General features: G+C 40.6%; 2 protein-coding genes across 2 annotated transcripts; one reads left to right on the forward strand and one right to left on the reverse strand.

Annotated features, from left to right (window-relative positions):
* Positions 1–5,850: 5,850 nt before the first annotated feature.
* rps10 (ribosomal protein S10) lies at positions 5,851–8,765 on the forward strand. The gene is made up of 6 exons (XM_076276497.1): positions 5,851–5,941; positions 6,650–6,799; positions 7,193–7,370; positions 7,972–8,049; positions 8,382–8,437; positions 8,684–8,765. The coding sequence occupies exons 1-6, from the start codon at positions 5,897–5,899 to the stop codon at positions 8,723–8,725; spliced, it is 549 nt and encodes a 182-aa protein (XP_076132612.1). The 5' UTR covers positions 5,851–5,896; the 3' UTR covers positions 8,726–8,765.
* Positions 8,766–10,007: 1,242 nt separating this feature from the next.
* LOC143115081 (diphosphoinositol polyphosphate phosphohydrolase 1) lies at positions 10,008–40,744 on the reverse strand. The gene is made up of 5 exons (XM_076276947.1): positions 40,469–40,744; positions 39,528–39,638; positions 17,129–17,173; positions 16,011–16,095; positions 10,008–15,691 (listed from the first exon to the last, which is right to left on the reverse strand). Exons 1-5 carry the CDS (start codon positions 40,565–40,567, stop codon positions 15,519–15,521), a joined length of 513 nt encoding a protein of 170 aa, XP_076133062.1. The 5' UTR covers positions 40,568–40,744; the 3' UTR covers positions 10,008–15,518.
* Positions 40,745–72,089: the final 31,345 nt, after the last annotated feature.

The following is a 72,089-nucleotide window of genomic DNA, read 5'->3' on the forward strand; positions in this document are numbered from 1 at the left end:
ATAATAATAATAATAATAATAATAATAATAAGGTGATCCAATGAAGGTAATAAATTGGTTGCATTGCAAAGCAGTGTTGCACTTTTCTTCTCGTCTCTCTTTCTCTAAAGTTGTTCTTGCGAAATAGCTGCACCTGCAGTATCACCAAGGTGTGCAGGCTCTTATATCCTCTCTATTGCAAACTCTCAAAAGAGTTTTTTCACCAATTGCAACTTTTAACATTCAAAAATCACACTGTATTATGCACATTCATATGTACACTCAGCAGCACTGTAGGGACCATTTAATACCACTGGTATTGTTATAAACATTGGACAATAACCTCCACCATCATCAAACATGTTCTGAATGACGTTTTAAAAATATGATACCGCATGACGCAGTCAACCTAACCGTGATCATAGAATTCATAGTTTACCCACCTCTTATTTTACCATTATGGTAAAATAAGAGGTGGGTAAACTATGAAACTATGAATTTTTGCTTAGGGCCCCCAGACTCTAGAATCGCCTCTGACCACTACACCCCTGTCCCGATTGCTGGTGTGGTGCAAAGTGTGTTCAACGCTTCATTTCCATCTCTAATGGCGGACATTTTGTTGTACTGCCTTTTCCTCACCAGCATCTCTATAGAAGGTTTGTATATCATGTATATCTACAGTAGAAATCCTGTACACAATGATACTGTACATGGAAGCTATTTAGCCTTGATATATTGATTCTTCAACACTGATGATGATACCACAATGTGTTAACAACACAATGTGTTTATCATTATTGAGATTTTACAGTGTAGTTTGTCATCACTTTCCCACATCTACTGGCAATTTCCAGTGTAAACCATTTAAAGGATATTCTTCCTGGGCCTCAAAATCCTCCTGCCTCCAGCAGAGACCATTCATACAGTATGTCATCAGCATATGAGGCATGTAATTGTATCTGGCAATATTTTATAGCATTAACACATCATGACAGTTGGTTTAGTTGGTGACAGTTGCTCACCTCTCGGAAACTAAAGAGGCTCTAAAGCTGTGGCCTGAACATAATGCAGTTCTTTGTGAAATACAACCTCCTTGCAACTGAAGCTGGGCTGAATTATTTATGGGACAAAGACACGCAAAGGACAGAAATGGACAGATGAATTGAGTTCACATTTGTGTCATATTGTGGCTACAAATGAAATGACACACAAAAAGAAACATTTTTTTGTCAGCTAGATTCAGGTAATGGGGCATGCAGAGTGATCCATACACTTTGGAAATGTGATAATCACAGCCACACTTTTGTTTTGATCTTGCATTAACTGGAGGAGTTGTGGTCTATGCAGGAAGCTCGGGTGCAAGATGCCACCCCTAGGCCAAAATAGTACTCTCTGATGAGTATACTCAATTATACTCATCAGAAAAGACATACAACATGAAACTGAAATATGGCCTATGTGCGCTCTTACAGAGCCCACATTATTTGCACTATACACTCAGAAGGCATATCAGTAGGCCACACACACACACACCAACATGACACACACTGTCCAATGCTCTAACAATCAACCTAAACCCTAAACAGACAGCGAAACAGACTGCAGAAGAGCCTCTCATATAGCTTAAATAAAACAGATAGATAGAGGCCATCCACAGCTATTAGACCAGAACAGACTTAACGGAGCCTATAGATGATGTAATAAAAAGGAGTAGCCTACCCTAAATTAAATAGCCTAAAAATTGTTGTATTGTTCTAAACATGATTTACTTTTATATAGCTTGCTTGAAGATATAGCTATAATATTAATACTAACAATACTATAAGGTGTGCTTTCCTATATTACCATTAGGATATATATTTCTCTCCCTCTCTCTCTCGCTAATATATACATATATATATATATATACACACACAGGTGCCGGTCATACATGTATAATCAGAATATCATCAAAAAGTTGATTTATGTCAGTAATTCCATTCAAAAAGTGAAACGTGCATATTATATTCATTCATTACACACAGACTAATATATTTGAAATGTTTATTTATTTTCATTTTGATGATTATAACTGACAACTAATGAAAATCCCAAATGCAGTATCTCAGAAAATTAGAATATTATTTAAGACCAATACAAAAAAAGATTTTTTAGAAATGTTGGCCAACTGAAAAGTATGATCATGTACAGCACTCAATACTTAGTTGGGGCTCCTTTTGCCTGAATTACTGTAGTAATGTGGCGTGGCATGGAGTCGATCAGTCTGTGGCACTGCTCAGGTGTGGAGAGCCCAGATTGCTCTGATAGTGGCCTTTAGCTCTTTTGCATTGTTGGGTCTGGCGTATCACATCTTCCTCTTCACAATACCCCATAGATTTGCTATGGGGTTAAGGTCAGGCGAGTTCGTTGGCCAATTAAGAACAGGGATACCATGGTCCTTAAACCAGGTACTGGTAGCTTTGGCACTGCATGTGCATGTGCCAAGTCCTGTTGGAAAATGGTATCTGCATCTCCATTAAGTTGGTCAGCAGCAGAAGCATGAAGTGCTCTAAAACTTCCAGATGACTGCATTGACCCTGGACCTCAGAAATTACAGTGGACCAACACCAGCAGATGACATGGCACCCCAAACCATCACTGACTGTGGAAACTTTACACTGGACTTCAAGCAACGTGGATTCTGTGCCTCTCCTCTCTTCCTCCAAACTCTGGGACCTTGATTTCCAAAGGAAATGCAAAATTGAAAAAGGATAAAGTTCCTATGTACAGCCTTCCAGGTGCTGGTGAGGTGCAGTCGTCAATAAGATTTAAAAAAGTGAAGGATCACCGCACACTGGTGGATTTTCTTTGCTGGTTTATTTTTCAGTAAACAACACATTTCACCAACATTTCACCAATCAGGTTAACTTAGATGCAAAATTTACTTTCATCAGAGAACATAACTTTGGACCACTCAGCAGCAGTCCAGTCCTTTTTGTCTTTAGCCCAGGCGAGACGCTTCTGACGCTGTCTCTTGTTCAAGAGTGGCTTGACACAAGGAATGTGACAGCTGAAACCCATGTCTTGCATACATCTGTGCATGGTGGTTCTTGAAGCACAGACTCCAGCTGTAGTCCACTCTTTATGAATCTCCCCCACATTTTTGAATGGGTTTTGTTTCGCAATCCTCTCCAAGGTATGGTTATCCCTATTGCTTGTACGCTTTTTCTACCACATCTTTTCCTTTCCTTCGCATTTTTAATTAATTATTAATTAATTTAATTTAATTTTTAATTCGCATTATTAATGTGCTTGGACACAGAGCTCTGTGAACAGCCAGCCTCTTTAGCAATTACCTTTTGGGTTGCGCAAGGTGTCAATGTTGATCTTTCGGACAGTCTTCCCCATGATTGTGTAGCCTATTAGACTGAAAGACCATTTTAAGGCCTTTGCAGGTGTTTTGAGTTAATTAGCTGATTAAAGTGTGGCACCAGGTGTCTTCAATATTGAACCTTTTCACAATATTGTGATTTTCTGATACTGAATTTGGGATTTTCATTAGTTGTCAGTTATAATCATCCAAATTAAAAGAAATAAACACTTGAAATGTGTCTGTGTGGACCTGTGTGGAATAAATGTATACATTATACAAGTTTCACTTTTTGAATGGAATTACTGAAATAAATCAACTTTTTCATGGTATTCGAATTATATGACCAGCACCTGTATATATTGAATTGAAATAACGTCAGGTTTGTTGCTTAATTTCAGTGCTACAATGAGCTACAATCACCACAGCTGTGGATGTTTCCTTTTGCTGTTTTAGGTTACTTTGTTACTTTCTTGTTAGCCTTCCATGATGATTAGAATTTACATCAAAGGATTCTAATAGGCTAACGTTGGTTCCCTACCTGATGCTCACTGACATGGGCGGTAGGCTACATCTTCCGCAGATTATTACTGATCAAATTAGCCATTTTAACCACAATAAAATTGGGCGATTTGTTTTTCAGTCTGTACGTCTGTATGTTTAGCATGACTATAGTAGCCATTGACAGTGAAAGAATAGCAGTAACTAGAAAAGCATTTCCTGAAGGAAATACAGTGCATGAAAATGCAAAAATATGATGAGTTCATATGGTTAAATTATTTGCTTGGTAGATAAGGTTTACTATAGTTGGAATGACTGAACAGTTAAATAGGTTGATAATTGAAATGGTTAAATTATTTAGGCAGATAGTTGACGATAACTAACAGTTGGAATGGCTCCAATGTTTGCTAGTAGTTATGCTAACTATGTTAAAGATAATAATGGTAACCAAGTAACTATGCTAACTAGCATGCTAACAATATTAAAATGTTAACTATGCTAACCATATGACTTAGCTAACCTAGCTAATAATTTTTATTAGTTATGATAACTATGCTAATTAACATGCTAACATGCTAATTATGTTAACCATGTGACTTAGCTAACTTCGCTTATCATTTTTAACAGTAATGCTAACTAGCATGCTAACATGCTAGCATGCTAACATGCTAACCATGTGACTTAGCTAACTTAGCTAATCATTTTTAGCAGTTTTGCTAAAAAATGCTAACTAGCATGCTAACATGCTAGCATGCTAACTATGCTAACCATATGACTTAGCTAACTTAGCTAATCATTTTTAGCAGTTTTGCAAAAAATGCTAACTAGCATGCTAACATGTTAGCATGCTAACTATGCTAACCATGTGACTTAGCTAACTTAGCTAATCGTTTTTAGCAGTTTTGCTAAAAATGCTAACTAACATGCTAACATGCTAGCATGCTAACTATGCTAACCATGTGACTTAGCTAACTTAGCTAATCGTTTTTAACAGTTTTGCTAAAAATGCTAACTAGCATGCTAACATGCTAACTATGCTAACAATGTTACTTAGCTAACTTAGCTAACTAACTACAGTGGGTAGGAGTCATAGTTGATGACAAGTAACAGTTACAATGGCTGAACAGTTGAAAAGTTCAGTAGTTTAAAGGGTTAAATTGTTTAACAGTGAAATATTGTAGTGAGGACTTTTATTTTAAAACAGGTTTTGGCAGAGGAAGCAGTTGAACAGGATGTGTAGTCTTAATAGGGCCAGTTTGTATGCTTAAAGCCTGAGACTGGCAGTTGATGCAGCTGGCCCGAACACCTGCCATAGGATTCTAATTGCTTAACTGCAGTCTTAATAGAGCCATATTGTATGCTTAAAGCATGAGACAGAGTATATAGTTTAAAAGTTAAATGTAGATAGTGTAATGGATGTTGATAGACAGAAAGTTGAATGGATGTTGATAGGCAGATTGTTTAATGGATGTTGATGGATAGTTTAATGGGTGGATGAGTGAATGGTTTGAAGAGGATGAATGGATAGAAAGTTGGAGGAAATGTGTCTTATATCCTTGTAGAATGGAGAGACAGAGAGAGTTGGTCTAGTTCAGTAGAAAGCAGTTGATACAGGTGCAATCAGTTGAACTGATTCTTTGATGGGGCCTAGATGAGCAGCTGGAAGATGATACCAGGTGCAAATCAAGTTAATTAGTCCATTGTGATGTCATCAGCCCATGTTAAGTCTATGGGGAAATTTTGAGTAGTTTTTAATTAATAGTTTAAAAAGTATAAAAGTTACAAAGATGAAAAATACATAGCCCACATGTCCTAAGTAAGACCTACGCAACGCAGTTTGAATGAAGTTTCTACGTTAAACGGTTGAAGCTGCATTAACTGCGTTAGAAGAAGAAAAATAATAAGAATAAGAAGAAGAAGAAGAAGAAGAAGAAGCCTAGGAAGAACAGTACAGTGCATTTTCATGCACTGTAATAAGAAGCCTAGGAAGAACAGTACAGTGCATTTTCATGCACTGTAATAACACCGCTAGGGCACCATTTGGACATATAAGACTGTGGTCTGCGCATGCGCAACCCCTTTTCTGCTCCGGTATCACAACAGAGCGACAAGGTAGGCGAAATGGCGCTAGACAAATCTTGATAAATCTCTAACATCTTATGTCCTATAAGGTTTTTGGTGTTGAATTATCCGACATTTGACTATGTAGAAATAACCAATTCCGTTATTTTCTTGGTGGTAATGGTATGATGAGAAATATTTTATCTTCTACTTCCCCGGCATGATGGCTAATACAAGTGGGCAGAAGGGTCCTTCTCATGCGGGTCCTTTCCCCATTGTAGCGCTTTATGGTTGGGATTTCACGTCGTTATGAACGTCTGAACGTCTTGATTTATGTTGCACAGTTGAGTATAACGCTATCTTGATTGAATTACACTTCGTTGTTCATCAAGAAATAAGCTTTGGAGTAGTAGGAGTAGATATTACCTATTAGCAAACTATGCTAACTTTGGCTAAGCTATGAAGGGTTGCCGGTGTCTTGTTTGCTGGAATGGTTGGCTTTATGATAAAGGTAGAGGTGGAGGTAGGCGAACCTTTTGGAATAGTATCCCTTACATTGGCGATGATGTTCTTGCAAACCGATGTAGCAAAAAACGTTAAGCGGATCGTCTAACGTTAGCTAACTTGCGACCCAACTGGTGGAGAACTTCCGGATCATTGGGGTCATATAGGAGCATGGATTTTTTAGCCTGAGCACCACTTTAAAACTCCTAAAATAATTTCCAGCTGCAAATAATTGGGTAACGTATGTTTTCTCAGATGTTGATGCCCAAGAAGAACCGCATTGCCATTTACGAGCTCCTCTTCAAGGAGGGAGTCATGGTGGCCAAAAAAGATGTTCATCTTGCCAAGCATCCCGAGCTGGCTGACAAAAACGTGCCCAACCTGCACGTAATGAAGGCCATGCAGGTCAGTGAACCATTTCATATTTAGGGATTACTTTCGTTTTTATATTGATGACCGTTAAAGTCATTGAAAGTGATGTATACAGAGGAGACCACTGTAAAACTATGAATGTGTTATCATCCATGCTGTAGTATTGGTGTGCCTTGTCACCCAATAAATGAGCCCGTGATTGGAATGTGTCAGTGTTCCCTACGTGTGTCATCCATGTAAAAAGTGCAAAGATAAGTAAACATAAGATTGCTATGTGTCAGTGTTTCTTGTGTGTCGTCCATGTAAAAGTGCAGACAAGTGAACATAAGATTGCTATCTGTCAGTGGGAGACAGAGACCTCATGAGTTAAACGAAATTCAAAATGGATCAAAGTTGCTTTGCTAACTTTGCTTATGTTCCCCATAGTCCCTCAAGTCCTGTGGGTATGTGAAGGAGCAGTTTGCCTGGCGGCACTTCTACTGGTACCTGACCAATGAGGGCATCCAGTATCTGAGGGACTTCCTGCACCTGCCCCCAGAGATTGTGCCCGCCACCCTCCGCAGGCAGACTCGTCCAGAGACTGCTCGTCCCAGACCCAAAGGAGGTACCTGCAACCTTTGTTGATGATATTTAATCAAAATGTCACTCAAGTTATGTGGTGTTGGGTATTTTTTCCCCCTGATGATTTTGGGTATAGTTCATCTCAGATTTTAACGCTCTACCTGTGACATTGAACATGCTGTTGGATACTTGGTCTACTTAAAGATGGCCACACTGATACTGACTTGTAGGCATCTACTCTTGTTGGCTAGGAAGTAGTATCTCAAGCTTTTGCCATACTGTATATTCAGACTTAAAGAATCCGTAGTAAATTGTGCAGCAGCACAAATTACTATTGGAACCAAAGCAACACAGAATTTTAAGGTACATCAATGACAACTGCCGGGTTGTTTTGCGTATGTGAAAAGGTCTATTCAAAGCGGGTGGTTTTAAGTGATCATGCGTGGATATGTTATGCTAGTATCATCTTCCAACTTCTCTCATTTGAAGTTGTATGTTTACTCAACAGTAGGATGTGGTGTATTTTGATGTGTGGTGGAGGAATTCAGCTTTACTATTAACAGCTGGCTGCTTGCCATGGTGTGTAATTTTAAGCAGTAAAACTAATGTGACTTTTTTTGTTTTTGTTTTTTCTTTCTCCTCAGGTTTGGAGGGTGAGAGGCCTGCTCGTCTGGCACGCGGTGAAGCAGACAGAGACACCTACAGACGTTCTGCAGCACCCCGTAAGTGCACATTTATTACTAGTGAAGGGAACGTGCACCCGTAAGTGCACTTTATTACTAGTAAAGGAAACATGTGTACTGACGCTAGATCCTAAACATGGCTAAATTGGCCACATTTTTAGAAGGCAGTAACAATAAGCTTGATAAAGGCACTTTTTTAATATATATATATATATATATACACTTTAGCTAATTCTGACGTATTTACATTAAGTTACATTTTTATGTTGATTTATGGGCACTGTCCATGTTTAACTAAACCTTAAATAAATAAAAAAATAAAATAAGTGGGCAGATTGTTCCATGTGCTCATTAATGCTTTTGTGTTTCAGCTGGTGCTGACAAGAAGGCTGAGGCCGGTGCTGGTGCAGCCACAGAATTCCAGTTTGTAAGTAATCCGAATTTTTGTTCAGGTTAACCTGTGCTTACATAATGGATTTTCATTTCCACACTTAAAATTGTGTTCAAAATATTTCTATAGAATATGTCTTGTGTTGCTCTGTGATGGCGAAACGGCTGTCTCCACTGACAAAAAACAGAATGTAGGGATTTAGGTAGAAAGAGGGTTATATGGCTAGGAATGTAATTAAGAAGATTTATTCTAAGTGTAATGATTCCTCTTTGTGTTTTACAGAGAGGTGGATTTGGCCGTGGAAGAGGACAGCAGCCTCAATAAACCGCTATGTTTATGTAAAATAAAATCTGTTGGAATTTGACACGTCTCAGTATTTTATTGATAAGTGCATTTGCTTTGTGGCCACACTGGAGCTCCACTACTGCCATCTACTATTGTGTAGGTCAGATGTTGGGTTATGGACTCTTGACTGACCACATCCATTACTTGTAGTTAACAGTATAGTACGAAGATTGTCTTGTTGCTCTCGACTGCTGTGATGTAACACGCCTGGTGTAAATTGGTGTAAACTGTGTGGTGGTCTTGTCCATTTAAAGCAACAACAAAGCACTTTTCCTCTGCCACACCCATGCTTTTTATTGAGCACCGGCTTTGCAATTAACGATGTCCACAGACAAGGTAGAGCATGTTGCATGATTTTATGAAAGTATGATTTATTCCGACATCAGAAGCCAAACTTGTAGTTTCTTATGTGTCATTCCATTAAACTACAGATCCACTACCTGATCTTGCAAACTTGCATAGTGCGGTTATAGCCGATAAGGGTTGTGAAGCGAATGTAGAAGTGCCGTTCACCCTGTTACGAGTTGAACCACTGAAAAGATTTCAGAAACATTTTAAGGTACAAAAAACTCTGGTGTTGCTTTAAATATTGGTGCAGACCAAAGGACAACTTCAATGTTTCCTGTTCTAAAGGCTGGTTTAAATGTGGACCCCAATCCCATAAGGTGTGACTCCTACTTAACACGAAATTAATAAACAGTGACCTAAATCAGGTGTGCTTGGCGCTATTTTGAACTTGGTAAGGGGAGTTCTCAAGAAGCTTGCATTTGAAACCCCATTTTGATAACTTCATTGCAAAACAGTAGCCTCCCTTCTCTCATCAGCTTAAACTGAAGATGCCAGATTCTGACGTACCGACCCTTACATGAAGTTTGAATACAAAGATTACTTTCTTTCCTCTTAATTAGTGAGTCACATTGATACTTGATTCGGTGCCAGACAGGAAATCTATTTCTGTGGGTTTACAATATGCTTGATTTCAGTGTAGACACTTGTTCACTTTTAGGTAGCCTGTGTCCATGTCATCAATGCCTGTAGTGTTCCTCAGAGTGAAAAGTGTGTGATCCAGAACAGGTTACGCTTGATTTCTGTAGTTCAGTGTAGAATCCACATATTCCTGAAGAGATTCAAGGCCCTTGAGTCAAGGGTATCTAATACATGACATGCCAAAGGAATACACATTTCCCTGTGTTACAGAATACTGCTACCAATGGCTCTTTAGCCAATGATTTTGTATAAATATAGAATAAACACAGAAGGCTTGTGAAATACTGTTTCATTTATTTGTTGGCACAACTATTTTACAATCTTTAGTCTTTTCATAACAGTTTGATCTATAGTAATAAAAAGGGATTAAGAGTTTATTTTTTATACATTACATTTTCCAGGTGACAGATTGTTGTTGTAAGGGGACTTCAACGAATTCAGTGAAATAATTAATGGATATGTAAAACCTGTCCCTTTACTCAATCTCTGGCAACAGTAGAGCAACACAAGTGAATCAGGAAAAGAAAATTGCTTTATGACAATCTTGTTTCAGTAAAACACCCCTAGATGGGGTGAGGTACCACGTGATTCAAATGGAGAAAGCCAAAAGTTCCAGACTTGTATTACTTGCGTCATTGAATCAGTTTGTAAAGGGGCCTTTGTCCGTCACCATTAGGGTTGATGGTTCATCTCCCAGTCTCCAGAGCAATGACTACTGTTGAGGATGACGACAAAACTGCAAGTACAACAGGACTTTATTTTTTATTTTTTTATGCGTCGTGTAATTTCCTACATGGTGCTCACAAAGGCAGAAGTGCTATGGCCCTTTTTCACAACAGCCATTTTGACATGAAATAGTAGGGGTAGCACAGGGGTTACAAAACACCTCAGTGAAGTCTCTGTTCAGTTTAAGTGTAGCAGAATCAGAACCTTAATTAATGTCATTAGTTACCTTGGCCTGCCACATATTCCAGGTCATGGCTTCTGTGGAAAAGGTCCATAGGGACAGCTATGTGATCAGTGCGAGACTGAAAACTGCTTTTTTGGATGACCATTTTCATGTAGGTCAACCATGGAGGACACGGTTTAAACAGATTGTACATGTTCAGTCACTATAACTGCCCTGATCGAGAGTACAGTTCCAATTATATTTTTGTTGGTATATATATATATTGACCCAGCAATGTGATGGGAGAAGATGGATTACAACCACAATCATGAGTCTTTTCATATTGACAATCTGCAATGTTAAAACATTTTTACACATAATTTTGACGTGTGTGCTTCAAATGTTTACCATGTGAAATGCTGCCAGTGAAGCCAAGCTTCTTCTTATAATCAACCAATTCACTGAGAAATGTGCTGAATGTTGGATTATGCCCATCAAGTATAACTATACACAAAGACTTATAACAGGTGGAATTACCTCACTGTAATCTGATTGGAGCAACTAAAAGCTTCACGTTTCTAAAGAGATTCAAGGGTACCATTTTACAAAACTCCTTGATTTATCTGAACACTTATGAAACAATGTAATTATTATGGATTTGTGCTCCAAGTTATCAAAACAATTACAGATATGGGACAAAGATTTGAAGTTACCTTAACAAGACCATATTATTATGTACTAGATGAAGTGCTCTACAGATACAATATTCTGCTTAATGGACTCTCTGAAAACATGAGGCTAATCATGAGCATTTGAATGAGTTCATTTTTACTTTACTGTGAACCTGTTAAGGAGAAAGGCCACATGGATTTCAGGAGAAAAAAAAAAACTAGAACAAGCAACTCCATCAGAATCCCACAGGGTGATAATGTGGCAAGATGGATAAGAGTGGAAAGAAACAAATAAGTTGTATGAATAAGTCTGGTTAACCACATTATTGTCTCACATAATTACTATTACTAAACTGCCGAGTCAGTATACATAAAGAGCTTATTGGCACATTTGTATGCTAGCAGTTTACTGCTTTTATTTTGTGGCTTACTCCTTCAAGATACAGTGCACTACCCACTGTATTCCTGTAGATGTCAGTATTTTATTGTGTGCTCTTAATTCAACTAAATATGATGTAACTGGGAATGATTTCAAATTGTCCATGTTACATTTCACAGTGGATTAGATGCATTAATTATCAAAATGTCTATGTTAAAGTAACATCCAATACTTTATATTATATGTTTCAAGGATGGTGAATTAAATAGAAAAAGAACACATAAAACTCAGACCCCTGGAGATCCATCAATGGAATTTGCTTGTCCATGTAGCACAAAATAAGTAACTGAAAAGAATGCAAATGAGTTGGTCACCCTTAAATTCTACCACTTTTGGGGGGGATTTTGTATTTAACTGAGAACAATCATTTGAATCCTTTATTGTGTTTTGTATTTCACTGAGAACAGACACACTATACTGGACTCTACTGGCATGCAGACCAGTAAATTGTGTCTAGACTAATTGAAGGGGGAAACAATTTGCTTTTAGGATAAATTACTTGATGAATGTCTCTTGTCCAGATGTATGAATGACAATGATTACAGTGGTCATAAATCAGCTCACCATCTTTCCCATCTTTTGAAATACCAGACCAACAGTCATGGAGCCAATGTGATATTTGGATTCTCCAAGGTGAAGCAGATAACAGATATCACCAACATCATGATAATGTGGAATCATTTAAGTGAGATAGTAGCTTAGTTATGGGCGGACCTTTTTATGGTGGTTATAGGGAAACATTGCCTCTATCATACTTCCTCTCCAGAGGACCAGTCACACTTTTCTGGTTTTTTTTTTTGCGCCCGTGTATGAAATGTGCTTGAGACCTTCACCGCTTTAAAAATCCTTCCTGACCAGTGAGAAGTAAAACTACAAACAGACATAATGTTTGAATGTTCTCTTCTATACGGTTTTGATTAAATGTTGTGATAAATCCTATGTTGTGAGAAAAAGTTAACCTTTTTTTCTTTTTAGCTAATTTACATATAATGTCCTGGTGAACCACCAGCTGTTTGTGATTACCTTTTAGATACGGCAGCAAGCAGACACTATCTCCTTATTTTTGACTTGGTGCCGGAAGCAGGATCCAATCCATTTTTGGATCAATTCCTCTTTTAAACCAGTACAGTTTACAATTTCCTACAAATATTTCACAAATTAGATTGCTGTGAATATAAGCTGGTACAGCTGCAAGATAGTTCATAACATGGAATATGGGCTCTTGTCTTCAGACATGCAATGGGGATGTGTTTCTCAGTATGGGTAAAGAGAAACTTGGCAGGGAATATGGTGAAACTATTTTGCTCTACTATATGCAGCAAGGACCCTATCCATTAGAATATATAAAGCAGTTATAACTGCATAAGCTGTGACAAATATTTAGTTGGGCAATTATTTTACAAGCTCACATTCTTTTCACTTTTGTCTGACTTCAACAGTCAGGTTGAAATAAAATGTAGATTAAAAACATGAAAACAATATGTAATATGGTAAATTGTGGGAAAAGTTCAAATTCATCAGTTTATGTTTGAGAAGGGTGTCCACATAAGCATTTGATCTATCAAGAAATATAAATTACAAACAAAATACCTAGAAATATTGTTAAGACAAAAATAAGAAAAGTGCCTTCCAAGAGATCAAATTTATCTAGTCAAAAAATAACCAGAGATATCCAGTGTTCGATGGGAGACTACTACAATCACAGTGTAAACATTTGATTTGAATATCAAAATGGCTGAAACCACGTAAAAAGCAAACTGTGTCTATCCCCATCATGTGCTGTGTGAGAACACCAAAACACAGCCGAGTGCTTTCACTGCCCCATTGAGTTGGCTGCCCTCTCACCCGTCCCCTGGCATGAGCACAAGTCACCTCACCAAGCCACACACACACACACAAAGAACAGACACAAACTGACCATCACACACAAATACCATCAAACAAAACATGGATGGACGCACGCACACACACACACACACACTCCAAGTGGTCACGTTATAGTAGACAAGTAAATCTTCATCATCGGCCATAATCATTGTAATACTAATAAAATAAATAAATAATTATGCTACAGATAAGTACATGAGTAAAACAACAGGATGGGTGAGGAACTGGGGGGGTTGGTAATGTTCATGTGAGGACCAAGACTGTGGTGTGTAGGTACAATGTAGAGGCATTGTTTTAGCAAGTGCAGTTGAACATACAGTATGAACAACTACTATGCAACAAACATACCATGCAGGCCCAGCACCACCTAAGTCCTGCCCACACGGAGATAGAAAAAGGACTAAACCAACCAATGGGTCTGAATAACACATAAGGCTCATCGCTATTCATGTACTTTTTTTTGTTGTTGTCGTTGTTTGCTTGTTAGTTGTCATCAAAAAATATTTTTAGAATCTGAAACAGGTTTAAAAGTTTGAAATAATGGCCGGTTGAATATAACTACTTCAGTTCATAAACCTTGACCTTAAAAGACCTCTAAAGGAATTAGACAAAAAAGATGAGCTGGATTAATGGGTTTAAGCCAAAAAATGACTGATGACATAAATGGTCAGGGAAATTGTGTATCTATACTAAATCAAATCATTACTCCTCCTATGCATTATTTTTCAAACATCGAATTTCAACGACCATATATATATATATATAAAATAAAAAAAATAAAAAAACTCAGAACAGTGAGGAGCTTAAGTAATACCACTGTGGACATCTTGTATTTCGGTGCATGGGATCCTGAAACCTTTCAAAGCTAAAGAAGTATTAGTTTAATTTAATGAACAATTATTTTGCACCCTCCTCAATACAAAAGTGTACACTGTGATTGATTAATACTGTAATAGTGACAACTGCAGAGGGACTGACGTGACTTTTTCACCAAAAACAGGGCATGGATCAGATGTTTGTGACTTCGATTTCACAGCAAGAGCCAAGTTTAGAGTCAACAATAAATTTGGAGAGGGTTTAGAACAAAAGGAAAATGACCCTCTACTACTTTCAATTCAACTGTAAATGTCCAATTAGCATCAAATCAGAGCAATTACATGTGCACAATAATCTTATTTTCTCTCCAATCACATACCGCAAATATAAGACTTGCTTTTTTTTATGGTAAGACAATTGAATACCCGTGCTCATGCAACAACAACAAAAAAATAAAAACACTTCCCCAGGAACCCATTCACACAGACATATGAAGAGCATATCTACAGGAGATGACAGAGGAAAAACAATAGAAAAAAAGAAGGGAAAAAAGAACATAAAATGTTTTAAAAGACCCTATAAAAGTATCTTCATAACGCATTAGGCTCATACCACTACTTTATAACAAGACAGTAACACAGAAGTTGCATTCAACAAACCTTGCGTTTGGGAAGAGGTTGGGGAGGGGGGGGGTTAAAGAGAATGAGGGAAGTGGGACATTTCATGCAATTATTCATAAGAAGAAAAAGGGCAAGAAAAAATGTCTTAACATTCCATTTACAAAGTAATAACGTCTTCGTCCAGCATGAAGTCAGTACGTTCACTCTGGCACCAGAAGGCTGGCAAGGCAAACATCTTTTGCTGTTGGTGTTGTACTCAGTGTGTACTTGAAGTTTTTTTTTCATTTTTTTAAGAAACAGAATAGGAAGTAGCACTAGTAGTATGAAGAGTAGGAGAGGAAGGAAGAATAGGAGAGAGCCGAACTGGACTAAATAAGAAAAAAAGAGTAGAGAATTGGAGGCCTCTCCTGAAGTTTTCTTGTTGTTTTGTTGTTTGCTATTGTGCTTGTTGTTGTTGTATTAGTTATCTGATACCCGAGAGGGAGCTCTGATTGATGTTGTAGGTGGCTACGAGGGTTGTCCCATTGCTGGTCAGGCAGTCCTGCTGAAGGGCCTCAAAGTATGAGGCCTGCACAGGCTTGTGGCACTGCAGCACACGTCGGGCGTCGTCTGTTTTGAACCATTCCCTTTTTCTCCCTGTGGACGCAAAACAGCAATGACGCTCACTCACACACTCACTCACTCACTCGTTTCACTCTCACACGCCACCAGTGCGCCAGTTCAATGCTTTGGCGTACTCTCATAGGATGTAAAATTCATAGCTGAGACCAGTGCACAGGTTTGGTTATTCATTGGCGCATTTCTGTAAATGATATCAGGCTTGAAATGTCATTAAGATATCAAATTAGTTGAAGTGTATTTGTCACAAACTGAGTATGTGCACATACTGAGTATGTGCAAATTATATCTACAAGCAACAGATCTGAGTATAACATAAAGAGTGGCTTGCACGTACCAATATTTACAGAGTCCTCCCAATCCTCCAAGACCTCGGTTACGATGAGAACATAGACGTATGTTCTGTGCTTCCTGTCTCGGTTCTGGAGTAGAAAGTAGGAAGAGTGTCATCAAAAGCTATTACCAAGATAAAATGATGTTCTGAAGAAAAGAAGCCAAGAGCTGTGAGACTGTGCCAGAAAGTACAATAATTCAGCATCTTACATGGTCCACATGAAAATTAAAAAGGTTTAGAACCTTTAGAATTGTTTTTTATATAACTGGTGGGGTCCTTGTCCCAGGATCATTTTTCAGTTGCTTGTTCTGACATCTACCATGCCCAATTTCAAACCTAGCACATTTGACAACAAATTATGTGTTATTTGATAACAAATGTCTTATACGATATAGACATAAAACAAGATGAGGGTCATTCTACGACACGGGGTGCCTTTTATTTTTATTTGCTTACCAAATGATGGTGTTAATACTGTAATGAAAAACAGTTATTCCTGTCTTATTTGCGTGACTGGGTGGTTGGATTAAGCTTGACTCATAGTAATGGAAAAATAAGAAATAAACAATGTAAAAGAATGTCTGAATTTTTCTGCTTAGTTTCTTGGGTGCTTTACAGACAGACATTATTAAAAATTGTCTTTGTGATTTCATTTCAAGTAACAGTATGCTATTTACAGGCAAAACAAGTTAATGTGACGGGTTAAGTCAAACCAAGGGAGGCAAAAAAAAAAAAAAATCATACAATATTTACCAAAAAACATAATTTTATTCTGAATAAATATGTCTAATGTCATCAGGAAAATATACTTAATTCTAAAAATAACAAATGTTTGTTTAGAATATAACATTTACATTGTGATATTTTAGATGTAAATGTCATGTTGGTCAACCTGGACACATGGAAAAGGCCATGCCCTTGTGAAAAATGGTTGAAAATAGTATGATACTCCTTCAGAATAGTATTTTCTTGTACATCATATTAACAAGAAGCCTTGAATTATAAGCTTTAGGCGTTAGAAGAACACTTTGGCTCTAGTGCAAGCTCATCAAATGTTGTGGACGCAAACAGCAAGAGTTAAAAAAGTTTCATAGAATGACCCATAAACAAATGGACCTTACCTCAAAAATTCCTACTAATCGGCCTAATGTCCCCTTGACTCCAGCCTAGAGGGGAAACAGAGGGCATATAACATTCTTTAAGAAAAAAACAGGGAGTAGCTACAACCAAATAAATCTGCAACCCAATTAGTATGGGCTATGACTGAAGTCTGCCGCAAATGTTATGAAGTTCTCCCTGTTGTTGTTGAGGTGTGTGTGTTCATGGTATGAAAAAAAATCCAAATAAATGGCAAGTTCCTATATTCAACTATCAAAATACCATCAGACAAATTGGCTAGCAACAAATAGAAGCATGAAGGTTAATGCCAACCAATGTCTGGTTCTGAAACATGAGGTGGCCTCCATCCTCATATGAATGGGAACAGGAATAGAAAAGGGCCAGGATTAGCTAGCAGTGACGTCACTTATGTTCCCTGGTCCTTGGGGTTACAGTTTCACATTAGCCTATTTATACAGCTACTCATATAACTGCGAGAGAATGGCACATCACATGATGCACTGGGCCCTTACTTTGTGTGAAAAGGCTACAAATGGACATACACACTTACAAGTAGCCTAAACTTAGGGTGCTGGACCAAAGGAAAAGTCACAGTAATAATGGCAAAAAAGTCTGCACACCCTTAGCTCCCGAGCAAACATTTAATTATGATTTGGGGCAAGCCCTTCCTTAGACTCACTTATTTGTGTATAAAAAAATGGTTAAAAGTTCAAAGACAGATTAAAGTTGTTGAGAGGAAGCAGAGTCTGATCATCCTCGCACAAATAGCTCTAAAAAGGTGTCCGCATTGTACGGATAAGAACTAAGGGTCAAATGAGGACCAGCCTGAATCAGATATCTAGGAAATGTTTCAGGGGAAGAACATTTTCTAAAATGGGGTTCAAACAAAACAAAAACGCCCACAAAATGAACCGCTAATCATTTAGGGAAAGCAGGCACAGCTACCACGAACTTCTCTGTGAAGAATTCTGAAGGCCACACCACAAGAGAATAATTACAACCCAACTCAACCTACTCATGTGACCGTAAGTAGTGTTTCAACGATTCACAGCTCACAACATAACATACACTGAAGATCAATTACCCTTCGCATTCAGCAGATAATGGTGTCAGTCTATATTTACAGACACCTGCTTTAGTTCATTTCTATGGAAGGACAATTTCATGGAAAAATGAACGGGAATGATTAATATCACAAGATAGTAATAGACAGCACTAAACAGAAGGGGGGGGGCATGTTATAGATAAATGGTTCTCTCATTTCAGATTAAACGCCACATACCAATCTAAGAGTATCTAGAGAGAACTGTGAAAGGAGTCTTTTCAGTTCTCTTTAGGGCTATTTTACTGAGAATCTGTGCCCAATTAGTTTAGTCTTGTGGCAATGAAAGAGCACACCATGATCCTCAGTTACACTTGTCATTTTGTTTGCTTCCCTTCCATATAACATCAAACCACGATTAATCCGCACAGCCAGATAGTGATCTAATTGCATTCAGGCCATAAAATGCTACTCCTGTAGTTAATCTACCTTTATCTATTTTAGGGTTGGGCGATGTCGCCTAAATTGGCATTTGACGATGTGTACAGTAAAACATCGTGATGGACGATGATATCGTGGGGGGGGGGGTAGTGTGGTAAACACTAATTAATTAGCCTATAGCCTATGTCTGTACAGAAATACATTTATAATGTTCTCCATAAAAAAATAAAAAATATATTATATAGGCTATACGGCCTGATGAAAGTGGACAGCTAAGAGAGACATACTGACCAGGCTACCGAAGTTGTGTGGAAGATCTGCTCCAAGAAAATTGTTGTGAAAGACGGATAGACAATCAATCTGAACACTTGCGTGTGCACCGACCAGCGGAATATTACACATTGCCAGCCTTTGCTGGGCCCAGCAAAAAAGCTACTTAAGACTACTATCGTGGTCACTCATTTAAAATCTTGGTAGGCCTACTATGCAGCATCCCACGTTATCAGGCTACCGTCTATGCTGACTATGAGGGCGGCGGGAAGTGAAAGTAAAGGGTTGCGATCGCGCAGTCCAGGCTATATATAGGAGGGCAAAGTAAAAACACTTTTACAAATAACGAATCCCGATTACCACTCCGCTGCTGTCTGGGACTTTTGCTAAATGCATGAAATACAAGCCATACAGTGAAAGACGAATAGGCTACCTTCTGATCCTATAATTAACTAAAGAAATGGTTTATTTTAACACAGAGGAGAAGGACGCATTTGGCGCTCGCTGTAGCCTTGCAAAAATATTTGAGCGCTAGAATGTCCTAGTCGTAGCCTAACAATAATAAATCTATATTTTCTGCTAAAACATTAGGCTACCTATTAAGTCCAATGTAGGCTATAGGCTTGCGAGACATGTAGGCTACAAAAAGACAATTAGGCTACACATTCACGTCACAGTCAGGAATTATTTGAATAAGAGGGTAGACTAATACGTCTTTTATTTTACAAGATGGTAGACTAATACGTGATAACTGTTTGGTTGACAGCCTTTAAAGTAGGCTCAATTTAATTTTCAGGGAAAGTTTTTTTTTATGTTTTAGCCTGTTACAGCAGGAATTAGTGACTGGCATGTGGGGGCGTGGCATCACGATGGTTGCTTTCCATCGTGATGCCTGTCAATCATCACGATGGACGATGATATCGTCTATCGGCACAACCCTAATCTATTTATCTTTATTTATCTGGCTGAAACTTACATCCAAAGCGACTTACAGATGTCAAATAATTGCAGGGCAAATCTCCTTGGAGCAACTCCGGGTTAAGTGTTTTGCTTTAGGACAACGGTGAAAACAGGGAACTGAACTCATAACTTTTTAGGCCACTTCATGCAAACTGGCTCCTCATCCACTACACTACCATCCATTTCAACATGTAGCCTACATTTCAAGGTGAACAATACCAACATAATGATGCATGGGAAGTTGACGTGCTATGCGGAACCTTGCGGTACATTTACAACTTTGCAGTAAAATGGGTCAAAAACCAATGTGGTTTGATAGAGAAAAGTTGGACATGCTCAACAATAACATCCAGCTGTAGGAGGCAGGGTCTGTTCCCTACATAAACAGGTGACAACCACCTACTATAATGACAGCCCTACAGGTACACAGTTATATGCAACATTTTCACCATCCATATGGAAATTACAGATGTGTTTATTTTTAAAAGTGAAAAGTACATAGAACCCCTGCATCTAAGAATTCTTTACGAAGACTTTCTTCAAAGCTTAAAGAGATATGCCACCATTTGGGGAATTACACTCATTTTCCACCTCCCCTTGAGTTAAACAATTGATTTTTACCTTTCTCCAGTTCATCCAGCCGTTCTCCGAGTCTGGCGATACCAGTTTTAGCTCCAGCCTAGCATAGATCATTGAATCTGACTAGACCATTAGCTTCTTGCCCGCTAGCATCACGTTTAAAAGCGACTAAAGATTTCCAGGAATTTTCCTATTTAAAACTTGTCTCCTCAAATTAGAAAGCGTAATAAGACCAACGGAAAATGAAACGTGGCGATTTTCTAGGCTGATGACATGGAACTATACTCTCATTCCAGCGTAATAATCAAGGAACACAATGTGCACAGCAGCACAATGATATCATGCAGCACCTGAAAATAGTCCCGGTAGGCTAACTTCCAGCAACAAGGTTGAGCTGCAGCAGACGAATCGGTTAGTGACTGGATTATTAAGCCTGAATGACAGTATAGTTCCATGTCAAATCAGCCTAGAAAATCGCTACATTTGATTTTCTGTTGGTCTTATTACACTTTCTAACTGTTGTCTTTTTATTTATTTTTTTTCAAATCAAATGTGGATCTGTTTCTCTCTAAAAAAACAAAAACTTCTAATGATTTTGAACAGATAACAATTTGAACTTAATATATTCACAATTCTTATTTCTCAAATGACCCTGGCATCTATAGATAATTGGGCCTATTGGTAATATCTAAAGACATTTACATCTATAATTTGGTCACTGGTAAAAATGTCCCCTCTGATGGCCCTTGTAGATATGCAACGTTTATACAAGCAGCAGGGCACAGTGGAGTGGTACGCCACCACGACTGTGTAGAGATAAATCTTCCTGCAGGTCTTCCTTTTCTTCCGTCACGAGGGGATTGGCTGGCCTTTGGGCGCAGCAGACAGCCTGCTTTAAACTTCAAGGACCTAGCAGTTATTGGCTGCAAACAAACCTTTTGTGCTGCTACACAAACCTTTTCTGTTGCTAAATCAAGGGGCTTATGAATTCATGAGCAACTCAAAGCAAGCTCACAGGTCTTGTAGCGACTGCAGTTATAACACAAGTGCTCCTCCTCATTCACAAATATGTCTGTGTCTGCTAACACTTCAAGTGCATTAATTAAACAGAGTTTTGGGTCATCAAGGGCAAGAGATGACATACAACAGTTAATGCTCCAAAAAACATACCTTTTCAGTTGCTAAACAGCATTCAGCTGGATGTAACCAAAATTGATTTGTGAACAGGGTTCGATTAAGGTCATGCTACATCGATTGTAAGCCTATGCACCTTTTGACGAAATCAGAGAATTGATCCCCAGCCTTCTCTTGCTATCCATTAAGTGTTTGTACTGACAAACAGAGATAGCCGTGAACAATGCCAGCCAATCAACAGAAGCTTGAAGGCATGATTTCATTGCCTGTTGAGCCCAACTATAAACAAACTTTCACAAAATTGTAACTGAATCATGGGCTGTATTCTCAATAGATCGCCCCTGAAGCTTTAGCTAACTCTCATGTGTAGCCCTAGGAGATGACTTACTCGGCTAGACTAGCAAGTCTACCTGTGTGAGTCCACCAAGCAAGAACACTGACCAGGTAAACAGTCCTATTCACCCTAAGCACCAGTCACTAAAATGTATGTACTTTCACTCTTTTCCTCTTCTCTCAAAAATCTGGATAACATCTGATCATCGCAACAATCCTTACCCATGTACGAAATGCATTATGCAATCTCTGTTGAGTTGTGGAGCTTCCAGAAGTCTGCTGTTAACAAATTTGATTTCAGCCATGCCTATGTAAAACCAGCTATGCGCTGAGATAGGGAGTTGGAGGGGACTGTCTAGTTTCTAACAAACGGAAATTAACTCAACTGTTGCCTCCAAGCAAATACCCTTTTTTCTAACACCATGGTTCTGTTATGGTGTAAGACCCTATGCTTCTCATTTACCATCCACTAGGACAAATGGGTGACTTTTCGGTCACAGTGTCGGCAAAGAACTTGACCTCATTTGAAACTGTGCCACAATCAGCTTAACGGTCACGACTGCACCTCTCTGACCATTATTTCATTCCCTTTCACTCTATGCCTGCCGTCTGTTCCACCACCTATGTTCTTGTTCCACAAAACCCACCTCCCACCCACTTTTCGTAAGTGGTTGCCTCCACACACTACCTCTTGTCCTGACATTTCCCTCACTAGCCTGTTGAGGATTAGTCACAAATATGTGATTAGAATGTTTGCGAACCGAGAGTTCTGCATTATGATGAGACAATTACCCTCAGAGATTTTCCCCATAGACTGTATTCACCTTATTCAGCCCCGCCCATTTTTTAAAATTCCACATTGTCTTTAAACTTCCGGTCGGTTAGCTACGTCTAGTTAGCTTCATTGGGATAACACAGCAGAAGAGGATAGAGAGGCTATCTTGGGAGGAAAACGACAAATGCCATCAGGAGGTCAGATTTGCAATTGTACTTCGCTACCCAAGGCTATTCACCCCTATGGAGTGGGTAGACGATATGCGGCAGTGGCCGCTGTATCATGGAGAAACCATAGACGGGAGAAACTCGCAAATCCGTATCTGTTTGGTAACTATGGTAACTAGTTTAGAAAGTCATTACAGAACAGCCGCTCCAAAGTCAGTGTTTTCCTAACTTCAGATAGGAAAGGTGTATAACAGAAATGTCTTAAGTCACCAAAATCCTAAATAAACGTTCCTAACTTTAGGATGACCCATAACATATGATGCCCGTCATCTCGATAGAGCTCTGCTATCTCAATGTATCGCAATGGATGCTACTGCTCAAACGGAAGGTGAATAAAGAACACTGAAACCAGAGCCATATAAAGGTAGAGTTGCGACAATGGGTGTTCAAAATTCGTTAAGGTCATGTGGTTCATGTAAACTTCAAAAAGTTCAATGAGACAGAGCCACAATTTTGGGTAATTGACAGACAATACATGCATTGATATACTATATTTATAACACAGTGTAATTATTGTGTAAACTGTGTAGTTATCCTACCATTACAACAATATTAAATTAAATTCCAGACCGTAGCCTGCTAAATATCGGAAGGTGACCTTTTTTTCTCCCTTTTACGTATGTGTCACTTAATATTAATTTCTGTACAAAACCAAGACGGGAGATTCTTTAGAAAACGCAATAGCACCCACCCCATAAGTGTAGCCTAGGCCTATCTAAATTATCGTTATAAAAAAAATGACCTAGTACGTGACTCAAGAGCTGTAAACAGTGTTTTTGAGACTGCGTGTAGCCTACAAAAGCGCATGGAGGTTTTAATTTTGCAACGAGAAACTGTAACACAGCTAGTCTAAGTCTAACATTAACTTGTTTGAGTTGTTCTTCACTGATCTGAGATAATGAGCGAACTACCTGAAGTAGCTAGCGTCTCGGGAGAATAAAAAAAAAGTTTAAAAGTTTTCTAACATCTCTCCAGTGTAATGGCGGGCATGTTAAGTTAACCGTAGCATTATCTACACAGTAACCCCATGGTAATGCGATGCGAGTGATCATAATAACATATAAAACGTGATATAGTCCTTGATAAATAACCAGGCTATGAACTCATAAACAACAGCATTTTGTCACCGTTTGTCATTCACCGTGCTCTGAATACAGCATTAAGATGTAGGCTAAAGAGCTTGAGATTCAGAGAACCTGCATGGTTGTGCTCATCCTGTCAGAAAATAGCAATTTGATCAGTGATCATGCATTATATCAGCACAAGCTTGATTTGAAACTGGTTTCTGGGGATGGGGTTTAAACGATCCTTCACTGGGCTAGTGCCTGCTGTGTTAATATGACCGTGCTGATGCGAACAGCTGCAGCTCCCTCAAATCTATATAGGTTCCAGGGTTCTCAAGTTTTGAGCTCAGCTTGGAGTGAGATTTGGGTTTCGCTTGTGTAGAATTGAATAAAGTAAATGCCTTATTTACTAAGATGAGTGCACCATTTATTAAAATAAGTGTGTAAAACTTGTGCACTATGTAGCAAAAGGTGTGCACACATGGACGGATTATCAGATGTGAAATGGGCCCCCCAGGCACAGATGTGAACAGATGTGAAATTCAAAAGGTTGGTAACTCTGGGTCTGGGGGCATGCTCCCCCAGAAGAATTTTTTTAAAAATAACCCTTTAAATAACAACTTCTGGTGAGATTTTTGGAAAGAAGCATTAACACTTTGAGACCTTGAATTTGTCATTGTATACATCCTATATCTTGTTTATTTTCCAGGACGGTCTGGGATTTGTACCCATCTTGCATAGCTTATGTCTCTTATGTCAGCCTTTATATCAAGGGGAAACCATTTGTGTTTTTATGCCACCAGGAAGCATGTCAGTAGAAATAACTTCTGATATTTAGTCACTCAGTACATATATCTCGTAAATTGGTGAGCCATAGAATGTCCCACCGTCAAGATTATTATATTTGAAAAGGACAGCAAGTTCATTATTTTGGGTTGCTATTACATTATGGTGGTTGGCAGCTCATTGTCTGCAGCAGAACTGTATCTTTAGAAAACAAAATATGTGTAGTATACTCGCTCACATTGATAACACTCATTGATAAGCTAATTTCATTCATTGTTGACATGGTCCATGGAGGCTCAGACGGGTGTACCGGGACCTGATGAACACGCCGATAAAAAGCACAAACGAGTGCAAAAGTTGCAGCTGTGACAACAGGGAAAATGCAGGCAGCCACGACAGCGATAGGTCGTATAAAATGAACGTTGCTGATGTCTGGGTTGCACAAAGCTACAACGACACTTCATTATGTTTTCTTAATGTCCGAAAGTTTAGTTTAGTTTATAAATAGGAAAATAATTTTGCCATAAAGTAGGCTAGGCCTACAGCGTTACAAGTGTTCGTAGAAAGGCCTGATTTACACACTGTTAAAGTGCCATAAGTAGGCTGGTTTACCAAAATGACAAACAGTTGAATTTCTGAATAAAAATAACTTTGGTGCAGTTTTGCCATCTTAAACGTGTAACCCCATAAGCGCACAAACATAAGGTGGTTTCAGGGAAGGGATGTCCTATTTTGGAATTTTACCCAGATACAACGAACACTATTTTTTGATTGGATGTCATTGGCTATTTATGTTTTTGATTTTGCTGGTGAGTGGTGCGCTAGTTCTAAATCCCTGCGAGATATCCTCTCGTATCCCTGCGCGTCCTCTAATAATTATGCAGATACCTTGACATCCCTAATAGCCTAATATTTCTGTGTGAGAAATGCAAGGTGTGGCGTGTGAGCGAACTTGTTGAATTGCGTGTCTCACGCCCATTGCGTGAGACTTGAGAACCCTGAGGTTCTCATGCATATTAGGCAAAGAATGCAACATAAAAAAACAGTAGGCTACTGCTCCTACGTTACTGTAAGGAAATTATTATTATCATTGTATAAGTATAAAGTATATATACTTTTTTGATCCCGTGAGGGAAATTTGGTCTCTGCATTTAACCCAATCGGTGAATTAGTGAAACACAAACAGCACACAGTGAACACACAGTGAGGTGAAGCACACACTAATCCCCGCGCAGTGAGCTGCCTGCTACAACGGCGGCGCTCGGGGAGCAGTGAGGAGTTAGGTGCCTTGCTCAAGGGCACTTCAGCCGTGGCCCACTGGTCGGGGCTCAAACCAGTCCAGAGTCCTAACCAGTGGGCCACGGTATAACCATTTGTGTAAGCAGAAATATTGTTGTGCTGAGTTCTAAGAACAGAGAGTTCAAGTTAAATGTTGTGCTGAGTTCTAAGAACAGAGAGTACAAGTTAAGTGTGCACCCAGACAGACAGGAACTGCACCCTGTCTGTGTGTGTGTGGCTGAGATAAGAGTATGTCACAATGAAGTCGCTATGTCTTGCTTCCTATTTTCTGTGTGCATCTGTACAATAAAAGACACAGCTTTTGGGCTGCAGAGTCAGAGACTGATGGTGTGAGGAATTCTTCCTTACATTAGCAGGCTCTCCTCTTGGTACCAGAGTTTGTGGGCAAAGCCATACTACGTGTTGTGGTTCTTGTATATATATGTTGGGGTTAAATTCCCTGACAGTTACCAACAATGTTAACAACAAACTCAGCTTCACTGCTGCAAACAAAGTTGGCTATATGCTTCGCCATATAACGAACCAGCTAGTGAGGAACTGATAAAGACTGAGCAGCAGAAAAGTCATAGTCGATACATAAATCGTTTATTATTATAATTAGGCTATTGATAGCCTACTATTACTTTACTACTATTACTGTTATTATTATTATTATTATTATTCGGATGAGGCAAAGGAATGTAAATCTGAGTCTGAAATGTTGGCTACAAACAGTGTATACTGCTGTAACTGCACTGCTGCTATTATTAATTGTTAACTTCCGGGAACTATGAGGCTTCCATTAGCTGCCATTGTTGGAAAAAAATGGAACATTAGCGTCAATGGAGTTGTCGCAACTCTACCTTTATATGGCTCTGACTGAAACTATAGAGCTTTTGCGCAGAATTCTAGAAGGAACCAGGAAAATAATTCACTCCTCAGGTGTCTAGAGGTCATCACAGTCTCTCTGCTCTACACTGGGTTAATGGATAGCCTGTATCTTCTATCAGGGTTCCTACACATTTTCCATTTCAAAATTCCATACTTTTTCCATACTTAAATTTCCAAACTTCTCGGTAGATTTTTCTGACCATATTCTCGACATTGCGGCCACTTCTGGTTTGGGATAACTCAGTGAAAACAAAGGTATGGACAACTGAAGTGAATTAAAAAATGACACTTAATATTCGACCATTTAGCTTGGTCATTTTTAGTTGTATCTTAGTTGTATCTTGACGATGGGGACTGACAGTTAAGCTACACAACAGTAGGAATGGTTCATTATGACCTGAGTGAAGTGATAAGTACTGCAAATGCAATAGTCTGGAAACACAAATATTTCTCCATACCCTTGTTTCTTTTTTCCATACTTATCCAGACCTGGAAATTACTAAAATCAAATTCCATACTTTTCCAGGTTTTCCATACTGCGTAGGAACCCTGTTCTATCCACCAAACCTGCTGGCTCTAACAAGTCGCATCCATGCCTGATTGCCACAATGAGAAAGCTGTGTGTACCAATCTCAAAGCTGCTCAGAAAAAAAAGACGTACATTTTCATCAACCCTGCTGGCCTCAAGGGTTATCAATCGCTCCAATCATCCTTCTCATCCAGCCTCAGTGCTGGCAAAACAATCAGATCAGATCAATCAATCAGAATCAAAGATCAGCACAAGATTTTACAATAATAAGATCAGAAATTATACACTTGACTAAAATAATACACCTTCAAAACTTTACTCAATCAATCAATCAATCGCTCAATCGTCCGTCCGTCCTCTGGTCAATGACAACATTTCTCTAAGTTACTCCCTCATGGTCTACATTCCATCTCTACTTAAATTTTTGTCTTGTTCTTTTCAAGAAAACAAAATAAGTAGACTTAACCCTATGAAGTCTGCTCTATTTTCAGGCCATTCTCACTACCTTTAGTTATACAGCGGGGAAAATAAATATTGACATTTTTTATATATATTTTTTTATACGTTTCTTCCGTGATTTGGGAAAAGCCCGTAAAAGTCCTTGCAGGAAGCGATTACATAAACGTTTTTTGGTATATCCAGTTTTTAATATTTTTTTCCCGAAGTGTTTACAACTTAGTGTTAACTAATAATTGTTGCAAACTGGACTACGAACAAAATATTAGTGCATTCCTGGATCTACATCCTTATGCATGCTTCCTGCAAGGACTTTTACGGGCTTTTCCCAAATCACGGAAGAAACGTCGACGCAGCGGTATAGTAGCAGATAATCAGGCAAGTCTTATTTAAATAAACTCCTGGTGCACTTACAAACTTTCTAATGCCTCGTTATTGGACTTAAAGCGATGGTTCGGAGTAATTTCACCCTAGGGTCCTTTGCACCATGACCCCGAGCCAAACACCCTCCCAGAACCTTTTTTCCCTTGGTCGAACCCTGGTCGAGTAGCGCTATCAAAAACTAATGACGTTCTGCAGTCGTGATGGAACCAACTTTTATCTCGTAAATTACCCCACTAATAATGCCCTGAATGGTACAAAACTTCTGCAGTAGTACAACTACGACCTTTAGTCCAATAACGAGGCATTAGAAAGTTTGTAAGTGCACCAGGAGTTTATTTAAATAAGACTTGCCTGATTATCTGCTACTATACCGCTGCATCAACGTTTCTTCCGTGATTTGGGAAAAGCCTGTAAAAGTCCTGGCAGGAAGCATGCATAAGGATGTAGATCGATCCAGGAATGCACTAATATTTTGTTCGTAGTCCAGTTTGCAACAATTATTAGTTATTACTAAGTTGTAAACACTTCGAAAAAAAATATTTAAAACTGGATATACCAAAAAACGTTGATGTAATCGCTTCTTGCAAGGACTTTTACAGGCTTTTCCCAAATCACGGAAGAAACGTTGACGCAGCGGCATAGTAGCAGATAATCAAACTTGTCTGTAACCCTGTGTGCCTCCACTGCATCAATTGCTCTTTTCTGCAGCTGTGCATAGAGCACATCTACACGGGGCATGATCTTGTAGAACAGGTCTAAAAGGAATAAAAACTCGGATCTAAGAGCATTCAAGAAAACCCTTTAGCCTCTCTGAGATTGTATCAAAATCTCCAGATGTTTCAATCATTTCAAAACACTCCAAAATAAGCTTTTAAATCTTTTCGGAGATCTTGTGAAAAAAGCGGAGAAACCATAAAGATCCGAGAAGAAGACACGCACTGAGGATGCTGCTGACGCAGCCTTTTCCATCACCAGGTTCAATTGATGTGCATAGCAATTAGGGTACACGTCTTGCACTTTCTTACGCACTCCACCAGATGCTCCTCTCATGACACTAGCCCCATCACAAAGTCTGTGCAATCAGCCTTACTTTATCTGTCACTCTCAGGTGAACAAACTTGTACACGATTTCGCACACTGTAGCCCTCATCGAGTTGTGCTGCAATATTAGCTTTCCCCAGCATGGCTAATTTGCACAACTCAGATGCTAGCCTCATGTTTTTTGCCTTCTCTGAAAAATGTTTCATGTCACACACACCTACACTAGCCTACTCCAAACATCCCCTTGTCCCCCAGAAGATCGGAAAAGCAGGCATGGAAAACAGAACATTTTATTGCGTTCAGGACAACCTTCTTATCAGACATATGGCCTACCACGAACGTGAAAATGTCCGATTAAATGACCGACTCTTGTCCTTTGTTTGTTGGTATACGATGTTAATGTCGGGCTGATCAGGTCCTAGGTCTTTGATAGCTAATTTAACTACAAACTCAAGTCTTTCCAATGAGTTCTTTAAGAGAAACTCCACACTATTGCACACACGCTGTTCACTCGCCATTTTTCAACTGTCTGTCTGACCTCACAAACTTCGTGCGGACTAATACAGTAGGCAGTAGACAGTAAGTTCTGACGTCGTATAGGGTGGGCAGTGGCATGATCTGCCCACCCGACCTTCTACTAACCGCGCTCTAGCTGCAGTTCCATTATCGGTCGACAGATTTACATAGACAAACAGCAGGCGCTGTTCAATTTCTTCAGGGCAGTGACGTCACTGCCCTACCAGAAATGAAATGTAACGTTACAGTAGGCCTACAACAACTACGGATATGATCAACGAGATCTTTGCGATCTTTTCGAAATTTCTTTGCGAATCATACAAAAATGTAACATGATTGAGTACTTTGCCACTGATTACAATAATAAACAAACAACATTTATTTTAAAAAAATATTTTGTGGATCTACTTTTCTAGTGGATGAATCTTTAGTAGGGCTCTGCCCCTCCTGCCCAAGTGAACGAGCCGCGTCTGATAAAAAGACAAAAAGCATATTATAAAATTCTTTTTGAAATGTATCTCACCACAGCATACTGCCAGATGGACATTCATGTGTGTGTGTGTAGGCCAGACTGAATCTGGCAATATAAGAACCATGGTGGAGGGAGACTTTATGTAGTGATGAAAAATTACCTTTCTGCGCTCCACATCTGTGATACGAACTTATCTGACCTGACTTGACCTGAGCATGTGCACTCATGACTATTCTCTACAACAACTTTTTACTGCATTGCAATGAACAAAGTAAAGGCAAAAAAGTGAGATTACGTCAGATTATGAACATGCTTTGCCATAGAGAAACACACGAAAACGTCGGGTAGGTAGAGCTATATGAAGTTATTATCACTTCGTCTGTTTTTATAACGTGATCCCTTTGACCCAGAAGGATGTGCTTGGTATCAATGGATAGCTCTGTCTCCGCTTTTATCTGACATGCAATCACAGGTTCGCGGGTAATTCAAACAAGAGTAATAGGTGCGCAGGTGAACGCAGAGCGGTATAGACTGTAAATATGATGCAATTTGCTCTACCACACACTACCCCCTCCAACTCCTCCTCTCCAAATCCGAAGAACTCCTCATCGCTGTCACTGTCCCAGTTAAAATATAAACTCTCCTCCATGGTCGTAAATTGACGGTACTGCAATCGCAAACTCTCTGGGTGCTAGCTAGATAGCTTTGATATTTAGCATCAGCTAACTTATTTCTTGAAGTTTGTGAATGATGTAATTAGCATATTTGTAAAACATGAACCAACCGTGATCTGTCTAGAATATGTCTACTATCATGTCAACATAGCAACAGCACAGTAACGATGTTTTAATTGGCTACATGTTATCGCAGCAATGAGGATGCTCCTTATCTTAGGGGGCCACATAAGATAAGAAGTGAGGACTGATCAGCGGCCTCAGATACAGCGAACCATCACACCCGGCTATTTGCACCCTCTGGGAATCTTAGGTAAAACACACTCTTGGTTTGAATCCCTGAGCGCTCTATCAATGTGCCATGGCAAGGACAAATGTCCATATACCATTGTCTCTTCATGGGGGTGCACCAATGCCCCATGCTGGGACCGCATCTCTTTGCAGTATACACCACCTACTTGGGTCTGATTATCCACTTGCATGGCTTCTCATACCATTCCTATGTAGATGAAACAACTAAACTCATCATTCCCATCACCTCAGGCATTCTTCTAGCCCAAACATGATGGGCTGTTGAACTTTATATAGCCTAAGGTAGATATGACAATACACAACAGCAACCCAAGTAAACAATGTATTTTAAGTGGAGAGACTTGTCAATACAATCATGACTAAAGAATCAATTAGGCTATAAACTACCACAGGTACTGCTAGAGCTTGGGAAAATAATCACTGCAACAATGCATTGCAATGCTATCCCTAGAAGTTCTGCATCCATGCATAAACGCATAGCAGTACAAATATGACCACTCAGTCCTGTACATCCTCTCCGCAAAAATAAATCATGCTTGTCAATCTGTCTCCATCTCGTACTCCATCCCCCACTCTTGGAACTTTTGTGTATGCTTGTATGCGCATGCCTGTATGTGTCTGTGCGTGCGTGCCTGTGTGTGTGTGTGTTTATGTGTGTGCATGCGTGTGTGTCTGTGCATGTGGATGTGTGTGTGTGCGTACATGCATGCGTGTGTGAATGCATGTGTGTGTGTGTGTGTGTATGTTTGTGTGCGTGTTTGCATGCGTGTGTGCCTGTGTGTGTGCGTGCGTGCGCATGTGGATGTGTGTGTGTATGCGTGCGTGCGTGTGCGCGTGTGTGGATTTGTGTGTGTGCTTCAAACATACAATAACAAAAGTGATAAAATAATCTCTTTTTTACCTTTTGACTGAGATATACAACAAGGTCATAGCTTTCCCAGCAGTAAAAGCAGTAGTAGCGTGTGTATGCGTGCGTGTCTGTGCATGTGGATGTGTGCGTGTGTGTGTATGCGTGCTTTGGATCTGGGAAGAGAGGACGTTGCGACTAGTCAAGGCGAGTCGGATGAGAGAACGAGAGCAAACACGAACTGGTGGTGTGAGTGTGGAGTGTGGAAAAAAAAAAACTGAGGACTGCAGGATGGATCATTGCTGAGAAGTCGTCGGTAGCAGTGACACAAGTGCGGTCACGCTCCTCTTCGGGAGCGTTGCCCACCATCGATAGCAGTATTTTATCCCACTCTGCACAGCATAAACACTCCATTTCAGTCGGCATGCTCACACCACCAGTTCGTGTTTGCTCTCGTTCTCTCATCCGACTCGCCTTGACTAGTCGCAACGTCCTCTCTTCCCAGATCCAAAGCTCGCAACTCCTCTTCAGTGAACTCCGACTCGAAAAGGTAGGGTCTTGGATCTTGGTAGTCGAAGTCATCATCTTCGTCTATCGTGTAATCTTCCATATTCATCGCCATTAGAATAAGGTGACCAGATTTCTGAGACAAAATCCGGGGACATTTTCAGTTGAGAAGCGTAAAACGTGTAATGTTTTAATCATTGTAAACTTAAAACGGGGACACTGTCCCAGGGGCATCACTAGACTAGATCTCCACAAGCCCCCTTTGGGGGGTTCGGGGGCATGCTCCCCCGTAAGAAAATTTGGTATATTTTAACGTTTAAATGCATCAATCTGGTGCACTTTGAAAAGAAATTCAGAGGTTAGACTTCATTATTCTTATCTATGGATGGAAATATTTGTGCTGTAGCCTAAACTTCCACTTCAGAATTTTAACCATGCACACACAGTTGGAATAGTTATAATATTGCAATAAGTTATGATATTGGCCATCCACAAAGCATATTTTCACAGTTCAGAAATGGTCCAAAATAGTATTGGCTACATTTCAGCACTCCATGAAATTATATCATAGTGGCAGTGCTGTTCAGACAGTTAATCAAGCTAGTTATCTTAGGCATTACAATGACCATCTTCTTTTTTTCAAGACAGTCTGTGCTTTACCCATATCTGAGAATGTATAATGTGATAATATTTGTCTTATGTAGCCTAATAGGGCCTATGTGTTATATTAATAAAAAATAACTCACGTCTCTTTTTTTCCCTTTATATTTTTGTCTTAATGTCACTAGGAAGCATGCCAGTAGAAATATAGGCTATATTCATATTTGTAGATGATTGTCTGGAATCTGGAAATATGAGAACCATGGTGGGATAGGCCTACTCTGGCTAAACAATTTACAAAAATGTTTGTACTGACATAAATCGTTTACATGAGAATAGGCCTACATTATAATTTTGGCCCAAAGTTGTAGACCATGTAGAAACTTGTTGCAATTGGCCTACCGATGCTAGTTGTCACATAAGTTCATTGTTAATTTTCTCGCGAACCATTTATCACAGCAATTTGGCGCTAATATCATTGGAAAGCTTAGATTCCGGCCGTTCACATGATATCTGCGTATGATATGCTATCTGTGTGACGGGTTCTCCACAATTTTAGTTTAACCTGGCACGTTCGTGATGAATAGTTTAATAATTCCCCCGCACAAGTGGTTTCATTTCAAAGATTCTACCGCGCTGCTATTCCACCGATCGAAATAGCCTTCCAGAAATATGGGCATTCTAGAACATCTTGGAGGTCTGAGCTGAGCGCTTGCTTTGACTGGCTTGAGCCTGTGCGTGAAGCGTGTGCAACTGTAGGCTACGTTTGGTCAGTGTTTTCTTTCTTTCTTTTATTCCAATTTCGGGTCTGTCAGTCACAGTGAAAACCGGGGACTTTTCCGGGGACAGCTCCAGCCGGGGACTGTCCCCGGAAACCGGGGACGTCTGGTCACCCTACATTAGAACTCTTAGAGAAAGCCCACCTGTCAGTGTCAGCCTAGTAGCAGAGAACTTGGTAGTCACGCTGGTGTATTGCCGGAAGTTGAGGGTTTACAGATGCTGCGTGATGTCTTTGCGCCTGGCAGCGGTGCTTTGCCGGTGCTATGCCCGAAAATAGTTCCAAATCTAAATTGGTCTAGTAAATCCCTTCGTGTTAATTTGCATTGATATTTGTACTCGATGTGAATGTACAGGTTAGGAGAAATAATTATAAAAAATCTTGAGTTATTTGATTCACTTTTGCAATGACATGCTATCTGATATCGCCGGATTACAGCGACTACGCTAAGCTAAAGCTAACCGGGCCGTTTCTAGATTAGGACAATGGCTGGGTCGGCTATCAAACGCTTTGGCTCACTCATCCAACTCTAGGGACTGCGGGGAGTGACCCAATTTCACCTAGGGGTGGCGTATTCCTTTAAAAGTACAACATTATTATCACGATTAGCATACTGAAGATCCACATGACTGTCAGAGGAGTATGCCATTTTTGCTTTGAAACAAATCACTAAAAGGTGAACACATTGCCAGAAATGTCCTTGTTGGCATATCAGCTTTCACATTACTCTTTCACTGAACTTTACTGAACATTACAAGCTTACAGACTTGCTACGCTTTCTTATAACCTTTCTAATATTTGTTTTTAAGTGTTTTAATTAACATCACATCTAACAGCTAGTTGTTTGCTCCAAGTGTATGTCTACATCTATTTCTGGAGAACTGAATGGAGTGTGTGAATAAATATGGCCCATTAGCAACACACAAGAGCTCTTCAAACTTGCGTACCTGTAGGTATTATGCGATCACGCTTCACTTCATGTCTACACAATAAAATGGGTGCTGCCTTAAGGAAATGGTATACTCCTCCGTCACATTTGCGCGTGTTGAAGACGTGCGTCATTTTTGACGCGTTCACAAGGCATACTCCAATTTCTGTCCTGAAATTGTCCTGAATACGCGCTAGTTGATTAAGGTTAGCGCCTGCGCACTACGAATTAACTGTGATACTCTGCCCCACCAACTGGTGGTGGTACGTCGAGCCTAAAAGTAGGACACTACCACTAAAGAAGCCTGAAACGCCTGAAGAATAGAAGGAGGTGGGATGTGCGAGCAATAACACACTTACGCAATAACACAATTACAGATATGAAGCAGTTCATTTGTCAGGGAACACAGCTGACTAGGGTTGGGCACCGAAACACGGTTCTAATATGGCACCGGTGCCGACACAAACGGTAGTAACTGCATCGAATAACAAAGTGGATTTCGGTGCCTCATTTCGGTGCTTAAATAGCGTTCTTTTCATTTCTTTTTTATATGAGGCATCACTGCATGTCACGCGCCATCTCTAACGTCTTGCTCTGATAGCAACACATCCAGATACAGTTAGCTAACATATGATAAACACTGGATGTATAAACCAGAGGGGTGCACCACATAGGCGAGTGGACAGTGTTTGACAGCTTGCGTGAGCCCAAGTAGCTTACTTTAAAGCGATATCGCGAGCTTCTGTCAAAATCTAGCAGTGGGCCTAACTACACACAAGCAAAAGGCTATGAAACAACATCAACAGTAGGCTAGATACGTTACACAATATCCTTGCTAATGCGCTAACTGACATTTATTTGAAATGTTATCAGCAAAGTTGTAAGGTGAAAACTTTATTTCACGGTGTGTTAAACAACATAATGGCATGATATTAGGATAATCTTTCATGTGCATGAGGCCCATATAGCATCACAATGAATATGAAGATCATGTTAAAAGTTAGCTGGCAAAAACATAAATATGTAGGTTACATACCTAATGTCACTGAGCTGTCAAAGAAGCTACGAAACCATCTCCGTACGTTATCGCTAAACTCAGCTGACTGGTGTTAGCGCATAGCCATAGTTGCTGTTAAAATGCCTAGGCGGCTAGCGCTGGGAATCTAAACACTTCAACACCGACATGTAGCCTAACATGTTCAAAACTACTGCGTGTTAAGGGTTAAGACATGAAATTTCTTGAAGCATTTGGGAACACACTGAATTAACTGGAGTCCCTGTTAGATTAGCTTGCTTGCAAATGCCGTTGTCCATGACGTGGCAGTTTTATGGCAAGCGGTTTTAACACACCTTATGGCAAACCGCCTACACTGGGTAAACTTGAAAGCAGAGCTTACCATTGTGTGTGCATGCATGGCAAGCTGTTTTAACATTTAAATGTATTATTCATAGGAGCAATGAGATATTGATAGTAAATTGAATATAACTTTAATTTCATGTTAAAATTTGTCTTATCAATAAAAAATAACAATTCATGCTTTAGACCATTTTAATTTAAAACATTTTAAAAACAAAGTACCGGTTCAGGCACCGTTTCGGCACCGGCACCGTTTTAAAAGTATCAATTTAGCACCGGTATCGGATAAAACTAGAGATGTCCGATAATATCGGCCCACCGATATTATCGGCCCGATATTAGCATAAAAATTTAATATCTGTTAATATCGTTATCGGATTTTTTTTGCCTTAAAACCGATAAAATAATGCTTGCGTTACACCCAAATAGTGCCTATGCGCTCCTGAAGCGTTTACCGGCGCACAGATGATGACCTCATCAAGCTGCGTCTTGAAGCATACAAACAAGCGTGGATGGCTGCAGTAACAAACTTGCTCGCTCTGTTTCAACATTATGTCTGTGGTTTGGAATTGGCCATGGCCGTCGTAGCCCCTTGAGTTGGCCGTGACGCCCCTTTGAAAATCAGAGGTTTACAGGCCACGGTGGCCTTGGTGCCCCCTTCTTTAAATATTCTGCTTTGCGTCCTACTAATAGCGATATATATTTAGCCTTTGGCCAAATTACGCAGTGGAGAAAGTGACAGCGCAAGAAAGTGCGTCCAAATTAACCCATTCTTCTCAGTTGAACTACTCGCGAAGTAGCCTACTCATCACACAGACATCACAAGTATCACATGAAAGAGCTTTTTTTCAGCTTTTAAACGATGTTAGCCGCTAATTGCTGTGGTGAACGGTTCGCGAGAAAAGTAAATAATATCATTCAATCATAAATTCTACTGAAGGTTTTGCGTCCACCCATTCATCTCGGTGGAATACTTCAGAACCCTTCGTTTAACATATGACAAACCATATATCAGAATAAACAGCAGACCTTACCGAACAGAAAGGTGTAAATCAGTCCCCTGTACAGTTAGCCGATCCAGACTAATCCCGTTTTGAATTTGCAGTAAATTTCAACATACATGGATGTCTCCAAATTTGGGATTTAAGTTTTACACAGTGTTTAAATTGTTCCACATTATTTTATAACGGGCCAAATACAAAACAAATATTACAAATGTCGCCTAGATATCGGTAAATCAGAGGACAGCTGACTGTAAGAGTTTGTGAAAGTAGCCTTAATGATCACAAAATGCTAAGCATGCATAGGCTATTTGAGTTTCTTAAAGCTGAGCTGTGCTTAAATTGTTCAATACATGATTTCATAACAGGCCAAATATAAAATAAATGTTAAATATAGCCTAGATATCTGAAAATATTAGATGATCAGATGATTTACAGTTATATGTAATATGTCATGTTTTTGTATACAGTGATGCAGGTCTACTGCAGTGAATACAACTTTGATCATTTTTATAGCCTACTACTGTATAGTTAACTTTGGCCTTGGTGCCCTGACATGTGGCCTTTGTGCCCCCCACCAAATATGCCCAACTGAAGGCCAAGTGGCCTTGCCCCTAAAATGGTGAAATTCCAAGCCTGATTGTGGGTATGGCCCGTTATGTACTTCACCTCAAGCCTGAAGTATTTTTTGTAGCTCAAACAAATGTTTTCAAAATTGTGCAGTATAGTTGCTTGCCACATTGTAATTGACTCATATTTGTGCATTCATTCAATTAAGGTGATTGAGTTTTAGTTAAAGAAACAGTTCATGAAGCATCCTACAAATGCAGGCTCATTTAACACAGAAAAAGGGTAGCCTGTCATACACCATGCCTGTTATTTTAGTTGGCTTTACATTCTGCTACGTTGCACATAGTTGTTCAGGTACAATGTTTTATAATTTGTGAAGAAGTCAAATTTGCCCTATTTGTTGTGGGCATTGTCAAGATTATCTCAGGGAGAGTGTAATCCAAACTGTTGTTTGAGACAATTAAAAAATAAAAAATAAACATGGCACTTTTTCCCTAAATTAAGTTGAAGTATTTTTCTTATTTTGCACAGACAATGTTAACATTTGGAAAGCCTTGTTGCATTCAAGAATGCATCCAGTGGGGCATCACAATAACATTAAGCATGTTGTGTTAATTCCACAACAGGAGATATGTGATGTTACCTAAATTAGTTTTGAGGAAAAATAAACCACATATCGACATCGGTATCGGCTGATATCGGAATCGAAATTTATGAGTTGGACAATATCGGCATATCGGATATCGGCAAAAAAGCCAATATCGGACATCCCTAGATAAAACCCAAACGATACCCAACCCTACAGCTGACACATTGTCTAAGGGCTAAAATGTGTGAAACGGAGCAAAAATTTGCTCATGTGTGCAATGGAGTACCAAGCAGGGAATAGAGTAGGAAGATGACAATGGCAAACACACACATGCAACAAAACAAGACAAATTCACAACACTGAAATCATGGGAAACCTTGAGCGGGTCAAACTGCTCTAAAAACAAGTCAGTGACAGCATATTCACAATTTATGGCACAAAAATGAAAAATATGATTAGCTACACTAACTACACTAGCTAGCTAAACTAGCTACACTACAATAGACAGGATGTGGCTGTTGTGAAATCTACACTGTAAAGAAAGTGAAAGCAAGATCCTCAGTTCATAACCTGATTAACTTGGTCATTAGATACTGTACCACAACTATTTATTATTGTTGCACTCACAGAGAGAGAGAGAGAGAGAGGGAGAGAGAGAGATTTGGGGAACTGGACTTCACAGACCTTTGAAACACCATTTGAATGAATTTGTTTTTTTGTACTACATTCAAAACCAAACTGGACATCATAAATTTGCTTTTAAACTTGACATTGTAGTGATGATTTTCTGGTGACTTGGCCAATGGGCACATTAACAATACCATGTATCTATAAGTAATACACAAAATATTCTACATGTATTCATGTAACAAATTACAAAATGGCACATGCTCCATGAAAACTGAAACAATTATCTTGGTTTTATTAGCACTTGCTTAAACCATTTTGTCTACACCTAAAAAAAGTCGCCCGTTTTCAAGTACTCTATTGTCTGGTGTTTGAGAATGGGCTCACTAGCTGTGGTGTTGAGTGACTGCGTCAAAGAAAGCTTGTGACTTACCTCTTCACACACTTCCCGAACTGCAGCCACACTGGGCTCTTCTTCTGGTTCCATTCCCCCGCCAGGGACAATCCACTTGTCTGGATGTCGACTGCTGCTCACCAACAACACCTACAAAAACGAGTCAATCAACAATGAGACCAAGACATCGATCACAGATACAACTTTGGGCTGTCAGAGTGGATGTGTGATCCAGCACGTAGATTTTACCAGAGCCCGTCATCTCTGGTTTTACTATTGACTCGACTGTTGCTTTTAAACCCGAATCCGCGGATTGTGGAGGCTCGTCGGAAGTCTTGATCATAGTAGTACGTACACTTGATCTCCACTCAGCCAACTGGCTAGGCGCACATAGATACTAGTGCTACTAACATCATACTGAACAAAACGACAATGTCTATCGAATTGAACGTCTGGCACATATCAGCAGACTCGCCGGTTAGAAGCTAGAAGCTAGCTGTTAACCTATTAGCCAATCGGATCATAAGAGTTAGGTGACACCTCGCTAGCTAAAGCTAACAACAAACAAAACAAATATTTATGCCCAACACCGTCAACTGTGCATCCAATGCCTAATATATCACACGTCCGAAATATCAGAAACTGTAGCCAAGTCCACGATACCGGTTTAAAACACTGGAAATGGGCCGTGAATTTGGAGCATCCGCTAGCACAGTCGGCGTGCTAGCTACTAGCTAGCTACCGCGCTAGGCTAGCTATGGTTGGACGTTCACCCTTGTTTGGAGGCTACGACTGAGCAGAATAATCAAACAAAGCTTACTATATCTTGTCGAGACTATTCTATGGTGTCTCTGGTTATAACCCTTATTTAATTAATTATGACAGTGATTAACCCATGGTCAAAGACATAACACAACCAGGGTCTGACTGCCTATTACCATAAACTGCGGCCCAGACCCACCCCACAACCTCGGCCTTACCTCCTCCTCACTCTCACTTCTGAAGCACAGACAGGCGGCGCGTTTCTTGTAGCCATCTCCGTCGTAGGTGCGAGTCTGGTTCGACTTCAACTTCATCATTTCGTTAGAGAAAATTAAAATTCGAGTCTCTTGAGAGGACCGCTGCTATTGGTATATAGCCTGCTTAAAGAAACCTTGTTAAAGGCCTGAAATTACTACAAGGAACCCCTCCTTCGCTTCATGTTGATAGACCACAGAGCTTCTCTAGCACAGACGCCATTACTGTGACTACTGTCTAGTTACGTAAAGTGCGTAGTACTCTAAAAGCTCCAATGACTTTGCTATAGACGTTTAGGTTTAGTGAATACAATATTGGTATACTAAATAACTAAATAGACTAATAATTAGGCCTAGTCTATAATAATATGTGCTGGTAACGTTTTATCCTATCTTCTAGTTCTAGCGAGAAAGATCAGTCAGAAAATAACTATTAAGATTTCACAATGTTGAAAACAACTATCTTACACCATGCTGCCTGGACACATTGAAGACTCCTCTGACTTCTATTAATACAATTGCGTCCTGCCATTCCTGGCAGAAATACTGATGTAGGCAGATGTTTATTGCTGGCATAGCCTACATCACCTGTAATATAGGCGTATAGTGTTTCCAGTGAATACATGTTAGTATGGGATTGGTATATTTGGGTCCAACGTGGGGGTGTTTTTGGTTGGACACAAATAGTGTGTGTGGGGGGGGGGGCATATTCAAAGAAGGATTAGATATTACAAATTACTGATGTGTTCCAGGCGGTAGGTGGCCTTTCACCATTGCATCTATGACTACTGGTCATTCAGCTTTGGTGGAATGAAAACATAGCCACTTTCTGATTCTGATATCACTGCTTTCTGGCTGTCATGAACCTTTTGTTTAAACAGGCAGTGAATGCACTCCATTCCATGGCCAGGTAGGATGGTGTTACAAAGATAACCACAATATCACAGTGCAAAATGAAAGACATGGCATATAGACATGAGCAAGTTAAGTTTATTTATATAGCGCATTTCATACACAAAGGTCATTCAATGTGCTTTACATAAAGCAGACAGTAATAACAAATAAAAACATAAAAGGGCAATAGTGAAAGAATAGTTTATAAGGTAAAGATGAGTTTTTCTAAATCATATTTTGACATCAGCCCTCTAAGTTTGTCAATATTTTTGAGGTGGTAAAAAGCTGATTTAGTTATCGCTTTCATGTGGCTGTTGAAATTTAGATCACTGTCAATGAATACACCAAGATTTTTAACAGTATCCTTTGCTTTCAACCCATTTGTGTCAAGGACAGTGGCAACCCTAAGTCTTTCCTCCTTTTTACCAAATATAATTACTTCAGTTTTTTCTTTGTTCAGCTGAAGAACATTTTGGGACATCCAGGTGTTGATTTCATAAACACTTTTCATAACCACAATGCTGGATAGTGAAATTATCCTGCCAGTGCCATACATCCTCAATCAAATCAACTGTCTGCCAACTGTGATAACACATAGGGGAGTCAAATTGTGACAGGCATGGAGAGGATATACTGTATAGTAGTAATTATAACCTTGTGCAAAAGCCTTGGTGCACCCCAATAATTCATTTGAATTTGCTCTGCAGATCCGTTCGGCCATCCTCCAATTCACAACAATTTCAGAATAATTGCAGAAAACCCAGGAACCAAACACAACTGCTTAGCCAGCATGGGACAAGCTTTACATAATGACAGACAGGGGAGTATGGTTAGCAGTACTGTTGAATACAACTAATGGCTGCACTGAGATGACATCAGTATTAGATGACTAGGACGTGTATTTCCGTTGGAACTCAGCCCATGACCTATTGTCAATTGACAATCGGTTTGGTGTCAGCCATGCTGCCAACCACAATCGAAAATATATATGGATTGTTATGTGCATTTGGGTGGCAGTGCCAGGTAATGGAGGAATGAAGTGACTAAGGGGCTGTATAAGCCGTTAAGGCATTCATGTTGGTGCAGACCCAAATCACTTTGAAGGCAAGAAGTGGTGGACAGCAGGGACCCAATTGAGCACAATAAGCAGCAAGGTAATGTGTCCTTTCTGGCTGACTGAAAATCAGACGTGCCATTGCATTCTGGACTAAACCATCTGCATGGTTTATTAGCAAGGAAAACAAGCAGCTCAGTCTTTCAGAGGTTGTTCTTTCATCCATACCGATATGTCCAGGATCAGATGGAAATGTCAGATAGAATTCTGCAGTGATATGAGAAGTAATTTCAGCCGATAATGGGACCCAGAGAAGTGGTGTAAATGTCAAAGAGGAGGGGTCTCAAACCAAGAATGCACTTTGCCCCTGTTTGAGAGTATACAGTAAGATGTGGTGGTTCACCGTATCAGCCTTATCATTTTAGATAGGAATGGGGAGAAAGTTGTGGCGGAATGAGACCAGAGGTGGAGGGACAGAGGGTCAGTGAGGCACAGGGGTTTAATCTTAAGGGTCTTTGTTGCACATTTTCGAGCAAGAATGGGATCAAACTCTTTGCCAGCTTTGTGAGTCGGATGGCTACAAAGCCGTTATTGGTCAAAAGAGTGTTAGGGACAGGAAGTCCACAGAATAGTCCTTGGGCACTGGGCAAACCAGATGTCGGTAACACTCAAGGTGGCAAAACTTAAATGGTGCCATTTCATTAGTTAGAACAACAGAAGTAAAATAATACATGATAACCTTTTCAAATAAGCAGCTGTTTCATTAAGGTGAGACACTACAGGCAAATAAGGTAACTAATAGATATCACCATGAAACTTACCCACTTGTTTACTTGCATTAAAATAAATACTTTTTGTATTACATCATTTCAATATGCAAATTAGGCAATATTCACTGAAATATGCATGAATTTGCATATATTTCCAAATCTTAGATGAGAACATCGGAAAAGTCAAGTTCAAAGTTATTGTTGCATTTTTGTTGACATATTAGATACAAACGTTTTATTAACGTTCATAAAGATATTATGTCTTTTTATCATTCCATACATCAGATGCCATGTTAAATCATACAAATATAAATATAGCTATGTGTGATATATGAACATACCCCTCTGCAAAAACCCTCAGAATATAGGAATAAAACGGGATAATTTGGTGTGTGTAAATGCAACTGCAGTGGAAATTTCTGGCTCCGAATATGAGGAGAAAAAAGACGGCCATGTAAAGATGTAATCAAAACCTACACACTAAAATAGTGTAGGAAAATAAGTTGTAGGAAAATAAAGAATGAAATGTGTATTTAGAACATTTTCTACATCATTCTTTGCACTAGTTTGAAAGAATAAATGTCAATATTTTTAATAAGTTTTAACGTACCTACTATTCAGTGTATTACGATTTCTTGGGAAGATGAGTTGACTTAAAAGTTAAAGTTGACTAATATTTAGCAGACACTTTAATCCAAAGCAACACAGACTCACAACGGCGGGAATTGAACCTGGGTCGACCAATTGTCATCATGCTGATGTTGCATCAAACTGTGTGTGTGAGTGTTAAGATGTGCTGCCTGTGATTGGCACTTTGTTAGACAGCACACTTTCACAAACACATCTCATCCACAAGGGGGCACCAGCTTGCTTCTTTGACTTGGTAGCAGTGAGCTAGCTATAAAAGCCTAGCCTGACGAGCCAGACCTAAATTAAAGTGTTACCATATGGGGATTAGACAATAGATCGTGTTGTATAACCCAGTGGTTTTCAAAGTGGGGGCCGCGAGGGGGTGCCGGGGGGGCCTCAGCAAGTTGGAAGGAAAAATAAAAGCAAAAAATAAATACATTTGGAAAATGTAAAATATACCTATTACTATGAGGGTTGTTATACAATGCCATTATAATAATGTGAGGCATATCTGAACATTATATTTCCCATGATAATGACTGGGAATAATAGTAGAGTGATAGCTCTCATATAGCAGAAAGCCCCAAATACAATTTTTACACACTGTATGCTCCATCGCGAAGTGCTTGTGGCTAAAATAATTATTAGGATTAGCTTAATGTATTTTTATATTTGCCGTAGTATTGTCGATGGGTTTAATAACACATCAAGGGGGTCCTTGGCCAGAACCTAGTGGTATTTGGGGGGCCTTGTCGTGGAAAAGTTTGGGAACCCCTGGTATAACCTACATTTTGTGCCCATTTAGCAATTTCCTCGAGCAAACAGGTAGCCAATCAGAGATTTCAAACAAACGAGGGAACAACATGTCACAATGCAAAAATGTTAGCCCATAATCCCATACTTCGTTCGAATCTGTCCATTTATTTCCAACTTGACCGAAGTCATCCATACATTTGCACAGACGTCTGCACTATTGTTGAGCAGCATAGTTTATATTCTCCTGTCTCTTGATTTGTTTGTAATGGAGGCTGGTATTGTTATGCCAGTCTCTTTACTGTATTCAAAACTGCAGGTGTCAGTCTACAGCTTTGTTAGCATAGATAAACTGATATTATGAGAAGTAGCTGCCATTGAAACTTTCTTTCTCAACAGTGAGTTTTTAAATTATGAATCTACACACCTCAAGCACGTCCTCAAGCACGACCTCAAAGCAAAAGTGACATTTTGTTCAATTCTTTGTTATGCTATGTGATGACACCATTTTACTGTAGGCCGTTCGCTATTCAGTTCACCATGCTTACGTTTTCAAAATCAAAGGCTGTTTTGTGTTCTTTCTGGATTTAAATGGCATTCAGAAGGTCAATGAGAAATTCCACATTCCATGTTTTCATATCAACTTAAATTAACAAGGTGGTGGATCAGTCTGGTTCTATTTTAAATAAATCACGCCTCTTTCATAAGGCTGCCTTGATTTCGAATTTGTGCGCTGCGGTTGTGACATTAGCAGGAATGGGAGAACGCGAGACAACAGATGTGATCTCCCAGCGAACTGGGGCTACCACTCAGGAGCTCTGGAGAAACCCCCGGGCCATCGAAATGGAACTGTCAGGAGAGGGCATCAGGTTTCTTGTTCTTAGTCTAGGAAAGAGTGAAGTTAAAGAAGAGGGCCCACCGAGCCTGACGTGGATTCAGATGCTTGGCTTGTTGGATATATTCCAAGTTAAGAGCTCCCGGTTCCCGACGTCATAATGAAGATGAAGTCTCCCATCGGTGGCCTTCTGGGACAACACCACCCCCACACCGACGTTTGAAGCGTCTACCTCAACAACGAACGGGTGGGCAGGGTTGTCTGTCTCATAGCTCATCTCGGCTTGTCCCCTGCACTCCGAAATCTGGCGCTAGTTAGCTAATGCTACCAACAGATTTTTAAAGGGGGTGCCTCGGGCATCGGCCTAGCCATGCAAATAAATCACTATTTTACACCATTTACGAGCCTCAAAGTAGCTCCACACTTCATTGATAGACTTCCGAGGGTCCTGACATTTAAAACGAGACATTGACATCTTGAATTTATTTGGCCTATCCCTACTTCCGATAGAAGTTGGCAAACCCCAAGAAACTTTGTGTTTCCTTGATTGATCTAGGGACAGGCCAGTCCCAGACAGCTTGCACTTTCTCCATCATATCTGAATCCTTCTTTCTGAAAGGATAAAGCCAAGGAAGGACACCTCCGGAACGTGGAACTCACACTTCTCAGGTTTGACGAAGAGGTGGTTCTTTAGCAGACGACTCAGGACAAGACGGACTTGCTGGACATGGACACTCCTTAGAGAAGATAAACAAAGATGAATTTGTTTAACATGTCCCGTAAGACGTCATTGATCAGAGCTTGGAATACGGCCCGGAGCATTGGTGAGTCCAAAAGGCATGACCTGGTACCCGTAATGGCCCGTAGGAATGTTGAATGCCATCTTCCATTCACCCCCTCACGAATATGGACCAGGTGATAAGCCTAGGGTTGGGCACCGAAACACGGTTCTAATATGGCACCGGTGCCAACACAGACGGTAGTAACTACATCGAATAACAATGTGGATTTCGGTGCCTTATTTATCCACTTAAATCACGATGCCACTTAAATTGTGTTTCACCTGCCATAGTCGCTCCAAGACATGTAGCCTCAAGCTGCAAATGTCCTGCTATCCATGTCTCTGAAATTAGCTGACATACACACTCATATTGACCGACACTACTCAAGCACTGGCCACGGTTACATTCGGTCTTGTTCAGTAGTCAGCTGTGCGCGGTCTCCTCGTGAGCCTACCAATAGCCTATTCACTTCTAACATTTAACTTAACTACCAAGATAACATAGCCTATGTCATATAATATTTCTCCCTTTGTAATTTAGCCTATGAATTTCCATGAACAATTCTAGATGCACGAAACATAAAGGCTTTTACCCAGCCAACATTTGTATATGGGGCCCATGTGGGTACCATATGTGTTGCCAATATGGGTCCAATATGGGATTGTCCGCGGGTTCCATAGTGGCCCCATGTCATTTGCCCACATGGGCTCCATGCAGGATTACACTGGGTTTATTTGGGTCCCAACTGGGCAACATACACTGGACCCATCTGGACCCCAGCCATAAATTCTATCCGGGTACTAAATGGGTACCACATGGGTTAAAATATGGGTTTTTGGTGAGATTGTCCACGGGTTCCAAAGGGGCCCCATGTCATTTGCCCACATGGGTTCCATGCAGGATTACACTAGGTTCTATGTGGGTACCAAATGGGCAACAACCAATGGACCCATCTGGGGCCCCAGCCTTAAATTCTACCTGGGTTCTACATAGGTACTACATGATTTAAATAATGGGGTGTAGGTGGGACGATCCGCAGGTTCTATAGTGGCCCCATGCCATTTGTTGACATGGGCTTCAGGCAGGATTACAATGGGTTTTAAGTGGCTCCGAACTGGGCAATAAATAAAATTCTGTCTAGGTTCTACACATTGGCCAAATGGGTTGCATGCAAGATTATAATTAATAAGAAGTGCAAAGCTGGGCAATGCATACAAGATCTTGGTCCCTTCTTCAATTTAAATGGCTCCAACATTTATAATAAAATATAATTAAAATCCCAATATTTACAACATATACTATAAATACCAATCCAAAACCAGACCCATTTGTAATTCACCAGAAATTAATATTAGTTACTTCCAGGGGACTATGGCTGTAAGGTCCAACCAAACAGCAGAATAAGTAGCCAAATTTTCCGCATTTAAATAATTCTCATTTAATAAATCCAACAAAATCAACATCAACAACAGAACATCAACATCAACACTGACAACAACAACAACAACAACAAGAACTGGTTACAAAGAACACTAACTAAATTGAATTTAATTCAATCATTTTGACACTCTGGCTGCCCTCAGCCCTCCCCTATCCCTTGCCCCGGTAAACCATTTGCTCAATGCCCGTTCAGCCTCCTGCTGGTTGGTAGTGCTGGTCAGGGGGTTCTTCTTGAGGGCCTCTGTAAAACAAAATTGTATTTAAGATCAAATGCTAGCACTGTTTTTTTTTTGTCACAAACATTATCAGACAGGAAATCAACATACTCAAATATACATTCCATGTTTCGTTCCATACGTTCCATTTTTTTCAGGTTACATTTCAAAAAGCAACAAGCCCATCAAATTGAATTAGATCAATTTAGATCAGGGGTGTCAAACATAAGGCCTGGGGGCCAGATCAGGCCCGCCAGCAGGTTTCATACAGCCCCCAAGATGTTTTGGGTAGAAAGGGAAAATTAGAAAGAAAAGATATTCACATGTAGCTATTTTCAACATTTTTTTATAAGCAAATTATGTGATAAATTGATTAAACCTAGCACTACAAACCATCCTCAGGAAGGAAAAGGCCAAGAAACTAACATGGAAGTAGGGTGTTTCAAGAGAGAAAGAGCAGGATATGATGTCAGTAGATGATTTGTACTTGTTTGCTCATAAGTGGGTATAGTAAAAGAGTATATCATCAAACAACAATCTGATACCAATGCAAAGAAAAGAAAATGACCATGACGGCCCCCACGAGGTCTAATTCCAACAACTAGATACTTTCTACTAACTACTAATTGCAAAATGATTTAGTCCATGAGCCAGTTGGGCAAAATCTAGTGCTGCCGCGCTTAGTCAAAGTCAATATTTTACGGTCAGTGAGTTTAATCAACATGCCATCGTTACTTGTGTAGCCTGATCTTAGTACAATAGGATTAAATTAAAAGTAATTAAAATAGGAATGGAACTGGTCAAGGGTGACTAGGTAACTGAGTCCAAGTTCAATGATAAACGGTGCAATTCGGTGAGAGATGACTTCAAAACCTCACAGGACTAAGGCTTGATAATCTATCTATCTATAAAGCAAGAAATGTCAGTCTGCCTGTCTGTGTGTGTTTCTCGTATATCCAGTGTTCGAATTACCATAGGGCCCGGTAGTGCCCAGCCCCCTTAGTTCTGGCCAGGGCACTACTAGTTCTGCTCGAAATCACTGTCAGAGGGGGCCCACTCATTCATTGTCAAGTTGCCAACCCGTAACTATGATAATCTACATTTTCCCCGTTGGTTGCAATGTGTATTCCCCCCCCCCCAGACTGCAGGGGCACTGCTGCGCATAATATCCCCCTGTCCTGTCCGATCTCACCCTCCTCTGAATCGAGTTGTTATTAATTTTGCTAGAGCATTGTTAGCGATTGAGCAATTAGCAGCAGTGGAAAAAGTTAAAAGGAATGTATAATTTAATTAGAATTAGATATTAGAAAATTGTTACAACACGTTTTTACCTACTTCGGCAGAATCCGAGAGAGGATTCTCTACGCTTAATGACATTGATGACAAAGCCAGAAATCGTTTAAGGGAGCGCAGCTTAAATGCGCTTCTTTTTCTGAGCATCGATGCGCCTCTCCTGGTCCAGTTCAACCCTAAGCCATTCGTGAAATCATGGCTCAAGGCTGGGCATCGTCCATTAACTGTGTGGAAAACGGGAAAAAATGCCCAGAAAGAGACCATAGGCCACTTTGGGACTATCTCCAGTAGGCTTAGCCGAGATATGTGATAAAGACAGCTGTTTTGTGTTAACTTTCAGTTTTTTCAGTTGTGCGATGTTCAGTTTTGCACGTAAAATATTTGACAATTAGCTCTGCTCAGATTCATTTTTGAGATAGCCTTTGTTATTAGCAGTGGTGGAGGAAGTACTGAATCTCAGTACAAGTAAAAGTACAAATACACAGAGAAATATTTACTTTAGTAAAAGTAAAAGTAACACAATGACAACCCTATAAGTAGGCTAAAAGTAAAAAGTAGGCTACTTTTAAATGTACTTTAAGTATTAAAAGTAAAAGTATTTGCATAATGATTTATTCTCTTAATATCTATATTCTAAAAGAAAAATTAGTATGGGCTGTGGCATTTTAATTAAGCTAGTTTATACTCGACTAGATACAGTAGTTTTAAGCTAATGCAATTGTGCTTACCATCTGTGGCCCAGTTTACATTCTGATACAATTCTAGAGACTGTAATTCTGGTTATCTACTAGTGATCTGCTGAGCCTATATCATTCAGCAAAACACGAGAGCCTGAGTTTAACGGGGTAGACCAGGGAAACGTCGAGAAGCTGGGCACGTATAACGCTCCAGAATAGCAACCCCGCCCCCTGGTAAAACAAACGTGTTTGTCAGAGAGAAAAAAAAATCTGATCATAAAATGTATCGTAAAATGAACGATGGTGTTGTAGAAATGTAGCGGAGTAAAAGTACAGATAATTGCTGTAAAATGTAACGAAGTAAAAGTCAAAAGTATGCACTATAAATTCTAGTTAAGTAAAGTAGGCTACAAATACGTGGAAAATTTACTTAAGTACAGTAACGAAGTATTTGTACTTCGTTACATTCCACCACTGGTTATTAGGCTGAATTTCATAATGTCATAGATTTCATTTTAATAAACTGGCTACCCTGCTTATTATAATCTATTGGATGATGAATCCCCCCCCCCCCCCAGTGGGCCCCCCCGGAAACGACGGGGTAATTCGAACACTGCGTATATCTCTCTGACCATTCGTCAGACTGACCTAAGATTTTGGACCTGGCTTGCATGAGGGTGTGCATCTTTGATTTTTTTGGACCAAAGGTGTCAAAAGTATACACTTCCCATACTCAAGTAAAAGTATTAGATACTTGTACAGAAAGACTGGTAAAAGTATAAGTACTTATTCAGCTGCTTTACTTTGTTACTTTTACTTTAGTAAAAGTAACAAAGTATAGGCCCCAATTTGTACTCAAAGTATAAAAGTAAAACGTACTATAGCATTTTTGAAGGGTGATTTTACAGTTGTTGTTTGTTAAAATATATCAAAGTTGTTATCATTTTTCCAAATGCAACACTTTTTGTGCCACTAATATAGGAACTCTGTTTCAATACTACTGAAGATTTGATGGCTCTCTGCAAATTAATTAACACAAAAAATCACCCTTCAAAAATGCTATATTACCCTACTTTCTACTTTTATACTTTGAGTAAGTCAGAGACTATATAACTATTACTTGAGTGAAGCAACTGAATTAGTACTTGCACTTTTCAGAGTATTTTCTGTACAAGTATTCATACTACTAGAGTTTTTTTTATTTATATTTTTTCCAACATTTATCACCCAGAGGGTATACATACAAGCCGAAGCTCAAAGAAAAGAACCACAGACAAAAACAGAAATTCAGACACAGACAAAAAAAAAAGAATACAGAGAAAAGTGTGTGTGCTTGTGCATGAGTGTATGAGGCTACATTTATACATGGCCGGCTATTTTCATAAACGGACATTTCACCCTCTCCGTTTTCAAAAATAACATCATGCACACCTGTCAGTTTTCAGAGAAGTTTCCCCGTGTATATATGCCGTCAAGAGCATGCCAAACCTATCGGTGGCAGTGTAAGGAGAAGCTCAATCCCATGTTAGCCAATCAGAATCCCGAAATTAGCAACAACAGAAACAAATCACTTCCTAATTCTCTTTTGAATGATATTTGCCAATGCAACCAGGCCTAAAGCGTTTGCACAAACGTAAAAATGTGTACCACCTTAATAGCATCCATAATCAGTAGCCAAACAAACTGTAAACATAGGGCACTCACATGACGTTAAGCATTTTCTGGCGCGTAATGTGACGTTTGAGAACCTAAAACCCCGTTTTTCCCAGTTGACACGACAACACATAACCGGCGTTATCATAAATCTCCACTTTGGCCGGAGTTTTTAGAAATAATCGTTTTCTGTGATAAAAACGGGGTTTTCGTGTAAAGGAGAGGCCAAACCGCAGGGAAATATCTGCGTCTTCCCTTCGTGTAAACGGGGCCTGAGTGTGTGTGTGTGTGTATGTGTCTGTGTGCGCAGTGTATGTGCATGTATGAAATGCATCATGTGCACATTATCTGACCCCTTCCATGCTTTCAGAGCACCTTGTCACCTTATCTACATAGCACAAATATTCTGCTTTCCACCATTCCAGACTACCATTTGCTATGCATGTAAGCTTCTCCATTTCAAATACTTTGTTTATTGTATTATACCACAGGTGTAGTTCTGGTGTTTTAGGTTGCTTCCATAACCTTACACCTGCTTCAGAGCGGTCAAGCACAATATATGAAAGACCTTTCGCTCCTTAGCCTTTATCTTATGTTGTGTATTTATGCCCAGCCAATTTTCGAATGTGAGGGATTCCTTAATGTCCAGAATGTTTTTAGTGGCTTTCTCTACCCCTACCCAGAAAGACTTTATTACTGGGCAAGTAAAAAATATGTGTGTGTGGTTTGCTTTTACTTCTCCGCAACCTCTCCAGCAACCAGACCCTGTTGCAGGAGAGCACTTACTCATTATGTTCGGTGTAATAAAAAATCTTTGGCTTATTTTCCAAGCGTATTCTTTCCAATATTTGAATGTGTAGTTTTAAAATTTTCCTTCAGAGAGTTACTCCAGGCCATCTCCGAGATATTTATGGATAACTCATTTTCCCATTTTTCTTTTGCATTGTTTTTTACAATTGTTAATTTTTGGACTATCTTGTATATATTTGAAAGTTTTATCCTACCTTTGTCTCGATTTTCTGCCAAATATTGTAATAGTTCATTTCCAATGTTTTCTTCTTTTAGATTTTCCTTAATATAGCTTCTTACCTGTAAGTATTTAAAAAAGTGTTTTTGCTCCAGATCGTACCTAGCAACCATGGTGTTGTACGTGTTTATTGTATTTTTATCAAGAAATTGTGAAAAAGTAACTAATCCCTTACCAACCCAACATTGTAAAATCTTATCACTTCTACCTGGTATAAAATCTGGATCATGCATCATTTCTCTGAGCAGTACACTCTCACTCTGTGTTTTCAGTTTTTTGCACAGTTGTCTCCAGTTCATAACTGTATTTCCTATACAGAATGGTTGTAGGTGATGTTTTTGTCTCTTTAAAAAAGGCAATGTTCCTATTGATCCTGTTGCTATCTCATTTTCCATATTAATCCACTTTATCTCTAGGTCTCCTTTCATCCACTTCATTATTACTTGAATTTGGATTGCATAATAATAATTTTGTATATTCGGGAGGCCTAGCCCTCCTTCGTCTTTCGGTCGAGTTAGTAATTTAAATTTAACTCTGTTTTTTATTATTCCATATAAAATTTGCAAACATTTTGTTCCATGCGTTAAAGAAAGTTTCTGGTAATCGGAGAGGTATGGCTTGGAATAGGAAAAGAAGTTGAGGGAGTAGCATCATTTTAATAATTTCTACTCTACTATACGTCCCATCTGATATTAATTTCCACCTATTTAAGTCCTGCCTTGTCTTCCTTTCAAGCGTGCTATAGTTGTTTTTATACAAGTGATCCAGATCTTTACTAATGCAAATACCTAAATATCTTATCATCTCTGTATCCCATTTAAACTTATACTGTTGTTTTAAGGAGTGATTCATTTGTGTGCCAATACTTAGAGATTCACATTTATTTTCATTTATTTTATAACCAGATACTGTGCTATAGTCTTTAATCACCTCCAGTAGGTGTTGAATTGAAATTTCAGGGGAGGTAAGATAGATAATTACATCATCTGCATAAAGTGCTAGTTTGTGTGTTTCTTTCCCTATCTTTATCCCTTTAATATTTACATTTTGTCTTATAGCTACAGCCAGCACCTCAATATATATAGCAAATAAAAGTGGGGAGAGAGGGTCTCCTTGTCGAGTGCCTTTTTGAATAGTAAATTTCCTTGACAGGGTACCATTTGTTTTAACTGTAGACAGTGGGTTGCTATAGAGAGTTTGTACCCATTGACAAAAAGTCTCATCTATACCAAATCCCTTAATTGTTTCAAACATAAAAGGCCAACTGACCAAATCAAAGGCTTTATCAGCATCTAATGTCAACAATAATAGCTGTTCATTCTCCCTTTGTGCATGGTCAATAACATTCAAAGTTCGTCTAATATTATCGGCCAGGATTCTTCCTGGTATAAAACCACATTGATCAGGAGTTATTATGTCTGTAATGTTTTCTTTTAGTCGGTTTGCTAAGATTGATGTTATTATCTTATGATCTGTGTTGAGAAGTGATATAGGTCTATATGATTCACATTTTGTTGGATCTTTGCCTTCTTTGTGTATTAATGTTACTATTGATGATGACCATGTTTGGGCCCACTTACCTTTATCTAATGCGTACCTGTATGCTCTAACCAGTAACAGAATTATTTGTTCTTTAAAAGCTTTATAGAATTCATTTGTGAAGCCATCATCACCTGGCGATTTCCCATCCTTCAACCCCTGTATTTGCATCTGTATCTCTTGTGCTGTTATTGGATTTGTTAACTTTTCATTGTTTACTTGTGTCACTTTTGGTAACTCCATACTTCCTAGATATGTGTGAATTTGATCACAATCTGCTCTTACCTCTGCCCTATAAAGTTTTTCGTATTAACTAGCAAATGTTTCTGCGATCTGATCCTTGTCAGTTATTATTGTGCCTTGGTCTGATTTTAAGTTTGTTATATGTGCTTTCTTCATTTGTTTCTTTAGTTTATAAGCCAGTATTTTTAGTCACTTTGGCCCACCATCATAGCTTTCTTGCTTTATGAACGTCATTAACTTTTCAATCTCCGACGTACGTATTCTATCTAATTGTTCCCGTTTTTCTTTTAGTTGTTCCTGATCTTCATTGCTATTTGTTTTGCTGTCTCAATTGTTTTTATGTCCGCAATTAGCTGTTTCTGTTCTACTCTTTCATCTATTTCATCCTAGCTGAGGAGTATGAGATGATGTGTCCTCTCAGAACCGCTTTAGCTCCTTCCCATAGTGTAATTGAATCTATATTTTCTGTATCGTTTTGTTCCACATAATCCTTTAATGCCTTTTTAATCATTTCCATAAACTCTAATTCCTGCAAAAGAGAATTGTTTAATCTCCAAAAACTTCTGCCTTTACATCTTTGTAGTGCTATTGTAAGGGAAATCGCTGCATGGTCTGAGATGTTTATTGAACTGATGTTGCATGACTTAACTAACGTTACAAATAGTCTAACCTATTGTAAATTGAATGTCTTCCAGAGTAACATGTATTTCTTTTTATCTGGATTAAGTTGCCTCCATATATCTACCAGTCCCAGTTCAGAGCATGCTTTCCTCAGTAGGTTAGCATTTTCTCTGCTCTATGTGCCTTAGTACTAGATCAGTGGTTCTCAACCTTTTTTGAGCAAACGCCCCCCTGACCTTACTTTGATCCTCTGGCGCCCCCCCCCCCCCCACACACACACACACAATTAAAAAAAAAAAAAAAAAAAAACCCTGGGTAGGCTATAGGCCACTCACACTCATGCTATATTGCTTAAATAAAAAAACGAGCCCATTTCTGTGCTGTTTTGGTTTCTTCTGGAATTATAAGAAAATGTCCCTATGAGCCTATTTTATTATTAAGCAGATTTAGCCCACTGTTAGAAGCAATAGGAGACTGGTTGGGTAAAAAAAGAACATGTAAAAATTGATGTAATTTGCATTGTACTGTCGGCACTTTTTCTTGCTATCCACCATGTTCGTTTGTGTTGTTTTATTAAAGATGAAGACGTCAGTGAATTGTGTACATTTTTATTGGTTATTGAACTGTTAAGCCGCAAACTTGGGTCATGTTTATCGGCGTTACTATAGAGATGACGATAGCTGGGGCTGGGGGACATGAGTCCGGGCGTGTGCAGGCCCGAACTGCACTGTATGACCACTGAGCATAGATAAACAGTAAAATGTAGCTGGGACGGTAGAGGGGTTAGAAACCCATGAATGAAAATAGCCTATTTATTTCAGGTAGCCTATTTTTGCACCAAAAATATGTGAAAACCATGAAAGTTTAAAATAAAAAAAATAAAAAAAAACTCTCACGTTCCCAGCGCCCCCTAGGTTGTACGAACGCCCCCCAGGGGGCGGTACCGCCCCCGTTGAGAAACCCTATACTAGATGAATCAAGTTTTGAATCCATCACCAAATTTAGGTCCCCTGCCATTATTACCACTCCCTTTGTCTTTGTAACTAATAAGTCAATCAACTGTGCCATAAATTCCAGTTCACTAGTTCGCCCATCGGCATGATTGCTATACTGAGTGTATAAGCTAAGCGCGTGTTTGGCATGGTAGCTGGCCGTGGTCATGGAATGCCTGAAGCGGAGATCGCGATAGAGCGATGGCCGCTTGCACCCCAAAAGAGCAGAAAGGAAGGCCACTACCGAAACATTTGCGCTTGCTTAGCAAGTCATAGATCCACTAGATGGAGTGGATGTACAGTAGGACTGATAGGCATCTGTGGACCAACGGCTCAGTATTTGATTGCTGCTCTGATAGGCCAATGCATGCAGCTGTAGTAGCAGCTCCTATCCTGAATGCACAGAGTAGCGGCCTGTGGGAACTGGATTTGACAAGGATATATATTAGAGTCTGGAACCTGTGACGAGTGATGGGTAGCCTTCATCTGAGATGAAGAGAGCGGGCTAGTAGGCGATGCTTGAGCTGACCGATATGAGATGTAGTGTGATGGTATGAAAGCTGAGGATCTGAGGCAGAGTTGGATATGAAAAGGAGTGTCCTTTTTCGGAACTGATTGGTTTTAGTCTGATTGGTAGTAAACGTATTGTGTCCTGGTCTAACTCTCAAGATCTGCCATCGGGAATTAAATGATAGGAAGGGCACGACTCACTACATCTCAGCAGCCCAAGGAGGCCGGTCAACATGATGGAGGGTGAATCAGAGTGCTGTGACATGAACCCCTTGCGAAGTATAGCGAGGCAAGCGGCAAGTACACAAGAGGGGATCTTCGTTGCGCTTGCTCAGTGGCGGATATTCGTGTATTGCATAACTGATGGGTGTCAGGGTTCAGCAGAGCTGCTGCCGCGAGGGTCTCGGGGTTCAGCCGAGACGTTGCTGCATGGTCTTGGGGCTCAGCGGAGCAGTCATTAGATCGGTCCTGAACCTTGGCGGAGCTGTTCCTAAAGGTCCTATGGGCTCAGCGGAGCTGCTTCTGCATGGGTCCTGGGGCTCGTTGGAGCCGTCGTTGCCTGGGTCCTGTAGCTCGGTGGAGCCGTCGTTACCTGGATCCTGGGGCTCGGTGGAGCCGTCATTGCCTGGGTCCTGGGGCTCGGTGGAGCTGTTGCTGCATGGGGCTTTGGGCTCGGCAGAGCAGTCATCGCACGGATCTTGGGCCTCGGTGTAGCTGCTGCTGTATGGGTCGTGGAGCTCGGTGTATTTGCTGCATGGTTCTGGGGCTCAACGAAGCCATCGTTTCATGGGTCTTGGGGCTCGGCGTAGCTGCTGTTGCATGGTTCTCGGTGCTTGGTGGAGCCGACGTTGCATGGGTCCAGGAGCTCAGAGTAGCTGTTGCTGCATGGTTCTCGGGGCTTGGTGGAGCCGACGTTGCATGGGTCCAGGAGTTCGGCGTAGTTGTTGCTGCATGGTTCTCGGGGCTTGGTGGAGCCGACGTTGCATGGGTCCTGGATCTCGGCTTAGTTGTTGCTGCATGGCTCTTGGGGCTGAGCAAAGCAGTCGTTGCATGGGTCTTGGGGCTCAGCGTAGCTGCTGTTGCATGGGTCCTGGAGCTCAACGTAGTTGTTGCTGCGTGGTTCTTGGGGCTTCAGCGAAGCAGTCGTTGCATGGTCTTGGGGCTCGGCGTAGTTGTTGCTGCATGGTTCTTGGGACTGAGCGAAGCCGTCGTTGCATGGGTCCTGGAGCTCGACGTAGTTGTTGCTGCGTGGTTCTTGGGGCTTCAGCGAAGCTGTCGTTGCATGGGTCTTGGGGCTCAGAGTAGTTGTTGCTGCATGGTTCTTGAGGCTCAGCGAAGCAGTCGTTGCGTGGGTCCTGGAGCTCGGTGTAGCTTTTGCTGCATGGGTCTTGGGGCTCAGCGGAGCCGTTGTAGCAGGGTTGCAGGAGCTCAGCGGAGCAGTTGCTGCGTGGTTCTTGGAGCTCAGCGAAGCAGTCGTTGCAAGAGTCTTGGGGCTCAGAGTAGTTGTTGCTGCATGGTTCTTGAGGCTCAGTGAAGCTGTCGTTGCATGGGTCCTGTAGCTCTGTGTAGCTTTGCTGCATGGGTCTTGGGGCTCAGTGGAGCCGTTGTAGCAGGGTAACAGGAGCTCAGCGGAGCAGTTGCTGCATGGGTCTCCCTGAAGCTGTTGTTGCATTGGGTCCAAGCTCATCCCGTACTATCTGTGGCAGCCTTAAATAATCCAACCTGGGCTGAAAGAATACTTTTAGAATACCATTACCTGATAAAACATGACATATTCAGCATGATACGACATACAACACATAATACATGATAGGCAGATAAGGCATGATAAGGCATGAATGGTGAGTATCCAGATGGAATGAAATGGCTGTGGCTAATGAATAGCTGGGTAGACGGAACGGGATGTTAAAGCTGGAACGTGCAGCGTGAGGAGGTGGTCGAAGGGCCTTTGCTGTGGCTAGTGAATAGCTGGGGAGCCGGAATGGGACGTCGTGATCCGAAGCACTTGCGGAGTGCTGATAACCCGCTGCGGCGGGCTGGTCTAGCGCGAAGCCGGGGAAGGGATGGGTGGGGGGTGGGGGGAAGCGACGCGGTCCCTACGGGAGCCGGCTGAGACCAGGTGCTTGCTAACTCGTAAAGAAAATAGGGAGCTAGCGAGGTGAGTTTGAACGGACGCCTCTTCATGAGTCGTGGCGTGCTGTACAGACGTGACTCCGGGAATGGAATGGGGAGGGGGAAAAAGGGGGAAGGGAGGGAGCAGTCGTCGGAACGACTGGAAGAGGGGCAGCCCTGGACCGGGTCCTGGCTGGGGGAAGTGGGTGGGGAAGGGGAAGAGGGGGCGGAGGGAGTAGCGATGCGGTCGCTACCGGGGCCGTCTGAAGAAGTGGAGTCGGATCCGGAAGTACGGCGGAGATGCTGCGGGAAGGAAGTCGGTGGTTAAGAACCTGGGCCGCTGGCGTAGCTGTGGCTGAGGCAGCGGAGTGATACGCTCTGGAGCGTGTGGTGCAGGAAAGCGCTGTCAAGAGCAGCCTGCTTCCTGGTCAGGAGAAGAGAATGAATAGAGGGAGCGGTAAGGAGAAAAGATTGGTTTATAGGACTTAAAAAGGAGTTAAAAGATGGAGGAGGAAGGAATTTCCTATCCGACCTACGGAACAAGATGCCGCGGAAATGGAGAGTGCTGCGGATGTGTTCCGCTGTCCAATGATTGGAGCAATGCAATAGCGATAAGGTTTTTATTTTTTTTATGTTGATGTCAAGATTTAGCTAATATCCAAAGTTGTGCCACTTCTGATTGATGAGCACGTCAGTGCAGTGTCGTGTTTCACTAACTGTCACACAAGAAGACGACATAAATAATTGCAGCTCGCAATAAGATAATGCATTGCGATGCGATAAACGATTGTATGCGATGCGATAATAGCAAACAATTTTAATGAGCTGTCAATGGGGGGGCGACTCCCTCCTGTCGGTGTTGGCATGGAATGAAACAATAAACCGGTGTTCAAGGAGTGTCATTAATATATCCTGGCTGTAGACTGGGGTTTGAGGGCCTGCTGAGAGCGAACTTAGTGCAACTGCCCACAAAGCACTGCTTGCTGGCAAAGTGCTAATTTTAAAACATACGAATAACCAGTCATTGTAACCAAACATGACTTTAGTTTATTTGCAAGTGAACTAGCTTGTTGCTATACCCCATAGGAGCTACATGAAACGTCGGCCATCGACACAGGACGAGTTGACCAATCACGGTCCTTGCTGTCTGCGTCGCCTGACGCGAATTACAAATGTGTACTATCGCTTTAATAATTGCTGACATCTGCAACGCAGCGCCATTATTTAAACAGCCTGCGGAACAAGCCAGCGGAAATACGGGCACTTAAGGTTGAGGTTTATCAGTTCGTAGCTTAAATATCCAACAAGTATCAGCTAGTATCAGTTTATGAGAAGTCACTGGACAACTACAGGAAGTGAATGAACAAGACCTGTTCGTTTCCGATGCCAACACGGATTACGGATTGAGTGATCTTCGGAAGATAGGCCTCCGCTGGATAGTGGATAGTTTACAAACTTCAGACGCTTGGCGTGGCGAGCCATGTTAGAATTTAGAGCATTTTGAGTTACCTGGATAATCTTGCGACGTGAAAACGCTAACTTGGAGCAGCCTGATGTTAGAGCCTTGAAGTAGGCTGGGGTGAGTAGGCTATAGCATAATCGATAGTTGTAGCTTACCCTTGCTTAGAGTTTAGATTCTCTGCCCGAGCCCGAATTTGACCCGACCCGGCCCGCCACTATCCTCGGGCCGGGGCCGGGTCCTTGATCAAGCATTTTTTTTTTTTAAATCAATAGCCTACTTGGGTGGGGAGCTAAAGCTATGCCATAGTCAGACTCAGAAATATTATAGCCTATATTTATCAAATTAGGCCTAAGTAACAAGTGTATACAACGATATACAAGTTAGGCTCAGAGTTACAAAATGTCATTTGTAATGTCATCTGCGCAACACGTGTCATGCGCAGCTTCTCCACTCGCACGCATCACACCGGGCCTGCTGTGCTGTATTGTGTAGCTTAAGTGCAACGTGAAGCTTGAAGATGTAAAGAAAAAAAAATGAAAACAGGAGAAATAACTTCGAGCAAGTTTGGAGAAAAGTCGGAGGTATGCATTTGTCAGGTATGCTTTGTTGCGTGCATTAAGTGCGCACGATGTTCACCTATGACAGCAAAAAGACTTTAAGATGAACATGAAGCAGGCTTACCATGACAGAAACTAGATGTACCGCGTAGCGGTACAAAATATGACCGCCGCTCAGTCCTGCACATCCATTCCGCGAAAATAAATCATATTAATGAATTTGTCTCCATCTTCTACTCCATCCCCCACTCTTGAAACTTTTGTGTATGCTTGTTTGGAATGTGTGTTTGCACACATTCCGCACACAAAGTAGCCTACTGGCGCTGCAAAGGTGAATAGATTTGTTTCTGGGCCAAAAAATCTGTAACATTGTTATAAAACCTTTAAAATCTCTAAACAATCACAAGTAGGGCAGTTCATCACAGTCCATCCATTGCAACTGGACTGATGAAAGGTACACCTGTAGGCTACATTGTATTTGGGAAAAGCAGAAGGTAGCAGCATAATGTATTTATTTATTTATTATTAAACAAAACAATCCCTGTCAGTTCCATGCAGTTTTCAACAGCTATCAAGAAGAGAGGTCATGTCATGGATTTTTGTGAATGTTTCTTCTTCTACATATGCATAAGTTTAGTCATCTAGTTCAAATGATATTCAGCTTTATTGTCAATGCACAAATTAAATACCAGTAGTCTAAAACAAAATGCCGTTTTACCCAGTGGTGCAAATAACTGACATGTCCAAAGGGCCTTCATGAAATGCGTTGCGAGACTGTTCATACACATTTTAACGGGCAAAGTTGAAGAGCTACTCTCCGTTATTGTTTGTGCAAATAATATGCTGATTCATGTTCCCTTGCATTTTGCAACCATGAGGTCAATGGTTAAGCTCAATCTTTTGACGCAATCTTTTGATTTTCACCCAGCCTAGTCCATGGTAGGCGCCCGATAGAAATATTGTTTAATTTTGCGATTGAGATATCCACGCACTGGCGCCCCCCCCGCGACGTGTTCACCCCCCAGTTTTAGAGCTATTCTAAATGCAAAAATGCATAGAGGGAGTTATGACAAAACCGTGACTGTTAACAAACTATAAGCTATATAAGGTAGGCCCTATGCTAGGCCTATTACACAACACAAATTGTCGCTAGGCTATGCTGGCGACCCAAATAAAATCTCCGTTGGAACCAATGGCTTACACCTTACAGTATCAAGCTGCCACCTCTTGGCGAAAAGTTAATAGTTTTGCATATCAGTAGTAATACATTTCACGTAGCTGTGAATCACGGAAAGGGCGAATGAAGTGGACACTTCTAAATGGAACCCAACCCACTGTACAGTAGCTCAAGGTCTGTGGCTAAAGCAGCCATAATGAAAGCGTTATCATTGTTTGGATACTTCACACACACACGTGTTTTTTAATCACAGACTACAACTACCAAGCTGGAATCAAAGCACATCGATCCCCTCTCACAGCCTAAACACGCACTTCGAACAAACAAAAAGCGCCTCAGTCTCACGGAATAGCCATAGGCAAAACTGTATCTGACCGGTGTAACGTTGGTACTAAATCATTCATCGCAAAGAATGATTTTTGTAGCACGTGCAACAAATATGTGTAGGTACAGCCCTGCCCTGAATACATCTCAACGTGCGCTCTAAAACATCTGGTTTAAATGGAGATGTAGATCATCACGGGATCATAGACAGGTTATCTTTCAGGTAGCCTATATATTTTCCATTAAAAAACCATCACGTAGCGAACGTGTTGTGGCTAACTCACTTAGCTCCTGTTAGTAGCCTAGGTTATGGTCATAAGCGAATGAGATGACAGTCGAAAGATACAATTAGTGCTGTTATCGATTTGCTTGGTAGCCTATAAACGCATTTATGGTTTTCTACAAATACATCAATAATCAAATTGGCCTCCATCACTCAACCATGCTAACGGTAACATTATTTTACCTACGTTCTGCTATTGATAGGATTAACGTAGCCTACCTGCAGTAAAAAACAAGCATGTCCGATAAACATTCTCAGATTTATTTCGGCTTCAAGAGGAAATGGGAATTACATGTCATGCAGAAATCATCCTACCCTTATACGTTCTCTGCGGTAAACTACTGTAGCCTACTTGTCCTTGTAGGAAGCATAGTGTCTTTCCAACCCACTTTAGATTAACTTCCAACAAAATTACGTCTCACTGCAACGATGCGCCATCTAGTGGACAAACGACTACTTATCGCCAATACTGGAAATGCAGCCATGATGATGATGATGAATATTTATTTTGGCTTTCTTTTAATCCTACTGAATTTGTAATTATGTATCGGCCGTTCTAATACCGATAGTATGTGGGTGCCTGTGTGTGTGTGTGCATGTGTATATGTGTGCACCACCATCTACAGGCCAATGAGTATAGTCACTAAATGTACACATAACTTAATTTTTAGACCCCCCCCATGGATGAAATTCTACGAAACTTGGCATACCCCCAGAGAATGTCAGGTTAATCATACACATACAATTTGGTGCAGTTCTGAACGTCTTTACTGAAGAGAGGGGCGATTAAAGCAGAATGATATTGCATTTTCATTTTTTACCGGGGGGGTGCAAATCACAAATGAGTGATTATGGGCTAAGTTGATGTGGGCCCTTGAGACCAACATACCATAAAAATTTCTTCATCCTCGGTGCCACGGTTCAGGTAGTTATTTAGGAAAAACTGCATTTTTTGGGTTTCGGGGGGCCCAGCGCGGAGGGGGATCGGCCCCCGGGGACCAAACGAAATTTTTCCGTAAAAGTCTAGTGGGGCTACATACCCACCAAATTTCATGTGCCCCGGTGTTTCGGTGCCCCGGGTATCGTTGACCAAAATTTCAGGAAGTAGATGACGGGGGGAAAAAAAAAAAAAAAAAAAACTTTGACCGCTTCGTGGTCATAATAATGATAGCCAGCCTTCAATGTCCTCTTTTGTCACTTCTCCAAGCATACACCTGAGAGCGAGGCAAGCCCTCACAGAGAAATGCGTTGAGTTTTGCTGAAGGGACATAATTTTACGTTGTAAGTGACGTTTCTTCATTCGGATTCATTTGCAATCCATTCCATTCTGAATAAACAAACATAGTTTAGCCTACATTCTTCATCCTCCGTTGCATTATTCATTAATATAATTCTAGACGGATTTCTCTAGCTCAAACAGCTCGGAATTGTAGTTAAGAACGTCAGTTATAATGGCCCACGTATTTAAAAAATGTCGGGTTTAAATCGGGCTCGGGCTCATAATTACAGTTAATGTGTCGGGCCGGGTCGGGGCACAATGTGCACGGGCTCGGGTAGGGTCGGGCTTGATTTTTTGGGCCCGATCTAAGCTCTACCCTTGCTCTGTGCAGTGACCTGAAAACGCTGGTGAACCAGGTGGCTGTAGCCCATGGACTGGATGTAGCTTTTGGATGGTTAGTAGTGAAAAGACCCAGCTCCATTACGTCTGCCTACCGAGGCTTTGCGACTCCAATAATTTTGCGAGCGCTGCGGCATGTGACGTATGGATAAGGAGGCTGGCTTAAATACCCTGGCGGCGGAAGACAGGTGAGTTAATTGCTGTCAATCATCCCTAAGGGCTCCTCCCGAACTTTGTTTAGAAAACATCATGTCTGTATCAGGTGGATAATAAATATTAAAAAAGGAAAATTCTACTCCCTCTATTTTTCCAACTACTAGTACATACCTTCCTTCTTTATCCGTATAGCAGGCTTCTATTTCAAAGCTTAAACATGGTTTAAAGGCACACTGTGCAGGTTTTTTAGCTTAATATGCAAGTTTTTTCGCTTAATTTACCTTCATTTAACAGCTTCAGAGTCATTGGAATGGTTATATGACTTTTTTCGGGTTGAATGGTGGCCGTCTCGCTTCCCCCTAGCGCCTGTGAACGGAAAAACCACCCTTGTAACTGTGGGCCGGCGGGCCGACGGCCTCGGTGTCAGGAAGTATAACGAGTGTAACAAATTGCTTTACTGCATTCAAATACACATACACGCCAGGCACCGGCTAGAAAAAGGTAGCACTGGAGTTTCTCAGATATTCGTCATGACAAAGCCAGCGAACAAGAAGCAAAAACCGAGTAAACAGTAAGGAAATTGCCAATACTGCATAGTTTACCTTTAATTATTATTACCACTCCTCTTTGTTTGGAGTTAAGCGTGCTATAGTATACCTGACTCTTTGTTATTTTCTTTAATTTTTCATGCTCCTGTTTGTCCAAGTGGGTTTCTTGCAAATAGACTATGTCTGCTTTTTCCTTCTCCATCTCTACCAAAATCTTTTTTCTCTTTATGACATTATTCATCCCGTTGACATTTTAACTCACCCATGAAGCAGCTGACAATTCCCTGGAGCAGCAATCCTTAGTATTCTAGTGGTATCTGTCTGGTGTACTCCTGCCCCATGGCAGGGGCAGATACATGTGCATTCAGGTGCATGTGTGTATATGTGTATGAGTGTATGTATGTGGAGCTACAAGAATATGCAATATATATAAAACCATTAAGATTAAACCAAAGAAAAGGAAAAAGGAAAAAGAAACAAAAAAAAAGACGATACACATACAGATTCGGTTCCATCTGTAACACCCCAGGCAGAGGTGATATCCCATGGTGACTGTTGTTATAGACATCAGGAGTTTAAACAGTCCAATTAATTACCATCACGCCCCCCCCCCCCTCCTCCCATCTCACTCACCCCTTATATAACTCCCCCAACATTCATACAGGCCCATACCCCCAGCTTACACTCACCCATCTTACACACACATTCAAACAGGGGCACACCATGCTCACATAGCCAACATCAACTCCATCTCTTACTCTCATACATACTTACTCACATTCCATACACTCAGTCACCTCCGCTCACACACGCACAAAGGGAGAGAGAGAGAGAGAGAGAGGGAGAGAATACATTCAGGCTCAACTCAAACAAACAAACAAACAAAAAAAAAAAAAAAAATATATATATATATATATATATATATATATATATATATATATATATATATTTAGCTATGTGTCGATTCCATTAAATCATAAATCATTTTTTTCCCCCAGTCCTCCACAAAAGTTCCAAAACAGTTCTTGAGTCAGCCAAATGTGAGTCTACTCAGTTTTGAGTCATGGTTTTATTAACTCATACCTCAACGGCATTCGATAGCCGACGCCTTCCTGTTGTCCGTTTTGTAAAGACCTTTCTCCTCCAGCTCTTTTGCGGCCACTGTGAATTTCGGAAATGTTGTTGTAGTCCCGTCATTATTGAACATTTTCAGTTTTGCTGGGGCCAGTATGTGCGTCTTGATGTTCTGGGCCTTGAGTTGTTCTCTTATGGGTTTATATAAAGATCTCTGCTTTCTCACTGCAAAGGAGAAGTCGTGGTCGATATAGATCCGCTTGCCTTTATAGATAACATCTTTCTTGCTCCACGCTGCCTGCAAGACCCGTCCTTTAGTGTCGTGGTTAAAGAAAGTAACTATAATTGGTCGCTCATATTCTTGACGCTCTTTGGAGATGCGATGGGCCCGCACAATGCCGAGCTCCCCCGAAACTCCGAGGACCTCTCCCAACAGCAGGTAGAGGAAAGCAGTCATGTTTCCATCTTCGCTTTTTTCGGGAATATTGTATATGCACAAATTGTTATGTCGGGATTTATTTTCCAGGTAATCCACTATCTCCACTAGTGCGTCCACTCGCGACTTCATCACTTGTGTTGTTTTTTGAGTAGCAGTGTCTGCGTCGTCTAAGTCGCTCACCCTGGCCTCCAACTGGTCCACACGATGTGTTGTTTGCTCTATCTTCTGGCGCAATTCAGTTGTTTGTTCCATGATTGCTCTTATGTCCCGTTCAGTCTCATGGCGAAATTGTTTCAGTTCATCCTTTAGTTCTTGAAATTCTTTAAACAAAGAGTCTTTCAGCTCCGTGAACATTTGTTTGATCTCAGCTGTCTTCGCCATGCTGCATTCGTCTGCGTTTGTTCGCGTGACTTTCTTCTCCCGTGTTTTTAATTCCAAAGAGGTACCTGAGCGGAGGTCCATCAATCTACTCGAAGCTCATGACGGATATCTCGTAGTTAGTTTATATCATTAAGTAATATTAAATTCAGGGGGGGTTCAGAGGGCCAGCAATTCAAACTGCCGCCATGTCACTGGAACCGGAAAACAAAGTGTGTACTTCCAAGTGTGTACTTTTGACACCTCTGGAAATTTCTGATGGGCCACCAGTTTGCCCGAGGTGTTTGCCACACCCTTCAACAGCTGTTTTTAAGCATTGGCGCAAACAGAAATATTTTTCCAAATAAGGGGACATAATCTGCTTTCCAGAATACCCTGCTACATAAAGATGTGATCTAATAATTCTGCTACCACATGATCTTGCCCAGAAGAAGACAATAGCCTTCTTGTCATCGTTCTTCTTGTTATTTTTGTGTCTTGTCTCAGACAAATCACTAACAAGATAACAGACTTCACAAAGATTTGCTATTCAACAACAGGGTTTGCAAAATATGATATTCACTGTCATAACATACATTATGTTTCTTAAGAAAAACAGCCATGCTGCCGCACTGCTTCAACTATTGGATAAATGCACTTTACATTCCTGGCCACCATCTATTAGAGGTGTGAATCCTCACTGGTCTCACAATTTGATTATGATTATCCAGTCAACATTTTGATTTGATTCAATATCCCTACCCAAACTTTGAAAGTCCATTAATGGATTGTTGACTATCTTTCCTGTAGGCTATATTATCAACCCCCCCCCCCCCCCCCCCCCCCCCCCCCCCCCCCCACCAACTGCCTTTCATTCACACTGCTACTCTATAACTATTGATTGAAACCTTTATTTTAATTAATTCTTGGAAAGTACATTGAGGGCAGTCCTCTTTTACGATGCAGCTGAGATACAATAAAATACATTTAAAAACATTACTAACCACATAGTTCAACTATATCTATTGTTGTAGAATTCTGTGATCTTCTTACCTTTTTGGGGGGCTTTCCAAAAACATTTTCCAATCAACAAATATGCGGAACCAAGCCCATAGAAGATGCTTAGTTTTCACTGAAAGTCATATTTTTACCATTTTCATTCATCTGACATTTATGACATTGCTGGATAAAAACATGCCTTTCCTTTCCTTAGTTATGGTTGCCATGAGTACACAACACTACTACTACTACTACTACTACTAGTCAGGGTTGTGCACAATTTGAATTGCAATTCTGCTTCCTGTTTGCTACCACAATTGAAATGCAAGTGAAATTCAAGAATTGAATTGGAATTTAAGAGCCAGTTTCAATTCAATTCTGGACTTTTTCCACAAGCCTGCTACTAATAGTAGTAGGTTTATTATCATCCCAAAGGGAAACTTGGTTTGCAGACAGGTAAACGGATAAAAGCATACAAGAAATTAAGACATCAACAATGACCAATACACATAATACACATAAGACACACAAGCAACACACAACAGTCAAATGGAATTCAGTAATGAGCAAATTAAGCAAGGATATTGCCCTGGGTAAAAAGGAGTTTTTGGTCCTATTTGCATCTATAAAAAGGGACGTGTGGTGGCAGGGTGAGTGGTGGTGATCAGGTTGATTTCCTTCTAAGGTCAATGACCATATCCTTTGTCTTCACTGTATTAAGGATGAGGAAGGACTCATCGCACCATTGGATAAACTCGTCCACCACTGGCCCACATACTCAAAATATAGGTACATCTCATAGGCCTTAAAGGTCTTAAATTCTACTTAGCTGCATTACATTGCAATTACATACTGTGGTGTGTGTGGCATATTCAGGCATATTGGATTAAATCCAGTGTCATGTTCGCTGATTATCTGATAAAAATGCCCTTTTGTCATGTTTGTAGGCTTGCCTTCATCACTGCTTGTATCTGCACTAGTTGGCTCTCTGTCGCATCAGATTAGCAGCTTTTCTCTTTCTCCTTCCCTACATGTTTTTCACTTCATCTTTTCTTGGCTCTCTGCTTCAGCTGCCACAGCAGCGCTAGTTAAAACCACTGGTTGATAGCTGGATAGCTAATATATAAGTAAATCACGGTGGTTGGAGTGTTTAGTTTCCCACATGTTTTCAAAGTTTGCTACTTTAAATGTAGGCTAACTGAGAGGCTTCTCCTGTGAGTCTTTGAAAATATGTTTCATAATCCATTGAGACTAAAGGAGAAAACAATCAGTGTTAATAATATAATGGTAGCGTTCGTGTTTGCCTAATGTTAACCTTGTGCACTATAGACAAGCTGTAACATGCTGATTTTAAAAACCAGACGGGTTCTAACGTTAGATTAGCTATTGCCATAAGTTCTCCGAGTAATTTGGTCGCCTCGACAGTGATAATAACAAACTTAGCAGAGAATGCTAATTACAATTTCAGCGTGGTTCATAATGCTACCGAATGCATGAGCACACACATTACACACGCAACCCAAACTGCTTGAGTGGCCTGTGCAGAGAGGAAGGGTGTGTCGAGTGCATGGCATAAAGAAGCAACGTGAATTAGTGCGCTGTATGAGAACAGTAAATTAATGTGTCAATTTTAACAAACAGTATACAAACTATACAACACTGAAGTACAAAAGAAAGTGCAAAACAACATTTTCAAAATGTGCAGTGGTGATCACAGTCACTGCTTATGGCAGAGCTGACAGCATCACTACAGGCATCGTCCTTGGTTTTAAAAAGAACAATTCAAGGGGCCTTTGATAATTGCACTCTTTAACAAGTGTGGACCATTTATGCTTTCATGCATGCTGTCAGACTGTTGCCCTGCAGCCTGTTCCGCAAGTCTGTCTAGCTACTCCCTACGGGATTTGGGACACGTTTGATTTGTATCGCGCAGTAGCTTTGACAATTGTGATGATATTGTAGCGCAGAGGCTATTTGCCCCCGTGTTGGGCTTTCCCCTGTGTCTTCTGTTTTCCCGGTGTGTGCTTGTGTGTGTGTGTGTGTGCGAGTGTTTGTGTCTCCCTCTCCCTCCTGTGTCATAGAATGTGTCAATGAGTTCTGATGTGTTTTGATTGGGCGGAGGTGTCCAGGAGGGAATATTTAGGGGTTCAGATAGGTTAGCGATTGATAAGGGGAGGGAATAGAATAGGGGGTTCTAAGACGTCTAGTGTTTAGTCAGAGTAGAAGTGGATTACGTGCGAGTGAGTTGTGTTGCGTTGTGTTGTTGGCCGATGAGTGTGAATGACGAGTGATTGAGACCGTGATTTATCAGCTATCTGTTTGTTGTTTTGTAGTGGACACCTCCTGTTGCCCGTGCACTAGCCTGTACATCTATAGGAAATAAACTACTGGAGTTTTGGAACGATATTTCAGTCTCCTAACTTGTCATCGGTTATCAATATGTTATCTTCAACCTTACTGTTAGTAATCTGCTATTTGCTATTCTTCCACTAACTCTTACATTTGTATCGCAAAGCTGGCATCGGTCATTTACATCCATCTTGTTCGCTCTGGTGGGGAATGGTTGTTGTAGCGCACGCAATTTCTGAGCGTTGTAATGTAGCTTACTTCACGATCAAGCTGGCGCATAATGGCCAAACGTTAGCGATTGGGTAAGTCCACCCATCCAGCTTGCAAACGTTCGTCAATAGTCGAGATCCCAGACCCTTGTAGAAGCAAAGCGTACCAAGGGGATGGCAAATGGCCAGGCTAAAAAGGCCCCAACTGTAGCCAGTTTTAAATCTAGACTTAAGACCAAACTGTTCTCAGATGCTTTCTGCTAACTGTGCCGAGTTACAAATTCTGAATCTGCCTTGATAATTATTCTACCTTTTGGGGTGTACTACGAATCTCGATTAGTGGGTTAGCGAGGTATGTTGCGCTCAAAGCCAGGCTATGCTGTGACACGAAAGTAGATCTGTTTAAGTGTCGCTATATCACCATGGTATCTTATGCTGTCAACCAAACCTGGTCGGGAGGAGGTTATGTGCTAAGTTATAGCTCAAATCGTGTAATCTACCGCACACTGACCAATCAATTGTCTTAAAAACGAAGTTATCTCACGTGTAGGATTCTGTCATATATCTTACAGGTGGAGCTCCGCCTCTACTAACATTTTGGATCTCGAATGCGCTTTAATAGTGCTGTGCGTGCAAATATCCCACTATGGATGTGCATACCATACGACAACTGATGACAATTGATTTATTTGATGTTAAAGGTTAGACACAAAAAAATGACCGCAGTGTAGATTAAGCTATCGCTCATGAATGCGGAAGTAATTGTTTTTAAATAGAGGCGGTCTTGTGCGTCTCCACGTTACACGATTGGCCAAAGTCATCCCAACACCGAGAACACGCACAGATCTGAGCTGAAAGCCTAGTTTGACAAATATATCACATAACTGCAATCGTAGTATCACTTAACGTATACCCCTGAGTCAAGGCTTTGTCAAGCCTCGATATGTCTACATAGCCTAGATATGTCTAACGTGCTTCGTAGTATACCCCACTTGTCTTTTATTACTTTTTTACTACTTTTTAAATGATTTTACCTTGTGTTTTATGTTTTCTTTTTATTATGATCTTTACCTTTTGAACTATTCTTTGACTATATTGCCCTTCTATGCTTTTATTTGTTATTATTGTTTGGTTTTGTTTATGTAAAGCACATTGAATGACCTCTGTGTATGAAATGCGCTATATAAATAAACTTGACTTGACGACGTAGTTAAGGTGGCAGGCATGTGTTGCTAAGACGGCCTTAGCTGCAAAGTGCTGCGGGAAACCCTGCATTCTCAAATCAGACTGGCCATTTGACCCCTTTATCAATTGTAGTGCAATATACAAATGCTCCTTTTCTTATTGTGTAACTGCTTTTCTCCGAGATATAAAAAATGAAACTTACCACAGCAGACATCAGGTTGGCATCTGCCAACTTCGCCTCCAATTGCTGCACATCTTCTTGATCCTTCAGTGGGAATTCAACACCTTCGGATGGTTCTGGCTGGGATCCTTTATCCTTTTTTAAAAGACTGCAGCATTTGACTGTGGACCCTCTGGGTGTCCTTTATTTCCTCCATTATGCTGAGGATTTTGGTATAAATTGGGTGGCTTGTGGCCTCCACGTGGGTGGCTTGAGTTAGGCCTACTCTTCTCTGCAGCTGGGGGCTACTCATCGGTGAAGGCCTTCCAATCAATGATAGCTGGGGGTACTGCTTACCTGGATTGGCTGAGCGGGATGACACACACACACACACACACACACACACACACAAAACACAGTAAGACTTGTTAACCTTTCACATTACTTGGGCACTACCCGGAAATGTACCTGGTCAAGTTAGGGTGACCAGACGTCCCGAAAAATTCGGTACAGTCCCGATATCCAAGCAGTTGTCCCGAATCCCGAATCCTGCCCTAATTGTCCCGAAAATTATACTCAATCAGAATACTGAGTAGTTATTTTCTGATAAACATTAAAAACTGTCCGTAGAGAGTCTGAGTCGACTGC

The sequence above is a fragment of the Alosa pseudoharengus genome, unplaced genomic scaffold (genome assembly GCF_046254945.1).
Source record: "Alosa pseudoharengus isolate Yale_2024_CS ecotype anadromous, Long Island Sound unplaced genomic scaffold, YU_APseudo_1.1 YU_APseudo_1.1_scf_9, whole genome shotgun sequence".
Classification (NCBI taxonomy): Eukaryota; Metazoa; Chordata; class Actinopteri; order Clupeiformes; family Clupeidae; genus Alosa; species Alosa pseudoharengus.

Excerpts from the sequence above, each read along its gene's own strand:
- rps10 (XM_076276497.1), top strand. The coding sequence starts at position 5,897 with ATGCGCAACCCCTTTTCTGCTCCGGTATCACAACAGAGCGACAAG. Across the intron at positions 5,942-6,649 it reads TATCACAACAGAGCGACAAG|ATGTTGATGCCCAAGAAGAA; the intron begins GTAGGCGAAATG and ends ATGTTTTCTCAG. Across the intron at positions 6,800-7,192 it reads ACGTAATGAAGGCCATGCAG|TCCCTCAAGTCCTGTGGGTA; the intron begins GTCAGTGAACCA and ends TGTTCCCCATAG.
- LOC143115081 (XM_076276947.1), bottom strand. The coding sequence starts at position 40,567 with ATGATGAAGTTGAAGTCGAACCAGACTCGCACCTACGACGGAGATGGC. Across the intron at positions 39,639-40,468 it reads GAAGTGAGAGTGAGGAGGAG|GTGTTGTTGGTGAGCAGCAG; the intron begins GTAAGGCCGAGG and ends TCGTTTTTGTAG. Across the intron at positions 17,174-39,527 it reads TTCGGGAAGTGTGTGAAGAG|GCTGGAGTCAAGGGGACATT; the intron begins GTAAGTCACAAG and ends TTTCCCCTCTAG.